We start from the raw sequence: 59,400 nt of genomic DNA on the forward strand, positions 1-59,400 counted from the left end.
CTAGATCATCGACCTTGTCTGCTTGCAGTAAATTCACTGCACATACTTTTGGTATGGTTAGTTATGGGTTTTCATCTAGCTGTCAAGGTCTTGTCACATGACTAAGACACCACCTTCTCCTTAGTTATATTACAAAACACTCGAGCAGAATAAAAACTGCATCATCTGCAGGTATTTTGTTTGTATGTATAATACATTATAAATTAATGCCTCACAAATTAACTTGCAGGAATTGGACTATTGTTTAAAGGGAAGCAGGAGATTAGATTTTTACAAAGTGTGTCTTTTGAATATAAGGGTGCTTGTGAGTGATATTATTATGGTCTCAATAGTCAGGAATATGTTTGTACCATACTTTAGCTGATTGTTTTGAGTTTCTCATTTAGGAGTATCAAAATGGGTAGGACTCCCATGTGTCGTATACTGATACTTATTTACGGTATCGTGAACACGAGTGAAAAACACCAGTATCGTCTGTTTAGAGAAAATGGGAGTTCAATACATATGAATTGTATTAATAATATTTTACCATATAGTATTTAGAGTAGTAATTGCATTTGTGACTTGTCAGTAAATGCAGTACCATGAGTTTTCCTTATCTTGTTTATCAATGAATTACATATGTTGCCAATGTTTTTACCATTGACCCTTTCACTTTCTAAATGGCATGGTACAGTGCTTTTGAAATCTGCAAGAGGTACTGTAAGGGTCATATGTGACCACTGAAGTGGTTTACACTTAAATTTATGTGTGGTATAAAATTAAAATGTTGCTATGTATGTTAGTAAAACATAGGCAATCAACTGTTTTCCAAAATCCTTTGCCACTTTAAAAGATTTTTAATTGACAATGCAAAGTTTGACATCTATTAACATAGTACATGGTATTCAATGCACGTCTGCATTCTTTGTTAGTTTTCCTTTAGGCAAACAAAATTATTAATTTGAACACACATTGCTTGTTTACTTACCTCACTAGTCTTTGTTTATTATACTAATGGTAATATTAAGGTAATGGTATGTGGTACAGTGTGTTTGTAGCACATGAGCACTAAAACTTACATCATGCAGATTACTATTAATGTATTATTTTTTGTCTTTGTCTTAATTGATTTTAAAATTACAATTGTACATCTAAACAAGACATAACAAAATTTTACTTTTAAGACAAGTCTATTGCTATCGATCATACATGTCTGTGGATTAATTCACTACAACTTTTTATTATAACAAGTCAATCCACTAACATGTATGCTCAAGGCCTGAGAATATCTTGAGGGGGATTCCTGAGCATAACTCAAGTTCTACCTGTTTCAAAACAAGTGTTTACAATGGCTAGTAGCTATACCACTGGCTACATCACTGCTCATTGCTCTCTAAACTATGTGCCCAAGAGTCTCTACTCACAAAACATGAGATCCTAACAACCCAGAAGAATTGCACTAGAAAGCAAAGTCTAACTTCTGTGGAAATACTAATAACTGTGGCTATTTTTCTAGTACTCAATTTTAACTATTTATGGCAGACAGAAGAAGTATAAACATACCATATAAAGTTCTTTGGTACACTGGCACATTTCTCTAAATTTCTTATTAAAACAGAGCACAGGCAAAGGGGATAGGCTTATACTCGAGTTAGTTCATTGATACCTAATACAACATGAGTTGCCAGTGTATACAAGTGTGGGAGAAAATGGAACATTCAGCTAAAACTTTTCTAAATGATCTCTACCTCTTTCATATTTAAACTGAAATTCTATCCACTCAAATTTCACTCCATTGTGTTCAGAATGTAATTTGCATGGAAGGAAACCACAAGGTAAAACTAGCTATACTTGTGCATCATTATTCCCTAAGAGAACACAAAAGGTCATTTTACAAGAGAAGCACTGGAAGACAGAATGGACCAAAATGGAACATATTTGAACAGTTGTGTAAGGATGAAGATGTAAAGATCCTCCAGTGCTATTATGTAGCAATCACTACAAAATGATGGCATACCTTTCTTCAGGCTGCTGTGCTGCACTCTTGGAAGAAAGGGACCCTAAGTACCTCTTTTAGAATAACCCTTAGAACTTGGTGTAAAGTCTTTCTTTAGAGTAAGACTTCATATATTTAATATAACAGAATTCAAATATTTGGTCCCAGGAACTGACTTAATGTTTGTGCAATCTTCCAATTTATGCAAGTCATAGTTGTTCATAGTGTTCATTGGAATAGTGTGTAACTGAAAACAATGCTAAATACCTTAACATATGTATCATCATCATCACCATTTATTTATATAGCGCCACTAATTCCGCAGCGCTGTACAGAGAATTCACTCACATCAGTCCCTGCCTCATTGGAGCTTACAGTCTAAATTCCCTAACACACACGGGTTAATTTTTTGTTAGCAGCCAATTAACCTACCAGTATGTTTTTGTAGTGTGGGAGGAAACAGGAGCACCCGGAGGAAATCCACGCAAACACGGGGGGAACATACAAACTCCTCACATATAAGCCCATGATAGGGGATTGAACTCATGACCACAGTGCTGTAAGGCAGAAGTGCTAACCACTTAGCCACCGTGCTGCTGTTTCTTTCAAATGTAAAGAGACACCCAGATTTCTAATAATACTAAGTTCATGTTCTATCACAACAAAACAACATATTTAACATATGAGAGAGCACCCCATCTGTATATGGCAATGGAAATAACTTATGATTAACAGATGCTAGTCCCCTCTATGTGTGACCAAACTCTATTATTTTGTTGTGGTATATATATTTTGCTGAGGTCTATCTCAGGCTATGTGGTCAGCACCAGAATATATAATTTGAAATTATGAATGCATTTTCAGACTTTGGAGTAGATTAGGGAAGGTGTAATATAGTTAAGGAATTGATGACCTTCTACTTTCCATATTTATAAACCTTGGTATTGACCAATATTACGTCCAATTCTATCTGGTACGAATATCGGTATAATCACAGAGAATGGCGAATTTCAATTTAAGAGCTGATCTAAATAAATATTGTGAAAGACGAAATCAGGATTTCGATTCCATATTCCCCGGGGAATGTTTTATTGAAGTTTTCTAGGGAATTGATCCAGATAATATTAAAATATGATAGACTTATGTTGGATCAGTATTCCAGAGATTGAACATCTGAGTACTAAATTAAAAGAATTTGAAACCAATGAATCCTTCCTAGATATGAGAAAAAAATTAGAATAATTTGAGAAAGCAATTATAGAAAGAAAGAAATCTAAATTTATACATGACAAGAGAGACTATACAGGGGGCACCATTTTTAAATGGAACAGTAACAAAGCTACTCAGAGAAGGGAGGGTATAGATCTGTCCATAAGCTGACTCCTCAGAATTTGAGACATCTGACCATGAATAAGACAATGATGCTTTTTTAGGCAATACTGTGCGACAACAGAAGGGGGAGGGAGGTCCAGACCAAAACCAACTAGGAGGGGTAGGAAGAAGATTGCGGATCAGAATCAATGGTGGAAGAAGAATACTCGCAATCTGGAGAATCAACAGGAGAGGAGGAAATGATTAATCATGTATCTTTACAGATTATTAACCTGTCTGATAAACCACTCTCGGACCAACATATTAGCCTACTATCCCATGGATTATCTCTCTCCCCCACTATCAACTTTGACAGATTTAAATGGGAAAAAGACTTGTATCTCTTTACAAGGAAGCTCAAACTAGCCATGATTTTCAAAGATGCTAGTTTGAGGACTTTGAGGAAGGAGGATGGGGGAGGGCAGAGATCCACCCCGGAGCACTCCAGCAGTTTAAGTACCTATGAGGATCTGGAAGCTCTTAACAATCTAGAACAGCTTATTTCAGAACAATCAGATCAGGAAGGATCCCGACTCCCCTATAGATATTGTGAATCGCCAATCCAGGACCATATGTAAAACAAAATCAATTTTTTTTCCAACCGAAAATGTAAGTCCTCAAATTGAGGTATTTGAGAAAATGGTGTTCAAGGAATTGAACATTCTATGGATAAAACATAGAAAAATATGTAAAGATAATCTCACAAAGATGGAGAGGCAAGCATTGAAAGAAATAGAAAATTGGGAGGACGTAATTATTAAGCCCTCTGACAAAGGAGGGAACATTGTAATTTGGCCAGTTGATATGTACAGAAAGGAGATGAACAGGCAGTTGAATGATATTAGGTGCTACAAACTGCTTTTCTCCAATCCTCTTGCTGATTTCAAGGTGAACTATGATAAGATCATTGAGGAAGCGTGTAAAGATGGCAATATAAACAAAGCTGTATGGGCTTTCTTACAAGTAGATAATCCAAAAATCCCAACAATATATTTACTACCGAAAATTCATAAAAATAGGAATGTACCACCTGGTAGACCAATTTTATCTGGTATAGGAAGACTGACAGAACAAGCCAGCATCTTCGTCAATACTCACCTTAGAAAATTTGTTACAACTTTGCCCTCATACATTAAAGATACTTCAGATGTTCTGAAATTTGTAGATGGTCTTATCTTGGAAAGTGATGTATGGATGATCACAGTAGACGTTGAATTACTATACACAAGTATAGGCCATCAAGCTTGTATTGAAGATGTTAAGTTCTTTCTACAAACTGAATGTAATTATGAGTTTAGCATCATTCTGATAAAATTGTTAGAATTTATCCTAAACAAACATTTTTTTTTGTCTTCGCAGAACGATTTTATTTGCAGATTTGGGGCACAGCTATGGGGGCAGCTTGTGCCCCAACATTTTCTAACCTCTACCTTCAAAAGTGGGAGAGGGACACTGGATTTAATGATGATTTACGTATGTACACTTACCAGTTGTTAACCTGGGTCAGGTACATAGATGATATTCTCCTATTTTGGAAAGGTAGTAAGGAAATTTTTCATCAATTTATTGAAGTTTTGAATGAGATACTGAATGACCTGAAATTGACGTTTAATACGAGTCAAAATTGGATAGATTTCCTAGATATTACCATCTGGAAGAATATGGACAGTTACCTTGAAACAGTCACTGCAACAAAAAGTGTCCTTCATAAAAGAAGCTTTCAATATCCCCCAGTTGACCGTTATATTCCTAAGGGGGATTTCCCTAGGATCAAACGAAACTGCTTGAATTTTCAAGATTTTGAAATTCGGGCGAGTGAATTAACACAGACTGATAGAAAGAGGGTACAGTGATAAGAAGTCGTAAGACAAAATCAAAGGGTCAAATTGTTATGGGTGCTGTAAAGCCTGTGACTATATGGAGAAAATGTTAGAAATTACAAATATGGAGCAAAGCATCACATCAGTGGATATATAAATTGTAACACCAGTGGGGTCATATATGTTTTGAGATGCCCGTGTAATAACATCTATGTGGGCAAGACTAAGAGAAAATTGAAACTGAGAATCCACAAACACATTGGATCAATTAGGAATGTCCAACATGATAGAGAATGTTTAAAACAGTTACCACCAGTAGCTAAACATTTCCTCTTAAAACATGATAGCAACTCCAGAGGATTGAGATGCTATGGGATAGAAAATTAAATTGGGTATTAGAGGAGGTAATATTGATAAACATCTTCTACAACGAGAGAGTAAATGGATTTTCCTATTCAATTCCTTCTCTCAAGGACTAAATGAGAATAGTTATAGTAAGGAACATGAAGAGACATCCACTTATGTATTCAATGTCTATATGACATACTAGTACCACACTCTAATACACAGTAGATGCTTACATTTTCTCCATAGTAAGAGAGGAATGTTGAAAATATATTACACCCTGGAACCTATGTTATTTGAAGGAACATTTACATCTAACTTGATATAATTCCCCCTTCACTGGAATGACCTCCCTCGCTCCGTCCGTCTCTCTCCCACTCTAAGCTCCTTCAAACGGGCACTAAAAACCCACCTGTTCCTCAAAGCCTACCATCCTTCCACCTAACCCGCTCTTCCCTCCCTCCTCCTGTCCCCTCTTCTCTCCTTTACATCAACTGGCCTCTTTTGTACCTGAGTTTCGTTCACCCTCCCTTAGGATGTAAGCTCATTTGAGCAGGGCCCTCTTCCCTCCTGTGTCCTTACCTACTCTTCTGCTCCGTCTTTTCTGCATTAGCCTGCTTGGAGCTTCTGAACTGTTGGTATTTTTGTTTACTGCTCAGTAATGTTTTACCCTTTACTGTCTATTGTCTGTGCATTGTACGGCGCTGCGGAACTCTTGTGGCACCTAACAAATAAATGATAATAATAATAATATAATATATATATCCTTGTGTTAAAATTTAAATAAGCACATAATTCACAACAAGAATTCCATGTAATATATAATAACACATGGCAGTAAATATGAAGATTTATTTTAGTAGTGAATAATAAGGGACCACTAATGCTAGATCACCTCATAACTATTTGACATCACGAATCCAGTGTATGGGTGGTTCTGTCCCCTGAAATGCTGGCGAAGTTTGCAACATTAAGGATTCCGTTTTTATCCAATTACTTACCTGAGTATAATCTCTCTCCTCTCATTACTATCTCCTGTATATCTTACTGTAATAAGACATTTAATATATCCCTCACTAATGTAAAACAGAAATCGGACGCCTATGATTTTCAATCTGTTACAATAATCATGCATGTTAGTTTACAGAGATAGACTTAGCTCCTGCTTTCATTACCATTCGCCATTTGAAATGTCAATCAAGTAACCAATGATACGATTGGGAGTTTTACATATAAAAACTACTAAGGACCCGGGTTTGGGTTACTCCCTTGACAAAGCGATAGGTGAAACGTACGTTTTAAAATGACGTCACAGAGTCAGACATCGGCGTTTGGCATCGGCAATTTATGCCTAGGGAAACATGTCCTAGATAATGTTTATTGCGCTTAGCACGATTTACACACACTGATTATTAACCGATTAGGGGATACGCTTCATTCAAATGAATAATGTGTGTGTGTGGGAATGTGGGACTATGAGCGTGTCAGCATAATAGTTATGCGTAGAGGCAGCGCCACTCAATTTATGAGAGAGATTCGGCACATTTGACCTCTTTTAACTCGTACTTAAGGGGCACTAAAGTACATTTAGATGTATGTAATGAATAAGAGTGCAGCGATATGGGTGGCTAATATTTGAACCTATTGTTTAGCACTAAATTTTTATATGCAGACATATTGTCTGTATGTAGAGAGTAACATCTGTACATATTATAATTGCTTCCTGGAAAGTTGAGTTTATTTACATACATGTGACCACTCCCACAATTACCCAATTTGAGACTTTGTTTGAATGCTTTAAGTGAGCAAATCTAGTACTTTGAATTATTATTAAGACATCCAGTACTGATTAACCATTTGTTGGAATATTGTGTGTACTGTGTTAGAACACACAATGGATGACTGTAATACAAGATAATTATTTTTGCAAGGATTCTGCTCTAATATTAGTTGACAACACCACTGAAGGGTTTCTCTATTATCTTTTAATATACATTAGGTTCACATACATACACACTACTACTTTTAACCAGTATTTACCTTTGTGTCTGGAAATTAAATATTTTTAATTAAGTTTTTAACATAAATGACTTCTCTGGGGACAGGAGTGCCTCTCCTATTTCTTTCTTCTTGCCTGTTTCTCCAAGTTCAATTTCTGCCAGCATAGACATGCAACAACTTTTCAGATTTGTTCCATTCCTCCAACTATTAACAATCCATCTAAACTCCATGTTATATTTATCCTCTTTAAAATCTCAAAATTACTAAATTGCGACACAGTATCTATACCTATCATTTGACTGGAAGATACCCTTTATAGCTATACCTACTTCACTGGTTTAAGCAAGGCACTTTCTTCACTTATTTTGTCACAATTATATGTATTGTAGTGTGTAAAATGTATTAATCTCCCTGAGTAAATGAGGGAGCTTTTCCCCTTTCCCGATATGTTTGTAAATGTTTTGTTATCATGAACCTCATGTCATCTTATGTTATCTATTCATGGTGTTCTCATCCCTTGGCTCAATCTGGCAACATAGGAGAACTCTTCTGGCATTTATTCCACTGCATGTAATTGGAAGCAACCAGTTCTCCCTACTTAAACTAAGGCTTGTCTGTTTTTGTTTGAAAGGAAAAAATAATTTGTGATATTTACTAGCAAGGGGATGATGTAGGAGATTAGTGATGCAGTGGATGATTAATGATTAGAAGCAAAGGATACTTTCAGACTGCATCCTACAATTGAAGAGGATTTAGTTATTGACACAAAACACATTATATGTGTAACAATCAATCTTTTTATTTTTATGACTAATTTACATTGTTGGTTTTGGGCATGTTTTTTGCTTTCTAGGCCAGGTTTTGCCACTAAAAATCTGTAACTTGGAACACAGTGTGTGTATTCCTGATGTATTTAGATGAAAATTAATCAGAAGTAGGTCATAGTATTCGGCTTTCAAACCGAAGCAAATGGAGGTTTGTTTGGAATTAGCCAACTTCAGAACAAATGAGTGCTGCCGTTTTCTTTTTCATAAATATGGTGAATGCAGGAAATTTAGAGCCAATGCCAGAATTGAGACAAGACAATGATGGAAACTGATTTTCATGCACATACTAGCAGCTATGGTACTGTACTAAAGATACAGCTCATATGAAACATTTTTTACGTTCAATGACCTTATTGGTTATCAAAATGGACTAGCACATATGTTTCTATACTGTGACAAATATATATACTAGATAACAGCATGCCAAAAGAATATTTAACTCCTTTATACATATGGATGTTCTTAAAGATAAGAATGTCCTGTGCCGCACCACAAACTTAGAATTGTCATCTTTAAAAAAAATGTTTACAACTAAGTCTAGAAATGCTGCCATTAAAAATACTGTGTCCTTCTTCCTCTTTCGTTCTTCCCTCAGGCTGTTTTAAACATGCACTAGTCTGATCTCTTCTGACAGCTGTTCTTTTTGGGAGGGGCTGCGTTGAGGTGGTTATAACAAGGGGGAGGAGGGGTTAGAAGGGGTAGATAAATGGAGGACCGCAAGCATCTCTCATCCTTTTTAGCCAGAAAGCAAACATTTAGAAGAGACAGCATCGCGCTCCATAAACAAGGTGAAATGAGACACATTCTTAAAACTAGCAAGGCTGGCAATTGCCAATAATTCTAGGGTAAAAATGTAGAATGGGCATAGGTAAGACCGAAGTAACACATATAAGGTGGGGAAAGGGTTAATATAAACGACAAAAACAAGTAGTATGGGGGAAAAATTGTGATCCTAAAGAGATGAATTTATGCAAGTGACCACTTATTACAAGCAATATGTGAATTAACTTGTGCACTACGGAAGACATAACAAGTATTAACAAGTAAAACAGACGCAACTAAAGGTAGGTGACACTTTTTAGGTATAATTTCATTTCTCAGTTCATCAGCAATGCAATGCAAATTAGATTTAAAGATTTTTATTTTTTGCAGTGATTTTATTAATAAATGCATATTCTGTAATCTGTGTTTATAAAACGAAACATTCTTCCACAGCATTGTTTATCAGACAACCCTGTCAGCGGTGGCTGAGCTGTTAACACTTAATATAAGACACTACTCGCAAAATGATAATCCGCCTTGGCCGGCTCACCCCTGGGTACTTCCGTTTGCTGCAGGTACCTATATCTAGCTATAATAAATATATGCACACAATTTCTTATATTACAATGATTTGCAAATGTAGGTTTTCTAAGAAATAGAAAATGTGGTGTTCTTGTGTGGCGATATAAAGCAATGAAGGAGTGATTCAGTTTTAATTTCTGCCAGACAGTGATAAACACATTAAATCGCATGCATGATATTTTCTGACGTATGCAGTACTGCCATGTTTTTGATATATTTTATCGAGAGAGTATATTTCAGAGTCACTTACAACTTATTTTTTTTTTTAATCTACTTACATTTAGCTATATCATGTTTATTTTAGCTGCAGGTTTCTGGAGAACTGGCAACAGAGCCCAAGGACAGACTAGTGAATCACCTTGCATTTCTTCTTGCACTCATGGGCCTTGGACTATCCTACTACAGTGTCCGTCAGATGGTGCATGAGTCTAGCCTTCCCCCTTCACCCTGACACAGATGATGGCAACACTGTGTGAGAGAGACCTGGATGCTATATAACAGGCAGCCTGGCAATACTGTATGTAAATAGGAAATATCAATATATTTACAGCCTTTTGATGGTAGTCAAGGAGAAAAAACAGATGGAAGAAGGCAAGACCCAAAGCGTGGGACAGAATGTATTTTGGAGGACTGAGAATGTACATGCTCAGACAGCATAAACCCAGACATAAGGTATAATAACCAAATCATTTACAGCCCAGTTTACCTGTATTTATAAAGGAACAAAACAGTGAGGTGTGTAGGTCAGCATGGAGTCTTGGTTAAGACATATACAGACTACAGATGCATTTTAGCTTCCAAACAATATCATTACTATCGAGCAACTTAAGCAAACAATCAAATTTTAGGACATTGTTCATAATCTAATTGCTTTACAAAAATAAAAAATCTTGTTTGCCTTTGTAGACCATGTACAATATTGTATAGTTTAAATTGAATCAGACAATCCAATCATAACCAAAATGCTTGAACTAAAGCGTATTTGTTGAAAGATATTTACTCATTATAAAAACTAATGTGTTTGCTGGACTGAATCTAGAGTTAAATTGTATCATATCTTTTGTCACACACAGACATATTTTCACTTTAAAGATTTTTTTTAGGAAAATAATTTTAAAATTGCAAAACTAAAAAGGTACATCTGGCAAACGTTAATCAAAATCAAGAAAGAATATTAAACTAAACTACCTTTCCTAAAACTACTCTAATGCATTAACCACAAAGCCAACTTATTTTTTGCCATAGAATGCTTTGAGAGATCAAATTGCTTATTCAATATTGAAATATGATAAGCTGGTCTAGCAGAAGACATATTGAATACATAATATGCTAGACTATTAGCTTTCCACTTATATTTCTCTCAATTTGTTCTTTTGTGAAATATGGTTTTATTCACATATTTTTCCTTCTGTGATACAAAATATGGAAGAATCAAGACGTACATGTAAAAAGTGTGACCCCAATAAAGCACTCTCACTCATATACTCAGTTTGTGTAGCGATATACCATGCACAAAAACACAACACACACCTCCGGTTGTTTGTTACAGCTTCCTCAGCAGTGCAGAGGTTAAACACTATAGCTTTATTTGTGCATCCGTGCAAGATGAATTAACAGACGTGATTGAAAGTGACAAGCACATAAGTTTATGGATGCCTGAGCAAGCTTCATATTCATTCCCACCCATACAAATAGGTCATCTTGTTATGTAACCATTGATCCACAGCTAACAGTAGCATTTTCAGATTATTTAAATGCAGAACAGATCTGAATATTAAAGAGTCATGTAATCATGTATCAAGGATGCAAAGAAAACATGTTTTGAATGTAGCCCCTTACATTTATAATTTTTCCATTTACACCAATTGCTGAAGAGTTCCATTAGACATGATAAAACACAAAGAAGCTTTAAAAAAAAAAATACAAAAAAAAACCCACCCGATACTGTGAAGAAATGCAGTATGAAACATGCCACATCATGTATGGTATCTGGCTTGGCTAGTGAAAACAGAATTCTAAAAGAAAAACATTGTTTAATTTTATAGGCTGTAACTTTAAAATCTGAAAGTAGTAGCTCAATGGAACGTATTCTTTGACCAGCACCCTGAAGGAAGTATTCATTAAAGAATCCCAGTGTCCCCTAGAATAGAAAAGGGTGTGGTAAAGCAAGTAACAATTATTCCATTTCAACCTCCTGTGTCTGGATCTCAATTTGTTTTGGTGGTCTGTATGAGCCCATCCCTGCTGCTCGCTCTGCCTCTTCCTGACTGTATGGCTCTTCTTTCAGCTGCTTCAATCTGTAATGGATAATAACAATCACAGTAAAGCTCCAATCCTCACAACCAGATATCCCACAATCACACTTAAGCAATCTTCCGAAATCAAAAAGTGTTCATCTGAACATGCTTAAACAAGTTTCTGTATGTTAAATATGCTTGTTGGCCACTGATTTCAGTATATATGGTAAGGCATTTTTACCTGCGCTTGTGAACTTTGGTTTTGAAATGCTCCTTTAAAGTCTTCAGGTCCACAAAGTATCTTCTGGAAGATTAAACACATGCATTAGGGAGCATACACAGCACTTCTAAGAAAATAAAATATATAAATACTATTATTCTTCTCAACCCCAGTGTAAGTATAGCTACATTACAAGAAGTGTGGAACATGTGAAGTTACTAATGGAACAGTAGATATTGCAATTCAACGGAAATATCACACAACGAAACATCAGTATTATGAATAAACTCTTAGCGATTATAATTATATATATATATATATATATATATATATATATATATATATATATATATATATATATATATACACACACACATACATATACATATATACACACACACACACACACACACACATATATTATACACACACACACAGATGAAAAATACGACTTTCATTAATATCTACATGAAGAAATTACGTAATTTCTAATGGACACTGTTAAAATGGCAATACCCGGACACACTGCCTGGATTACATTATACAGGGTCTGGGTATTGCCATCTTAAAAGTGCCGTTTTCCCAGTGTCTATTAGAAATGACATAATTTCATCATCATACTCATTTATTCATATAGCGCCAGCAGATTCTGTAGCGCTTTACAATTGGGAACAAACAGTAACAATACTGGGTAATACATACATATGTAGAGGTAATTTCTTCATGTAGATATTAATGAAAGTCACAATTTCCATCTGTACATAATTAAAGGTGCCGGACATAAAGAATGCCCGATATATGGTAAATCGATATTGTCATGTGGTCGCAGTTATACTTTTCGCTGCTATTTTGTAGTTATAAACTCTGTTGGGATTGTCAGTGCCATTAATTCATACCACACCCCAACAAAATCCATGGCCAGCACTAGGCAATGGCAGGCTGGGCTGGTGACACTTCACTAGGGATGAGCCCCCCTGTCAATGTGTAACATGGTTCCAAGCCTGTGCAGCACAGGGAAAATCCATTGGAGAATTGGGGCTTCAAAATAACAGCCCTGTGCTGAAAACGCCAAGGCTGTTCCCAATATCCAAGCCCGGTGAATGTTGGGGTAATATATAGTTAAATATCAAAAATCAATTTTTTTTATGGCAATACTGGTTCCATTGTGCCTGGCAGTTGCAGAACTACAAGTGCCAGCATACCCATGGCTGCCAGAACATACTGGCACTTGTAGAACTACAAGCGTCTGCATTCCCTGGCATCCAAAGCCCACTGGGACCTGCAATAGCACAGAAAAAAAAAAAAAAAAAATACTGTTAAAAACCCAAACGTTGAAATATATTTTATTAAAACACTCCCCCCAAAAACCTTTTTAATAGATGTATTATTCAATTATTCATCTAAATCCATGAAGGGTATACTCTTTCTTTCAGCTTTATAATCCAAAAGGGAAAAAAAAATAAAAAGCCCTTTAGACGTCGGATACTGTTACTTGTGGATCTATTGCGCGAATGACAGGCCGGGAGGCCTGTGGTTACTTACCAATAAAGAGAGACTTTGCTTCAATTGGTCAAGAATGTGAGAAAGCCGCTCTGATTGGTTAGTAGTGGTTAGTCTCCATGTGGGGTCTAAATGAACTACATTGATACAAAGTACACAATCTAGTAGTTCATCGATACATTTTATGAATGTAGTTCATTGCCGCACTGTATTGACCAATAACGACAGGCCTCCTGTCCGGTCAATTACATATCCCCCTTATGGATTACAAAGCTGGAAGAAAGAAAAGGATCCACTCAATATATTTTTCAGTGTTTGTGAGACATGCTGGCACTTGTAATTTTAATCAATTTATGGCTGCCAGGACTTGCTGGGAACACAAGTGCCTCAAAACAAAATGCGTTTTCGTGGAGACTCAATTCTCCAATGGAATGCACCCCGTGCTGAACAGGCCTGGGATTTTGTGACATTATGATAGGTGGACCCAACACAGGTTTTCCTGTTAGAGGTTCACCAGCCCAGCATATCAGACTAGTGCTGGTTGTGGATTTTGCTGGAGAACCGTACACTGTTCGCCACCTTGCAACTGCCACAACCAGTCCGAGCTATGAGTGCAGGTGCTTAGACGACTGTGGGAAATGAGACTTTTTTTTAGGGGGACCAAATTATTTTTGTGGGCCCAACTCCCCCAAGGATTTCAGCCCCATGATTATCAGTACAGATCTCGGGATCTTTCTGCAGCTGTCTCCACCTCCAAATAAAAAGCAACTTCTGTAGTTGGCCTTTGGGAGACAGCAATTCCCTGCCCCATTCTGCCCTTTTAGAAATAATGAGGCACAAGTCAGGGATACACATATTTCATGAACAGTACAAAAAAAAACAAAAAACACAAACTTATTTTACACTTAAAAACACTGCATAAGCCCCACTATGTATAAAATGTTGTATAACGTAGCAAAATTTGATTTAGTAAACATTTGTTTCTTTTTTTAAGATTTAATATTGGGTGTTCCAAAAACTTGAAATTAAGTGGTAAGCTTTGTTACCAAGACATACAGTCCTGCCATTGGATAATATCTTCCCATTAATTCTGATAAGGAGCTGCAAGCTTAACAAATATATTTGAAAATAAATATAAAGGAGGCATTATTTGTTGATATATTGCCCCCTGCTGTTCCAATATTATTCCTGTACCTATTCTCCAAAGTACTGGTTCTTCATTATCAGAGCATAGTAATGGAAGAAAGGGAAACTGGTCTTAAAACAATAAACCATTTAGTAACACAAAACTCATTCTCAAACTTACATCATAATAAGCATTACAAGGCTTATAGGAGCCGATAACTGTGGTGGGCCAGACAATTAGTTCCAGAGACATCACTCAAAAATTTCACACAGCTTACAGTAGTCCAGGCACATAAATACCAATAATGTTTTTACCAAATATCCTATAGTCATTGTGAAAACATCCTCAAGTAAAATATATCTGCCCTCCTGGGAGCTGTGTGGAAAGCACATGTCAATTTCGGTTTTCACGTGACATTCCCAAAAGGGATGAAATTGTAGTTGGTTTTAAAGGGCAAAATAGCTTTCATTAGTCAATCAAGTGGGTCTGTCAAATACTCAGACACAAACACTATTCAGTTATTTAGTGACAATACAGCTACCTATACTTGCTTCACAGTGAAAAGTGACATTACTGAGACCAAGAGAGAAAGGTTAAAGAGATAAAAGCAACTCTAACATATAATTTTAGTAAAAATTCAAACCATGTCAAATTGCATTGATAAATTATCTCCCTATATACCATGTTACATGCAGAGTCTAGAGTCAGAGGCAATAAAGAAAATGGAACTAGATAATACACAGATTACTTTCACAGACTAGAGTAGAGCATCATCATCATCATTTATTTATATATATAGCACCACTGATTCCGCAGCAATGTACAGAGAACTCATTCACATCAGTCCCTGCCCCATTGGAGCCTATAGTCTGGAGCCTATAGTCTGGAGCTGGAGAAGCAGCCAATTAACCTACTAGTATATTTTTGGAGTGTGGGAGGAAACCGGAGCACCCGGAGGAAACCCACGCAAACACAGGGAGAACATACAAACTCCAAACAGATAAGGCCATGGTCGGGAATTGAACTCATGACCCCAGCGCTGTGAGGCAGAAGTGCTAACCACTTCGCCACCGTGCTGCCGCAGTAGATGCAAGACTTATGCATACGAAAAGCAGAAAATGAAATAAGGGTTACAAGGACGGAGATTCTTTCTACAAAAACATATTTCAATAATGAAAAAATGGGAACAACAGCCTTTGAATCCCCGAGATATATACATATATAATTTGTTAATAAATCTTGCTCTGCTTCTCTATCAGCTATGTCAGTGCAATGGGTGGGTATGTTTACCAGTAGTGACGGAACAATAATTGAAGTTCCTCCTCTACACCCCACAGGAGTCAGTTATTTATGCCCTGCTGTGAAAAGGTTATGAAAGGGGACTTTGTCTAACAGTATAGTGAACCAGTTCATTTTTTTCTGTAATTAAGCAACTCCAATTTGGACCTTATGGTCCTAGAGGTGCAAGATTGTCCGACTGCTGTGTTCTTCCCTTCTCCCTAGCGGAGCTGGAAAGATATGCGAGCCTCATAGGGAGGAGATGGGCATTGGCGTCTTTTAGCTTTTTTTGTGCCCTTCCCTCTCTGGGCTTTAGCCAGTCTCCCATCTTATGGCTCATATTGCAGTCTGAAGACTGTGTGGTTCTCTCTGCACTATTTTGTCCTAGAGGTAAAACTGCAATGAAGTCTTGTCTCTACAGAATAAAGAGAATGTTTGTCTCTTCACTATTACTTCCTATGTACCATGTACTCTATGGGGAGAAGATGTGAAAGATCATGCAGGTATATCTATTTCCATTGCACTGTGGTTAAACTGTGTCCTATAACTGTGGTCTCAGCGGAACCTTTTATCATGTTTAGTGGACCGCCCTAAAAGATCGTTACTTTGGGACAAGATCCACACAATTCTCAACTCTATGAGGAGAATTCAATTGGCCACGCTTTTTTACAGTTATTATGGTAACAGATCTTTGCTCGCACCCCATAGAGGTGCGAGCAGAAATCAGCATTACTTTTGTAAAAAAAATAAAAAAATAATAATGATAATGATAAAAAAAAAAAATATATCTACATGAGGCTGCAACGTCTTGCAGCTGTACTGGAGGTACCTCCTACAGATATTTTATCAATTGAATCCAACCCATGATGGAAGCTTGGACCCCAAAGAACCCATGTCTTTCTCCTTTCCTAGATCCCTCAAAACTTGTCTAGGCAATACACAAAATTGGTCTCATAAGCAGTCAGCAAAACTCAAAGCAGATGTAGTGGCCATAAAAGAAACGCATTTTAAGGCCGCGGCACCCCCGGTATTGAGAGATAGACATTTCCCATTATGCTTCACTACTAATGGCCCTTATTATAGAAATGGTGTGGCCATCTTATTCAGTAAGAGTTGAATTCATCCATAAATCTACTATTGCAGACAAGGCAGGTAGATACCTGATCTTGATAGGTACGTTAGACAATAAACTTGTTACCATAGTTTCGCTGTACGGCCCTAACTCTAGACAGGTTCCTTTTCTGAGGGGGGTCTTTCAGGAAATAGAGAAACATAAAGAAGGAGGACTGATAGTTATGGGAGACTTTAATATAGTAGCAGATCCAAAACTGGATAGATCTCAATCTTCATCCCCCGCTGTGGGTAGGAGTCTATCTGGCCCCTCACTAGCCTTTACCAAGTTGTTGGGGGAATTCGACTTATACGATGTTTGGAGAACTGCAGATCCCAATGGCAGAGACTTTACATATTTCTCTTCTGTGCATAATTCTTACTCGCGTATAGACTTGATTATAACAGATAAATGGTCACTACAGGCTACCAAGCTAGTCGAGATCCTTCCGATAACTTGGTCAGACCATGCTCCAGTGTTGTGGAAAGCTAATTTCACTTTTGCTCCCCCCAGGCAGTGGCGTATGCCATTATACCTTTTGTCCCAACTAGAAGCTAGACTGGATATCAAAAAAGCGATTGGACAATACTGCCAAAACAACGCCCCTTCTGACACAAACATCTTTAATTTTTGGTGTGCGATAAGCAGTCAGCAGCCAAATCAGCTATTGCATTCTACTGGAGGCAGCCAGAACCATCTCCTCTATCAGCAGATAAAAACCACGTCTGGCATGCCACATAAATGGAGAAAATTAATTAGCATCTCCATGATAGGCCAGACCCTTTTCAGCCAAGTATGGACTTCCCGGCTCTTCAGAAAAAGCTGAGATCGCCGCTCCCACAACTAGAACCTCACCCTTGTAATTCAGGCTTTAGTCCTAACTCCTCCTCGGTCTCATAGACCTCAAAATCAACTACTATTTAGGCCATATATAATGCCTATTCTGTGATCCCTCTGCCCAAACACAGTTTCTCTGTTGTTACTGTTTGTTTAAAATGTATATACATATTATAAACAAAAGGTGGCCCTTGTATATTATGTCTTCATTTACTGTACTTCCTGCTTGTGCCCTTTAAAAATAAAAAGTTTTAAAAAACAACAATTAAAATAAAACCTGTTTCTTGCATCGTTAACCATCGCCAGAAAACATATAAAACTTATATGAGACCAGTCCAGCCATTACATGATATATCGTGTACATACTAATAATTTCTTAGTATTTAAAGAGATTTTATGTACATAATTAAAGGATGATGCTCATGTTTATAGAGGGCATTCAGTTGTTTTTTACATGCTAATTTACTGTTTCAAAGTTACCCCCACTCATTTCAGCAACTACTCTATATCTTATTTGGATATCAGCAATTGGTATCCCTATCTTCTGTGCTACCAAAGCGTTGTGTTAAATTGGCTACACACTGGCCAATTATGCCGCTTGACTCATATCAAGATTACTGTCCACACATGTTTATGGCCAGCTTAAAGAGTATACTGCTAATATCACTTGTGAAATTGCTGCACATGACTAGCTTAAACATTCAAGAAAACACAGAGCATACACACAAACAAAAAGCAAAGCATCATAAGCTTATCAAATAATTTTAGCAAAGATTACTCACGCGCAATGTAGACAGTAGTGCTGGGCATTACCAGGAACATTGTAGTCAATTTCCTGTTTCAGTAAACGATGGGCATTCTCTGGACGAAGATCTTCATGAATCTGATCTAAGTCTTTTACTCGCCTTTTGGTTTTCCAAAGCTTTGCAATATTTTTCTTTTTGTCACTTTTGTGATGCCCAATCTGCTTTGAACGAGTCATATCTGAGAATGAAGACAAATAAAATGAAAAAACAAAAATACACAGTTAATAAGACATTAGAGTTAAAAATGTTTTTCGGTTTTTTTTTAAAAAAAAAAAAAAAAAAAGAGAAAGAAAATAACATACAAAAAAAAAATAAAGCGGTTTTACAAAATGGTACAAATACGGCGGCTATCAAAACAGGTAAGAAGTGAGCAAGAGGAGCTCCAATTAATTCCCCCCGTTTTAATTAGGTGGTGTACTTTGGCATACAATAATTTAAAGCACCAGAGTATATCTATAAAAGCATAGCCTCACATTCTTGTAGTATAAAATAAATGCAATGGTTTGAGCTTGCTTTTTCAGAAGCATTTTGTATATTTGTAAACAATCCCCAGCTTCCACTACACCTGTAGGGGGAATTCAATTCTGCCTCAAGTAACGTGGTGCTAAATCTTTTACCGTTAATACAGTAATTTGAACACTGATTTATACTCGCGGCTCCCTGAGCTGCGAGCAAAAACATTATTAAGGGTAATAATGCGCACGTAATATCGGTGATAGTGCGCAAGCCACGTTACTTTCGGCAGTAACATGGCCAATTGAATCCCTCCCCAAAAATTGGAAAGAAACATGCAATATACTATAATCTAAAAAAAAAATTCTATAAAAAGAAACCCACTATTACCAATTATAGCTGTGGTTAAAATCAGGCAACGAGAGAGAAACATGTATAAATATAGAAAGAAACACCCACAAAATAGAAAAAAAGTGTGATTATGATACACTAGCCAGTATCATAATCTGCTATTTAAACATGAACACCAGAACTAAAGCGGATTTAGAGATTTACATGGTAACTGGTCATTTTAGACCAAATCAGCCCCAAGTTGCTCTGTGTGAGGCTGAAAATGACCAACTTTAACAAACATCCGAGAAGGATTATTACAAAATCTGGTCAGCCAATTTTTGTGGACATTAGCTGACTGCAATCACAGAGCATCATGTCATTCAGTTGCGGAGTCTGAGTAACTTGATTTAACGATTTATGTAGCCCAACATCAGTGCCAACTGCCTGTAGCCAGAGACTACAACTGTGCCTGGGATTACCATCTGCTTCAAGCTGTGCCTACAATTACCAGTTGTCTGGAAACAATGTAGCTTTGAACATTGATTGTCAACTGCCTGGAGCAGGTACATTGTCTGTAATTATCAACTGCTGAGCCAGGAAATGGCATCATGTGCCTACGTTTACCAACTGCCTGGACAAAAACCAGCAAAGTGTCTGTAATCACCAACTACACAAAGACAATACTCTGCCTGTGTCCACTGCCGAGTCAGGAACTAGTACAGTGGCTGTATCCATTTGTATGTATTTACACCAACAGGTACAATTGTTATCACGATTCTTACTTATCAAATATTTCCTCAAAGCTCTAAGACAGTAAGCTTATTTGTCTGCATCACGATCCACACTCAATGGACAGAGCTGAGTACTATATAGGTTCTTGATAAATACCGCAGGCACAGTATGAATATCTGACTTCTCAGGTATGCCAGACAAATAAATAAACCAGCCCCATGAGTATATCTAAGGTGAAGAATAGTAATGGAGCTATATACCAGTTTGCTGATAATAAACTACAAGAGACGAGCCTATATTTCACTATCCCGGCTCTGACTCCGATCGTCTTGCACAATAACCGTGGAAAAATAAAGACAGACTCACCTAAGTTTGCTTCTTTCCAATCGCTACCATGCCTGAAAGACAGCACAGTTAACAGTTACAAGAGTACCGGAAATTGTCTCGTGTCTCTGTCTCTCTTTCTATAGTCTGTAGTGTAGGATTTAATCATTTGTCTCCAACAAAATGTCTTCATCAATAGTTGCAGTAGGAAGTAACACAGATTAAGCGGCGTCATGAGGACAAGCTTTGACCATAGAGATGAAAATGTAGTTGTCATATCCGTATAGCGACCCCCACAGGTTTTTGATGATATCTACTCTGTGAGTCATGTTAGCTGATTAGCTGTATAAAATGCTAGTGTATTAGTAACATATAGAGATATCTGAGATTATTCTCAGTTTAGATGTTGTATGACTATGGGGTGCAAGTGTTTCTTGAATAGTAGCTGAATAACCTAGAAGCAGAAAGGTAAATTGTGACGGTATAAATATTAACATATAATCAGATGTTTGCTTTAATTTTTTTTAAAGTGCACTAGGAAAATGGCAACACCTGGTTGCTTGCTATGAGGAACGCCTCTTTTCCCCCTAATTTTCATAAACAATGTTACAATGTTTTACAAATTGCATTACAAACAAATATAAATGATGGTGTTAAAAGAAGAGGTTTAAACGTGCACATTAAATCCAATAGTAAGAGGAGGGGGTCGCACAGTCTAGAAAAATTTGCACATTTAACAAACCTTTAGTCCTTCAGTTTATTATAGACTAAATGCAAATAGCTTCATTAGCATTTCATATTATTGCAATTCATTGTATTGTTAACCACAATTTGATTTTTGGCATATAGACAGTTGGCAAAGTGGACATAGAAGCCATTTTTACCGTAGCTGTATTTATTTCAAGGGTTAAACCATTTTCGGCAAGCAGTTTAACAGTGGAATTCCACAGAGGGTTGTCCCTTACTTAAAACCTGCTTTTATTTAGTCTGGTCCAACAAGGTATTTGTCATCAAAACAGGTTGCAAAGTTGTTACATAAGCCATTTTGTAGATGCAGTTTTTCAATGGTTTAACCCAGTGGTTCCCAAACTTTTGCAGTTCGCTGCACCCTTAGAGTCTCCATAATTTTTTTAAGGCACCCCTCCAAAATAATTATCGAGCAGTCCTGTTTTAGAAGTAGTTGGGTCAAAAAATTGTAAGTAAGTATTTAGGTCAGGACAGAAATGCTTATTTAGTTGTATGCAAAAATGCCCCCTCTGCATCAAGACACTCTGCCCTCTCTCACGCTGCCCCCTCTGTCCCCCCTCCTCTGCCCTCTGTCACGCTGTCCCCCCTCCTCTGCCCTGTCACGCTGTCCCCCTCCACTGCCCACTGTCCCCCTCCTCTGCCCTCTGTCACGCTGTCCCAGCTCATCTGCCACGCTGTCCCCCTCCTCTGCCCTCCATCATGCTGTCCCCCTCCTCTGCCCTCTGTCACGCTGTCCCAGCTCCTCTGCCCTCTGTCCCCCTCCTCTGCCCTCTCTCACGCTGTCCCCCTCCTCTGCCCTCTGTCAAGCTGTCCCAGCTCCTCTGCCCTCTGTCACGCTGTCCCAGCTCCTCTGCCCTCTGTTTCCCTCCTCTGCCCTCTGTCATGCTGTCCCAGCTCCTCTGTCCCCCTCCTGTCACGCTGTCACTCTCCTCTGTCCCCCTCCTGTCACGCTGTCACTCTCCTCTGTCCCCCTCCTGTCACGCTGTCACTCCCCTCTGTCCCCCTCCTGTCACGCTGTCACTCCCCTCTGTCCCCCTCCTGTCACGCTGTCACTCCCCTCTGTCCCCCTCCTGTCACGCTGTCACTCCCCTCTGTCCCCCTCCTGTCACGCTGTCACTCTCCTCTGTCCCTCTCCTGTCACGCTATCACTCTCCTCTGTCCCTCTCCTGTCACGCTGTCCCTCTCCTCTGTCCCTCTCCTGTCACGCTGTCACTCTCCTCTGTCCCTCTCCTGTCACGCTGTCACTCTCCTCTGTCCCTCTCCTGTCACGCTGTCACTCTCCTCTGTCCCTCTCCTGTCACGCTGTCCCTCTCCTGTCACGCTGTCACTCTCCACTGTCCCCCTCCTGTCACGCTGTCACTCTCCTCTGTCACTCTCCTGTCACGCTGCCACTCTCCTCTGTCCTCTCTCACTTTGCCCTCTCTGCCGCGTGCCAGCCATAAAAAAATCAAACAGAACCACTTACCAATCCGCGCGGCGCCGGGACCCAGCATCCTGCTCTCTCACGCAGCAGCTGTCACTGATATGACAGGCTGCATGAGAGAGGAGGATGCTGGGTCCCGGCGCCGCGTGGATTGGTAAGTGTTTCTGTTTGATTTTTTATGTCTGGCCCGCGGTACCCCGAGACAGCGCCGCGGCACCCCTGGGAGCTGCGGCGCACAGTTTGGGAACCGCCGGTTTAACCAGTTTGGGTTTACAATTTGAGAGTGAAAAAGGGATTCTTGTGTGCAACCTGATTTGATGCCCAAAATCTTGTTGGGCCAGGATAACTTGAAGTGGGTTTTATGTAGGGATGTGTACTGGCGACTTTTGGTGTCTCGTGTTTTGGATTCGGATTTTCTTGAGGTTTTGGGTTCGGATTTGTTTCGCAAAACAACTGCCGAAAGGTTTTGGTTCGGATTTATTTTGAAAAAAGCATAAAAAGTTCAAAAATCTAGTTTTTGGGCTTATTTTCACTCCTACGCTATTATTAACCTCAATAACATTCAATAACAATCATTTCCACTAATTTACAGTGTATTCTGAACACCTCACAATATTGTTATTAGTCCAAAACGTTGCAACGAGGTATCTTTCTGGACTGCGTAGTGGAGTGGTCCCCACAATATAATAAGAAAACCATCAACTGGTCTTAATTACACCAAAAATTGTACCTGGACTGCGTAGAGGAGTGGTCACCACAATATAATAAGAAAACCATCAACTGGTCTTAATTACACCAAAAATTGTATCTGGACTGCGTAGAGGAGTGGTCACCACAATATAATTTAAAAACCCTCAAATGGTCTGAATCCCACCAAAAATTGTACCTGGACTGCGTAGAGGAGTGGTCACCACAATATAATAAGAAAACCATCAACTGGTCTTAATTACACCAAAAATTGTATCTGGACTGCGTAGAGGAGTGGTCACCACAATATAATTTAAAAACCCTCAAATGGTCTGAATCCCACCAAAAATTGTACCTGGACTGCGTAGAGGAGTGGTCACCACAATATAATAAGAAAACCATCAACTGGTCTTAATTACACCAAAAATTGTATCTGGACTGCGTAGAGGAGTGGTCACCACAATATAATTTAAAAACCCTCAAATGGTCTGAATCCCACCAAAAATTGTACCTGGACTGCGTAGAGGAGTGGTCACCACAATATAATTAGAAAACCATCAACTGGTCTGAATTCCAAAAAAAGTTTCTTGACTGCGTAGTGGGGTGGCCCCGGTACACAATTTTTTACCGGGGCCACAATATAATTAAAAAACCCTCCACGGGTCTGAATTCTACCAAAAAAGTTTATGGACTGCATAGTGTAGTGTTCCCCACAATATTATTTAAAAATTTTGCAGCAACAGTCAACGTTGTTTAATATCTGATACACCTCTATCTGGACTGCATAGTGGAGTGACCCACCCTTATGTTGTTGAAATAGGACATGCACACTTTAACAAACCAATCATTTCAGCGACAGGGCCTACCAAACAACTGTGGCTGAAATGATTCGTTTGTTTGGGCCCCCACACCAAAAAAACAATTCATCTCTCCCTGTACAAACTAAACAGGCTCTACTGAGGAAAGATGTTGTCCTCATCCTCAACCTCTGATTCCTCTCCCCCTACAGTGTGTACTCCCTCCTCCTCACACATTATCAATTTGTCCCCGCTTGACTCCACAACCACAGGTCCCTCTGTACTATCTGGAGGGCAGTGCTGAACTTGATTGAGGAATTGATAATTCATTTTTATGAACATCATTTTTTCAACGTTCTGAGGAAGCAACCTCCTTCGCCGCTCACTGACCAGGTTCCCCGCTGCACTAAAAACTCTTTCCGAGTACACACTGGAGGGGGGACAACTCAGGTAAAATAGCGCCAGTTTGTACAGGGGCTTCCAAACTGCCTTTTTTTCCTGCCAGTAACAATATGGACTGTCTGACATGTCTATTTGGATGGTGTCAGCAAAATAATCCTCCACCATTTTTTCAATTATGACAGCATCCAATGCAGCGACAGTAGACATGTCTGCAATGGTTGGCAGGTCCTTCAGTCCGGACCAGATGTTATCAGCATCCCCGCCACCGGGTCTTTTAGGAAAACTGAGCTTTTTCCTCGCAGCCATAGATGTGGAAGCAAATAAGGGTGGAGCTGTTGGCATGTCACGCACCTCTTCAGAGGACAATCTCCTGACCAGCAGGTCTTTGCACCGCTGTAGACTTGTGTCCGCCGGAAACAGAGACACAACATACGATTTAAACCGAGGCTGGCAGTGTCGGAACTGACTTCTCGTGTGGCAAGTTCAAACGGCTGGAGAACCTTGCACAACACGGAAATCAGTCTCCACTACGCTTGTCTCAGGCGCATCCCCACTCCTTTGCCTATGTCGTAGGTGGCTGTGTTGGCCTGAATGGCCTTTTGCTGCTCCTCCATCCTCTGCAGCATATAGAGGGTGGAGTTCCAGCGCCTCACAACCTCTTGTTTGAGGTGATGGCAGGGCAGGTTCATGGTTTTTTGATGTGCCTCTAGTCTGCGGTAGGCACTGGTTGAATGCCGAAAGTGTCCAGCCATTTTGCGCGCCACCGCAAGCATCTCCTGCACACCCCTGTCACTCTTCAGGTAATGCTGCACCACCAAATTAACGGTGTGGGCAAAACATGGGACGTGCTGGAAATTGCCCATATTTAATGCCCGCACAATGTTACTGGCATTGTCTGACACCACAAATCCCCATGAGAGTCTAAGTGGGGTAAGCCACTGGGAGATAATTTCCCTCATTTTCTCTAATATGTTGTCAGCGTTGTGCCTCTTATTAAAGCCTGTAATACACAATGTTGCCTGCCTTTGCACGGGCAGCCGTTTTTTAGATGCTGCTACTGATGCAGCTGTTGCTGCGGAAGGGGATGCATCTACCCAGTGGGCTGTCACAGTCATATAGTCCTTCGTTTGCCCAGAACCACTTGTCCACATGTCCGTGGTTAAGTGGACAGTGGGTACAACCGCATTTTTTAGAGCACTGAGGACACTTGATCGTACTTCTCTGTACATTTTTGGTATCGCCTGCCTAGTGAAGTGGAATCTCGACGGGATTTGGTACCGGGGACACAATACCTCCATAAACCCTCTAAATCCCACTCCACTGATGGCGGACACCGGGCGCACGTCTAACACCAACATAGCAGTTACAGCCGCAGTCATACGCTTTGCAATAGGGTGACTACTATCGTATTTTGTGGTCATGGCAAATGACTGTTGAATGGTCAATTGTTTTGTGAAAGACTTAGCGGTCTTACGACTTCCCCTCTGGGAAGATGACCGACCAACAGCAGCAGTGGCAGTAGTAGACGTACCGCTGCAGGATTCCTCGGATGAATCCCGTATTGAAGAGGACTCAGTCTGACTGCTGACTTGGGCTGCAGGACTGAATCTGATGGAGATCGTGGAGGAAGTTGACGAGGAGGGTGTTGCTGGTGTGTATCCAACTGGACCACGGGATTTAGGTGTCCCTGTACCGATGACGGTCCTAGCCCCAGTTCCTGAACTAACCACTGAACTATGAAGGTTATTCAGGTGACGTATAAGGGAGGATGTCCCTAGGTGGGAAAGATCCTTACCCCTGCTTATTTGAGCTTTACATAAGCTACATATGGCCATACATTGGTTGTCCGGATTTGGATAAAAATAACTCCAGACCGAAGAGGTGCATTTTTTGGTCTTCTGACCAGGCATGACGATGGGCTTTTTCATCCCATGGACATCAGCTGTTTCCCCCCCCTGGTGCCTCATTTACAATAACCACATCACCATCCTCATCATCAAGTTCCTCCACAGCGCCAGCTACATCATCAATAGCCTCCTCCCGAGCCACCTCTTCCCGTACAGTGATGGGAAGGTCAGGCTTGACAACCACCAACACCCTTGGACTCGCCTTGGGGATTTGTGATAATTTCTCTTTAGAAGGCAGAGTTGTTTGCTATTTTGTTGCTGACAGCATAACTCTCTTCAATTTTTTGTAGGGGGGGGGGGGGAGGAGGAGGAGGGCTAAGATCCTTGGGTGAAGCTGAACCACTAGTTATGAACACGGGCCAGGGCCTAAGCCGTTCCTTGCCACTCCGTGTCGTAAATGGCATATTGGCAACTTTACGTTTCTCCGCAGATGATTTTAAGTTTCTCTTTTTGCTACTTTTTCTTAACTTGGGCTTTTTGGATTTTACATGCCCTGTACTAGGAGATTGGGCATCGGGCTTGGAAGACGAAGTTGATGGCATTTCATCGTCTATGTCATGACTAGTGGCAGCAGCTTCAGCATTAGGAGGAAGTTGGTCTTGATCTTTCCCTACTTTATCCTCCAAATTTTTGGTCTCCATTATATGTAGCACAAGATACTGCAGAATGTGTGAACTTTGTAATATTGCAGTACCAATGGGCTTATACTGCAGGATTGGTTTTGCAAATTTTGTTGTAATTAATGTTTTTTTTAATTATTTTTTTGTATTTTTTTTTATAACTTTTTTTTTTAATTTTTTTGAAAATGGGGAATAATGGGGAAATAACTATGCCCTTAGAAGGACAGAGCACAGGACACAGCACCACTGGACTGAACAGGACACAGCACAAGACCCAGCAGCACCACTGGACTCAAAATTGACAGAGCACAGCACACAGCACCACTGGACTGATACTGCAGAACACAGCACAGCACGAGATCTACCAGGACAGAGGACCACCTAACATACCCTCCCTCTACCCTGATCAATGCCCGAGTGAAGATGGCGGCGACTAGCGGGGAATTTATAGGATCCGAATATCGCGAGATCCGACAGCGGGATTATGACTCCGAGCCTCGGTTTCAGGTTTTCATTTGGCGCCAATACCCGGATCTGTCTCGGATCCGACTCGGATCGGCAACGTTCGGGTGGGCTCGGATTCACGAAATCCGAGTGCGCTCATCTCTAGTTTTATGTAAGCAACCCCACTGTGTTGATCTCCATTGTAAAACTAGTAATTTAATCCTTGAAAAGTAATTTTTTTAAAATTAGAAAATGTTGCTGAAAAAAAAATGCAACTTCATTTTATACACTTTGTATATGTACCCCTGGTGCTGAAGCTCACTGTGCTTAGTTCAATTGTATCGAATGATTGGGTTTCAGAAGCCAAATGAACTCCCAGATAGTTAAAAACTGTTGACAGGGTTATTGTAGCTAACATATTAAGATTACATTTATATAAACAAAACTCGTATTGTGTGCTATTTAATGGAGGCCAGGTTATTGCAGTAAGAAAAGGTGGAAAAACTGAATGCAGTTATATTAACATTAATGTAAACTGTTCTGTGAGTGCCACATTTAGCTTTTAATAAATCTAACAGAGCATGTTTTGCCTGTGCCACACTTAACATTTAACCTTTTGGTTTTAGTTCAGAGCTGTAGTTTGTCAGCGGGAGAATTGTCACAGTAGCTCAGTTTCTCCGCCAGCTGTAAAGCTCTCCTCTCACAATAGCCTAAGATACATGTCCAAGTATATAAGGTGATGTGTGTTGTGTAGCAAGGGTTCAATTTCAAATTGCCAACGGAATAATTAATATGGATCTCCATAGTGACACACAACTGCGGTACAGGTCTCTCATTGCACTTGGAGTAAATTGATCGGACTTCCCCTTTTGGAAGGCGCTTATTAAAAAAAAAATTCTTCATAGGATAGGATGCTTCATTATATTTTCTATAAATGTCTTGTTTTAACAGCAGAAGCTTAAATGTAAGGAAGATTACATTATCATGATGCTTTGCTTAGTTCTTAGAGTATATACTTATTTGTTAGGGATTATTAGCAGTAACTTATATACCTACCACTATTATCATGCACAAAGTACAGTTTTATATTTTTGTGAAAAGTCATTGCTATCCTTACAGGACTCACACATGTCACCCTTACTTGACTCACATGCCATGTACAAATGCTATCCACACTGTACTCACACAGTGACGTTAGCCTGGCAACAACTGAACAACTATAACAAAAGAAAATGCTGCCTATGCTGTATAAACATATTTTACGGATAGTGCTACTCAGTCTACACATATGAATGCCAATAGCAAAGATGAGGCCATTCACAAAGTGCAAAGCAGACACTCAGCATTGCAAGCACAGCTTTGGACCCACAATGGCCGTGATTTATGCAAATTACACTAGATTTACAATTCGGTATATTGGTTTGTGGAGCAAGTTGACCGTATTTGCTGAAGAGCAGCAGTTTTCACAGGTAGAAGGGTAGAGTTCAGTGGAGCAGGGAAGGGTGAAGGTGTTCCTAGTGAAGTAAATACAGGGTCATTCCACATCAGATCACCCCCAAAAAAAATGAAATGTCCACCACCCATCTCAGATTTTTTGGAAAACGTTTTAGCTAAGAGAGTATGTCAAAACATCTATTTCTGCCAAATATCTCGACAGTCTGACAATTAGTTGATTAAATATTGATTTTTCAATTTATTAAATAATTTACTAATCACGGCTTCTTTATCCAGTTTATTTGAAGTATCACGGGTGTTTATTAAGGAATCACGGAAGTTCAGAGGGGAAGCGCACCTTGGACAGACCATGAATGTTTTGTACTCTTGATGCACATATGCCGTCACTACAATGCTACCTGCTCTGTGTGCACATAAGCCAAGAATGACAACAAGAAAATGCCACTGTCAGGCACCGTCCTTGTGTCCTCCCGGCTTATAGGCAACGGGAAGTCATCCCTCTTGGCAGTGACATCACTTACCACCAAAATTTGTCAATTACGGGCTCTATATAAGGAAAATTCTGACACCATTATGGTTCCAGAGTATTAGGTTTCCTAGCCCCAGCACATACCTGCATTTTATTGTTTCCTGATTGTGATTCCTCGGTTTTACTTCGGCTTGGCTACTGACTACTCTCTTTCGATCCTGTTTCTGTCAGCATACTCATTTGGCTTTTGATCTTGGCTTCCCTGACTATTCTTCGAATTCCGCTCTAGTACCATGTTCCCTTTTGGCTTTGACCTTGGACTGTCTAACCTCGCTCCCTTCACCTATTTGTTTTGCCAGTGACTGTCTTTGAGTGCCCCGCGGATCCGGATGCTGTGCCCGTGAAGAGGACGAAGATGGACCTGGTCGCTGTTCCCCTGAAGAGGGTGAAGAAAGAAGAGAATAGTTACTTACACTTCCTGTGTTCCAGCTCCGGTAAGTATATCTGGGTTTTTTTCCCGCAGGTTTTGGCAGCAGAGAGAAGATGAGCCAATCAGGGCTCACCTTCCTCTGCTGGCCAATCGGCTTGCGGCGGCGCCCAGTGATGACGTCGCTCCGCCGGTTATTTAAACCACCGGGCGGCGCCACCTTGCCAAAAAGTTCTTCCTCAGAGGGGGGAAGTGGTTGTAGGTGACAGAGGTTCGGTTGCTGGTCTGCTTGGATAGGACAGCGGCTGGGGTGCATCGGAAGCGGACGGGACGTGACCATCGTTTGTAAAGTAAGTTCATCTGTGTACGTGTGTCCTGTTCCCTGCAAGTGCTACAGGGCCATGACCTGCAAGCTGCACACTGCAAAGTCCTTGAGTTCAGTAGCGTCAATTTCTTGCAAACAGTCACCATCCTCATCCTCCTTTTTGGTAAACGTGACAGCCACCAATACGGGACTAAAATATTTGCAGGCATGCAGTATACAACTGAATTACTTCATTGTACCATGTTAATAGTGTAATTACTGCAGTTTGAGAGGTTGCTTCTGCAACAGGATTGGGGGTTTGTCTCCAAGTATATGGCAGCAGCATGTGACGCTATTATTGGATCTCTTCTTAATGTATGTGACAGACTGGGAGGCCAATTCTAGAGACAGCAACCATTTGGCATTATTTCTGGCCCTGGAGACATCACAAAGGGAGTCCATGCTGTGTGCTCACTTTGCGGTGAATTAGCATGGAGTGCTGGGCAGTGCTGTCACCACTCAGCACTATTGCAATAATTAACATTGTAAAATTCCTATTGAGTTTTTGTAGCCCACAGAAGGTAGGAAAACACAGGCCCTTTCTACTGAACTGACGGAAATATTAACACTTTACAGCATAAAACAATATCCCGCCTATTCAGAGATGTCCCAGTTGAGTACTATACCACTGGTAGCACTAAGTATTTACTAATACCAGCCTTGCCAGCGTATTTGCTGCAACATCTTCCAAGTCACAATCACAGTTGCATGTGCAACCATGCGGTCTGATCGCACCGCTTAGAGATACTAGCTATCAATAAACTTTACAATTACTATTGGGATTGCCACGAAAAACCCTTGTTTTCGTCAAGCTGTATAAGACGTATACTTTCCTCGGTTGTCTTTATATCCTGTTTCGTCAAACAGCAGCCGGAATTCCCTCAGGTTATCTTTATATCCTGTCTATTTCAACAGTAACCTGGGGCCTCAACTTTACAATCACACAATTCACATACATATACACCCTTGTTTTCTGCGCAGAAAAATACTTTGCCAAATGGCTGTAATAACTTCAGAGGTTTTAATTCATTTCACTATAAAATACAACAGGACTATCTATCAACACAACTGCTTAAACATGCGGCAATACAGGGAAGCATATGCGTACGCTTAGCAACCAAACCACGTTTAAATTACAAAATGACATGAAAAAGAAACAGTTTTTCTTTCTTGTCCCTAAGTTCTCACTTGCACCTCATAGATTACACAAAGCGGATATTCAGTTTAGCAACATTAGATGATATAAAGGCATAGAAATATTTGCGTTCTCACCCGTATATGATGTCCCTCTCTGTGTTTATAAACCGAAATCCGTAGGTTTTGCGAATCCTTGAGCAGTGTAGCGCCTTTTCAAGCCCTCAAATTATTAAAGTCATTTTATCGCTTACCGATAAAACATTGTCCAATGAGATTGTTGTGGTTCCAAAGCACGAAGATATTTAATTGCAAAATATAGCAGGATTTACAGCAAGCCATTATTACACATAAAATATATTACAATAAAGCAGGAAAGTATAAACACTGAATACATTACATTTCCTCTAACGCTTCATCCAGGCCCAGGATACCTTTAATATATTATCATTTATGTATAAACAATCTAATACATTACAAATCCGTAACTTCCATAGCACATCCAAGCAGCGACTTACCGCCCGCCCTCTCACGTCCTTTGAGTATTTATGCCTTCGTCAATCATCCACGACTGGCCTAATATCCACTCTTTATGCTGAACTTTCTCTGGACATATCAGATCAGAGAGTTCTGCATGAGTTGGCTTGGGAAAAGGACATTGGGGAACCCCTTGACCCCAAGGATTGGAGGGAAATTCATGAGAGTGTTGCCTCTAGTTCCCTATGTGTAAAAATCAAAGAAAATGTCTATAAAGTTTTGTACCGATGGTACTATGTGCCAACTCATCTTAAAAAAATGTTACCCGATATATCTGATCGCTGCTGAAGAAATTGCTCCATGGAAGGGACATTCATCCACATTTGGTGGTATTGTCCTAAGCTGGCTAATTTCTGGATGGATATGAAAAATCTGATAACTACAATACTTCAGGTGTCGATCCCTAAGGAGCCTAAATTTTTCCTCCTTCCGCTAGGGATTCCTGGGGCCACGCGTCATCAAAATAAACTCCTTTGTCACATCTTAACAGCGGCCACATGCCAACTTGCAGCCGATTGAAAGCAACAAAATCCTCCCTCTACCCAATCTATAATTAATCGAGTTTGGCACGTACAACGTATGGAATTTATGACCAGCATTCTCAATAATTCCTTCAAATCCTTTAATAAAACCTGGTCTCCATGGTTATCCTTTTTCAACTTTTGCTCTCCCCTTTAGAAGGTACCAATCTACTCGTCTCCTCTGTCTAATCTTTCACTAATTGTGGTCTTTCCGGTCACTTTCCTTCCTCCCTTTTTTCTTTTCCCACCTTCTTCCATCTTACTCTAGCCACGCCGCCTCTTTCTTCCCTTCCTCTCCCTACCCTTTTCCTTACTCCTTATACAAAATTCGGAGTCACATGATACTGACATATCGATGTTATTACCTCTTCTTGCTTTTGTTGGAAGCACGATTTATCTGACGTTGCTAATAAGTTTTATAACATTGTTATTTTTGACCCTTGTGGTCTATCTGTTTGTATTACTTTGACTTTCCAAAATAAACTTTTTTAAAAAAACAAAAAAAACAATCTAATACATTTTACTAATGAATAAATGTGGAACCTTAATAAATGTGCATTATTTACAAGTGTAAGTGCGAATGTAAATGTGTGTGTTATGAATCCGTGTGATTGTGTCATAACACGTGGCGTACTAATTACAATTGCACAGTAAAACAATATTAATCAATTTTGGTTTAATTCATCCAATTATTTGACTTCCACAGTTCCACCCTTTTATAGTGCACACAACTCTCACCTTAAAAATTGTATTGCAGGATCTCAGCAGTACGTTTCATTTTTCTGTGATGTATGTCCCCCTTTACGTATCTGCTTGAAAAAGTCTGTATATTAGACGAAACGCGTCGCTTCTTTAAGTGTTGTCCAAACTGACCAAAGTTTTACTCTCGGATTGGTGATTTCTGACAAGCTGAACTTTTGCTTTATCTATTTGTTTCTCTTCCAGATTCTGTGATGCGCATCAGAGACAATTTTGTTGCTATATTCCCAAAGCCGATTATACGGTAAGGAGTTCATTTACTCTGTTTCCTGCTGGGTGGACTTTTGTTGTGTCATTATATTGCTGGCTCTATTGACGGATCAGTTACATTCCCTGTAGGTACGTGGATTTCAATTACATATTAGCAGCTGATGCGGCAAGAATTTCACGTTATCGGGCTGTCTCCCTGCTGGATGTCTTGGTGAACCATTGCAGTGTTTAAGTACGTGGACTTTGATGTTTGAAAGCCGCGGCTGCGGTAAGAAGCTCATGTTACTTTACTACCCGACTGGGTGAATGATTGTTTATTTATTGAATCTTCCGTTGGACACATCTGCGGTTAAACCCACGGAGGGTATACACAAGGAATATCTCTCCTATTTTTTTAATTATTTCAAGGTCATTACTTTTGCAGCACTGGTCATTAATTAGCTATAACACACAAACTTCAGTTGGACATTTTGATCACTTAAGTTTCAACTTTAGATCATTTATTATACATCTATTTGATCATATGTGGTCTATTTCTATATGCACAATTATCGAAAACAAAAATTAACCACTTATGCTAGCGCTCTATGTACCAAAAAGCAGCCAAATTGTTTTGATAGCAGGGTGTATAACCTACAGAGAGTACATATGTAAAAAATTAATAAAACCTTTAGCGCTAATTGGAACTCAAAGGTCACAAGGACATGATACAAAATAACAAATCACAAAAAAAATATAACTCATAAAAAGGTACAAATCACAAAAAGATAGGTCATATAAAAATATACTTATACAAAAAGAAAATGTCCATGAATCACAAAGATATAATTGAGGGAATTATGTAAAGTCCCATAAGTGATGGCCAGGCTAGCGTGGTCACTAAATAAAGTCCCTATTTCAAAGTGATGCACACTTCACCGACACCTCCGTGATGGTAATAAAGGTTAGACTCCTACTAGATAATATAGGTAATGTAGGCATTCAGAAATGACTTTAATCCTTCCTTCCACGTCCTGCAGGGATATTCAAAGGGTCATATAGCCAAAAAGAAAGGACAAATCTAGCGTGATATATATCAGATCCGGATGTACGATTGGCTTTCATGCATTATACTTCAAACTGAGGCTTGGCACACACACAGTAAGATATCCGCCCCTCGTGGATCGTGCAATTCCGAATTATAACTAGACTGGCATCGCTGGATGCACCTCTCTTCAACTATGGGGTCAAAGTACATACGGACACAATACTCCTCAGACAATAGCCACTTCACACTGTCTCCGAGCTCCAAGGTCCAAGGTTAGCACACTTTTCTTTTACCCCTGAATTGAATAGTTTATTTGGCTGGACCGATTGTGCTACCAACTTCTCCTTCATCCCCACCTCCTCAATATCACTACCTGAACCAGCCTCCGTCACCTGTTCACCATTGAAGGAATTTACTGTTCTGAAGAGAGAATGAGATGAGAGAAACACTGGACAGGTAAAAACAGGAAAACCGCTGCTCCGTGCTGGATAACAATCTTTGCAAAGTCCTTGGCTAAGGTGGTGTTAACTGCGATCTTGTGTCTCCTGGCACAGATTCACAAGTGTCGTTCTCGCACTGTAATTTGAACCTTCTCCGGGTGTCGACTCCTCTCTGCAGTTGGTGGACTGGGTACAAGTGTCTCTACTACTCCTAGGGATGTAATGCTGTTTGTCAACACTTGTTACCTGTCTGTCAAACAACTTGAGCATAGGAAATTACAGTTCATAACATTCTCCCAGTCCAACTTCATAAGGGTTAATATAACGTATCAGGAGAAAGTATTTCGAGCGTCTTTTGTTGCTGTCTCACTATTTGCTTTTCTTTACAAGATCTTGAACAGTCTCTACATTATAAACTCATCTCAGGGAAAGGCAAAAGTATTTTCAATAGATAACAGGTTAGGAGGCGGCTGTCACACTCCGGCCCAGTGGAAGGGTATCGGCTTTGTTACCTCTATCTCTTAAGAGGTGAACACGGCATCCTGAACTCAGTGTTTTGCTTATTAGTCTCCACATGGTTGTTTATTCTGCGCATGTGTCAGCCACCACTCACCTTTATGACTTCCTACCCTTTCTCATTGGCCCTGACACTTTGGAGCGCCATTTAAACATCCCAGTTCCTGCTGTCTGAGGCCTGTTTTTCGCGTTACTCTCATCAGGATTGGTCTTCCTTCATGTGACTTAACTGTAGCTGCTGTGCATTACTCTTCCAAGTCAGTTGTAGGATCTCTTCGGTGTCTCCGCTGGAACTTCTACAGTACCTGTCCTCTGCAGCCGTGTTCTATGTTTCCTGCTCGGCTTGACTGCCCCGTCTTTAGCGCTTCTCTACGGGAACTCCAGCCTCATTAGAAACTCTCCACACCTGCGGTTCTGAGTCACCACCGAAAGGATCAACTAAGTTCTTTCTACATTATTGTTTATACTGAACTATCGCTGTACCGGGAATTCGTCCGCTGTAGCTTTGAGTTACCCTATAACAGATCAGCTAAAGTTTTCAACGTTATTATTTCTATTGAACTGTCGCTGTACCAGTAATTCATCTGCTGTTGCTCTGAGTTGCCATCTAACGGATCAGCTAAGTTCTTCATTGTTATTGTTTCTACTGAACTACCGCCGTACCAGTGATTCATGCCGTTACTCTGAGTTTCCATTTGACGGATCAACTAAGCTCCCATGAGTAGCTTACTTATTTCTCCTGGAGCAATTTCCACCATCATAGCATTCCTGCCACATTAGGCTCCACCTACTGTTCTGCCATCACTTCTGCTGGGAACTGCAAGCTGCGGTAATAGGTGCTGCAAAGTCCATACCCTCTCCGTGGGGTAATGGTGAATACCACCTACTGTTAGACTCTGCGCCCCAGTTAGAGCATCAGTTACTGGAAGAGACTCAAAAAGAATGCAATTAAGGCACTAGGATGGACCTACAGAGTGGATAACAGCTGCCCCCAAAAACTAGGATACAAGCCTAGGCATAGACAAAACACCATAAAAATACACAAGGGGGCGCTAGTCTTCTCACTTTCCATCAAATTTATTAAAATACATTAATTATATATAGGTGCAAAATTCTTGTAAAAATATTCATAAACAATGTATAAAATGCTCTGCATAAAACATGGAATTTCGACAATAAATTCTATAGTCCCAGAGTATACATTGGACTTATAGTGTTATTGTCATATGATATTGATATTCCACTCCCGGTAAAGCAAAAACAGTAAATAAGCATATAAATATATGCAGTGTACGGAGATATCATGCGTTTGTTTTGTGATGTATTGCTCTTTGCAGCATGGGATTACACCAACGAGATATAAACAGTCACAAGAATCCAGCCTGTGGAATAAAGGATGGGTGTAACATATATTCCCTCGTTGTAATGTGTTAAACTGTTTCACTGTTGCTATCGGTATGGCAACAAAAATCACTACAGGTCAAAAACACACTGTGACTGTTTATATCTCTTTTTACATGCGATAGATGGTCCGATCGCTCGGTCCATGCACTACATACACACTAGCCTTGTTTAGGACGAGAAAGGGAAGAGCGGACGTCCCGTTAGCGACTTTTTACAGCGATGTTGTCGGGAGCAATGATTGTAATTTCGTACTCACTCTTGTGGATCGGTCGGAAGTTTATACACACTACACAGCGGAAACGAGATTGGAACGAAAATATTAAACGGTATGACCAACCAAATGAGGCGATAATCGTCCATTTGGGCAGACTTTCGACCATCGTGTCACTGTACACACTGACCCGACTTTTGAACGAGTGGTCGTATGTCGGCTGTTTGAGCCGATTATTGGATGAAAACAGTGTAGTGTGTACCCAGCTTAAGCCATTACATGGACACAACAAATTTATTTTATACACTTCTTTTCCCAGGCTGCACTTTATGAATTGAATAAAACCAAAAGTTTCTTCAGACCGATTGAAAAACTGTTTTTTTATTGCTATTGAATGTTTTTTTCCTAAATTCAATCACACACCATACACAAACACAAAAGATAATATACATTTAAGTTACTCATCTTTAAACCTGAATAGTTACACACTTAATACAGATTATCAGTTACATTTGCTATTTTTATAAGTTTTGTTTTTTTTATTTTATTATTCGGTTTTATACTTTCCTGCTTGCGCACATTTCTCTATGCTCAGCAACACCATTTTCCACTACGCACGCTATCCTGCTACATGCTCCCTTTACTATTGCCACAGTTTTAAACAATTAGCTTAATTCTCAGTTTTCATAAATATTTTTGTTTACCACTAACCTTACTCAGTGCCTCTTGATAAATTTTACCAACCATTATAAGAAAGGGTTTCACACATTCATCGGTCATCTTGATCCACTGATCACAGATACCATTGTATACTTCATTTCACTATATGCCAATGCCTCCCACAACTCCCAAGTCACAGTTGCGTGCGCAACCATGCGGTCCAATCGTACCGCTTAAAGATACTAGCTATTAATAAACTTTGAGACCACTATAGGGATTGCGATGAAAAACCCTTGTTGTCGTTTCACCGCTGTCTCTTTATACCCTGTTTCTTTCAACAGTAACCTGGAACCTCAAATGTATCTTCACAATCATACAATTCACTATAAAATACAACCGGACTATCTATCAATATAACTGTTTAAACATGCGGCAACACAGGAACACATATGCGTATGCTAAGCAAGCAAACCACGTTTAAATCGCAAAATGACATGAAAAGGAAAAACTAAAATCTGTAGGTTTTGCAAATCTTTGAGCAATGTAGCACCTTTATGAGCCTCTAAATTATTAAAGTCATTTTATCGCTTACCAATAAAACATTGTCCAATGCGATTGTTGTGGTTCCAAAGCACAAAGATATTTAATTGCAAAATATAGCAGGATTTACAGCAAGCCATTATTGCGCATAAAAGATATTACAATAAAGCAGGAAAGTATAAACACCAAATACATTACATTTCCTCTAACGCTTAATCCAGGCCCAGGATAAGGTAATCATGTCTCCTGTGTACAATGTATCTAGGGAAATAGCAAAGATTAAGGCAGCAAGAAATATTAGGTTTTCATATGATGAATAATGTGCGTTGATCTCTAGAATAATCTGCTCATGATGTCGATACATCTGCAGAGACAGAGGAAGACACCCTCATAATGCTAGAATTTGTGGAGGAGTTTTTTGCCCTCCCTGTATCAGCGAAAACACACCCCAACCATGTCAGCAGCCTGAGAGGAAGTCACTACTCCACATCGACGTGAAAATGCTGATGGCCACCAAAGCGACACTGAAAATGTAGACTTGCTATATAATAGAAATACCACATTGTCCACAGGCTTTATGTCTGGCACGTGTGGTTAAGTGGTTCAGCAGAAACCTGTGTGATGAGCCATCTGTTTGCACACTTTTCACAAATATATATTATAAATTTTATATCTAAATAAATATATATATATATATATATATATATAATCTCATTAGTCCACACTAATTTTATTGTCAATCATAATAGTGATTTTGGCTAACTTTGTGGTGCTGATTCTAAATAAGACATTGGATTTGCTAGATTGGTTCAATTTTTTTTAGATAATTGGTACTCCATTGAAAAACATAAAAATGCTAACAATTTTATGTCAGGCAGAGCCGATTTACACAAAACACTAGAATTGTCTCAAATCATACAAAAGTAAACATGAAATACATAAGGACATTATATTTATTCTAGCTGATTTGGATAATTACAATTAATGCATAGTAAAATGCTGTTTGTGCGATTTTCTTTTATGTAGGTTTATCCGGACACTCGCATTGAAGGTTCCAACAATAGTCTGACATCATGTGTCTGTCCCATGTGCCTTGATACTATTCTTCCATCACCTTTATAACTTGATGAAACCTCTCCCATTGTTCCTCACTGAAATGACCAAGATTGTGAAACCTGTGTAAGTGGCTATTTAGAAGGTATACCATTATGCTCATATTCGTACCTACATTTTTAAAGTTTGTAAGCATGGTTTTAACTTTAACCAGGAGTTCTGCAAGGTGAGGGTTTCAGTCCCACCTCCACTGCATTTTCAGGTCACCTATGGGCCCTGTTCCCAGAGGCACAGGCACCTCATCCCCCAAACATCACCGGCCTTTCGGCATCTTGTTTTGAGATCCAAAATTGGCGAATCCGATCAATGACTCAATATCACTCAGAACCCCAACTCTCGGATTTCTCCAGATATGAACCTCTCATCTCTACCTTAAATACATGTACTCTGCAGAACCTGGTGCTAGTACTTCTCTTCCCTCCTTTTTCTATCCTCCAAAATCATCAAGGAAAACTGCATGTGAAGGCCATCTAACATGTTGCCTACAGCTGCCATCTTGGGACACCCACAGTTGCAAAGATATTTTTTTAACCTTCTTATAAGCATCATTAGCCATAATAGGCCACCGGGCACTTAAAGTTACCTGCTACTTCCTCATCTTTTTCTGATTCAGAATACGGACTCATATTAATTGTTTCATTCCCCGAATCATATTGTTTTTCCATTTTATATTACCTTATATTACCTCTCTTGTGTGCTATTAGCTAGTTTAGTGTGTGTGCCTGTAGCACCAGATGAACCACCCCTAGGATTGAGTGATTGCATGCTTAGAGTGGTCTTAAATATTGTATTGATTGATACCAGTCACATGGTTATATTCAAATCTTATAATTGTTCTTATGAGTGGATTTCATTTGTCAGCAATGTTTATGATGCTCATTGCACATGTCATTATGTGTGTTCCAATTGTGCTTCATGTTAATCTTTTCTACCAAATTCATACTATTGTTATTCTGTATGCAACTTATATTCTACATTTACAGTTATGTAAATAATTTTACATTACAAGAGAGTAAGTTCTGTTTTTGCCATTTGATTTCCATTGCTCTACTAACCTTCCAGTAGTCAGAACAATTAATAAACCTGCTAAGTGTTATGATTCTGTTCAAAAAAATTCCTTATAATTATAGCCACAGAGCCAGAAATGTGATACAAACATTAAACTGTTTATTACAGCAAAAACCAAGTCCAGGTGAAAATAAAGAGACCAGGCTTAATAATACAACAGACTTCCAGTTATAGCAAAAATAGCAGTTAAATGATAATGAGACTACAGCAGGTAACTTAGCTGAAGCCAGATGACAGCAATAGCTGTTACTGTATAATAATCATATGGTGACACCTCCCCCAACACACACACTATGGTTTGGAGCTCACAGAAAAAGAAACAGTCATAGGGTTATTTTTAACCATTAAAAGTGCAGGCAGGTAACTGTCCAATTCCAATAATGAGTGTTACTGCTAAACTGGCATCTTGATGGACCCTTCAATAAGGAGTGTGAAGCAGTACAAATGAGAAAAAAATACATCCTCAAATACAAGATATACAGACTCTTCACTGTACTGTATATGTCCCATGCCCAAAATCTAAAGTATATGTTATATCTCTATTCCTCATTATTCAGTACAGCTCCTATGCCCGAATACAAAGTACAGTTCCACATGCCTCCAAGATACAATACAGTTATCACACTCCAGTATTACTCAAGCCTTCCTTGTGGTGCCGATGAAATGGAAGAATGCTACCATGTGCAGACAGTCAGGAGCTGCTAGTAACCTCAATTGCAGTGCCATGCATCTCATTCAGGGAACTCTAATTGGGTGCTAAATTTTCCTCAATGTGAGGCAACCAGAGTAATACATAACAGAGCAGGTCCATTGCAGCTGCATGCATCTATCTTCCATTTGCCTCATGTGTCTCATCTCCCTGCTGAACTTATTTCTGGCCCTCATTGTCCGCCCCCTTGCCACACATATGCCCTACCCTGTGGCTTTTTTTTTTATTATGTATCTTTTGTCTCTCCATTATTCTGCTGTCCATCGTTCCCTTGCTGCACCTGTTTTACTCCCTTGTCTTCACAAAGCCCTTGCCTCATGTCTTACTAGCCCCTTTGTTTTCAGATGTCTGACCACTTCTTCCTTGCCTCATCTCTGCTTCCCCATCTTTCTTCCTCCTGATTACCCTCTTGCCTGATTTGTGCATCTCCCATACCTCACCTACTTGCTGTCAAGAGCTGTTAGGCTGCTAGTGGTCAGTGTCACTCACCGGACCGTGAGTGCCTCTACGCTGGTGCGTGGCTCCCTAGCCTTCCTGCCGGCACCTATCTTGAACCGCGGTCGTCCGCCATCCTGATGGACTGCGCATGCGCAGCACCCAAGAACTCTTGTGACTGTTGCTTTTAATCTAATTGGTTGATCAGGCAACTCTCCCTATTTAAGGCACCTGTGCTCATTACCTCATTGCCTGATCTTGAGTCTCATTCCCTGTGAGTCTCTGAAGGTGTCTCCTGTGTTCTACTAGTGTCTTCAGTTTTCTGCTGATTCCTGTTCTACTCATCGCTGGTCTCCATACCCGCTACTGTCTCCTGTGTACTACTAGTGTCTTCAGTTCCTGTGGATTCCCTGTGCTACTCATCGCTGGTTTCCATTCCTGCTACAGTCTCCTGTTTCCTGCTTGTGTCCTCAGCTGGACTCTGATTACCGGATCTACTCACCTGTGGTTCCTACACTCGTCTCTGCCGTTCAGCGTCTCTGCAGTCCTTGCATCTTCCTGTGGACAGACTGTTCTACTGAATAGCGGTATGCCTATCTGTTATAGACTTTCTACGTTTACTCTGCATATCCGCTAGGACAAGTTTCCACTCTCAGCAGCGGTATCCATACCCGCTATAGACTGTTATTGTTACACTGCATATCTGTTTGGAATTAACCGTACTACTCAGTCGTTATATGCATAATTGTGATTGACTATCCTTTATTGGCCTGCATATCTGTGCTGAGCAAGTCTCTACCAAGCAGCGCCACATACCGTTATAGACTTTGCTGGATACGCTGCATATCTATTGGGATCAAGTTCCTCTGTGCTCTCAGTGTCTGCATCCTATTATCCTTTGTATGCTTCCACTCATCGACACCTGTACACATCCTCACCTATTAAGCAGTGGTACAACTTGCTGTACGCAGACCACTGACTTCCCCGCTACCTACCTGCACCTGGACAAGTCTTCTCAACATAAGCAGTGGTACAACTTGCTGTACGCAGACCACTGACTTCCCCGCTACCTACCTGCACCTGGACAAGTCTTCTCACCATAGCAGTGGTACAACTTGCTGTACGCAGACCACTGACTTACCTACTACCTCCCGCATCTGCTCACGTCCATCCTGATCTCCGTGTTCAAATCTGCATTTCCACTATATCAGCTAGTCGCTGACTCATTGACCAAGATTGCTGCAAGTCACTGACTTTCCTATTCTTTATTGGCATTCTCTCTCCATCTGCTGTGATATATGTTCCGCTAGTCACCCTGCTACCAGAGGACCGTTGTGTGAACTTCACTACTCTGGTAAGCCCAGTCATCTGGTGAATTCCTGGGCAAGACTCCTAGTGCCCGTGACAGTCAGATAACGAACCCGCAGAACAGACTAGCAGAAGTCTTCGCCTATAGCAGCCACCTTTCCCGTAGAGCTAGACGCGCTCACAGGTACTCGGATGCCCCCAGAACTTAACTCCAAAGTAGTGTAGGTTCATTATACTAACCGCAACGCAAGGCTGGAGACAGTACAGTTGGTAATGGATGGTCAGACGAAAGCCAGGGGTCACTTGCAGGGAAGAATAGTCAGAAGACACGCCAAGAGTCGGGGTCATGAGCAGATCAACAGAATCCAAGGTACAGGCCAAAAGGTCAGGGTCACAGGCAATAAGGCAAGGTCCAGTAAACAGGCAAAAAGGGTCACAACAGAAATCCAGCAGAATATAAAGCAGGTCAGCACAAGTATCAAACTAGGACGCTATAACCGTCAGGGAGGCTAAGCCCTCCCTGCCTTATATAGTGACATGGGCCAATCAGGGCTTAGCCCTGTAATGAACAACAGACTGGGACTAATAAATGAGGCCAAGCTGATCAATTAGCCCGCAGGCTAGAGCATTTAGCGCATGCGCCCGGTTGCAGCACTTGCCGGGGCGCACCGCTTCATGCACTCGGCGTTTGACTGTTATCTTGACAACGGTCGGGCACGAGTAACAGGAAATGACGTCCCGGCCTTCTTTATGACGACCAGGGCGCTCATCGTGGATGGAAGTGAGTCCATGGCCGCCGCGGCTCCTGACAGTACCCCCCCCCCCCCTTGAGGAGGGGTCAAAGGACCCCGACATCCTGGTTTCTTAGGAAACTGCTTAAAGAATTTTTTAATAAGTCTATCAGCATGAAGACGGTATTGTGGAATCCAGGCACGTTGCTCCACACCATGGCCCTTCCATTGGATCCGAAAATGTACTTGCCCCTGAACTTTTTCAGAATCCAGTATTTTCTGTATCAAAAATTCTTGGTGCCCTTCCACATTAACCGAATGAGGCCTCCGAGGGTGAACTCGCCTGAATTTACTAGAGAAAATTACAGGTTTAAGCAGGGAACAATGAAAGGTACTTGGGATTTTCAAAGAGCGTGGAAGTTTCAACCTAAAAGCCACAGGATTCACTTGCTTGATGATTAAAAAAGGACCAATAAATCTTGGGCCGAACTTCTTACAAGGTTGTCTAAGCCTGATATTCCGGGTGGAAAGCCACACCTTCTGACCCACTTTGAACGAGCATCTCCTACGGTGATGATCCGCAAATTTCTTGGAGTGGAGTGAGGCTCGTTTTAAGGCAGAGTGAACCTTCTTCCAGATGTTTTTCAGATTAGAAGCCGTGGAGTGTATGCCAGGGAGCCCAGAAGGATTGAGCAAAGCCAGAGAGTTGGACCTTGGGTGGTAACCAAGATTGCAATAGAATGGGGAGGTACAAGTGGAGGAATGGCAAGAATTCTTGTATGCAAATTTTGCCTATGGTAAGAGAGTTGACCAGTTATTGTGGAATTCGGAAGTGTATAAACGTAGAAATTGTTCTAAGGATTGATTAACCCTTTCAGTTTGTCCGTTGGATTGTGGATAGTATGCTGAGGAAAGGCTGATGTTTGTTTCAAGCAGTGCACAGAAGGATTTCCAGAATTGAGCAATAAATTGAGAGCCGCAGTCTGAAACAATATCCAAAGGTAACCAATGCGGTCGAAAAACATGCTGGATAAAAAGTGACGCCAAGGTCTGTGCACTAGGAAGTCTGGTTAGGGGTATGAAATGGGCCATTTTGCTGAAGCAGTCAACCACTACCCAGATAGTATTGTGGCCTGCAGAGGAAGGGAGTTCCACAATAAAATCCATCAACAAATGTGTTTAAGGCCTGGCAGGAAGTGATAATGGCATAAGCTGACCCGAAGGACGGTTCCTAGGGGTTTTGTTTTTTTCACAGGAGATAACAAAATCTCGAACGTCTGAAGACATGGTGGGCCACCAAACGGAGCGTGAGAGATTCTCTGTGGTTTTAAGATACCGGAATGTCCAGCGGTTTTATATCGTGGGCCTCAGTGAGGACTGCCTTTCGGAGATGAACTGGTACAAATAAGCGGTTTGCAGGTGTCTCAGAGGGAGCCAGTTTTTGGAACCTGAGAAGGGTTGTACCCAAGTCTTGGGCTAAACCAGCATGGATAATTGAAGGTGGTACAATTGGCAGCGGTCTCTGAACTGGTGCATGATGAGAGAAAAAACTTCTTTGATCCTGGTCTATAACTAATAACAAAATGAAAATGAGTAAAGAACAATGACCAACGGGCTTACCTTGGATTTAATCGTTTTGCTGATTCAATATATTGCAGGTTCTTCTGATCAGTGATGACTGAGATGACATGAATGGCGCCTTCCAGCCAGTGACGCCATTCTTCGAAAGCCCATTTAATGGCTAAAAGTTCCCGATTACCAACATTGTAGTTGGCCTCTGCAGAAGAGAATTTGCGAGAGAAGAAAGCGCAAGGAAATAGTCGGTGATTACCAGGATCTTTTTGAGAGAGAACAGCGCCTGCACCAATATCAGAGGCATCAACTTCCAGAACGAAAGGCAGCTCAGGATTGGGATGTCTTAAGACAGGGGCGGAGATGAATGCCTTTTTGAGAGCCTTGAAGGAGTTAATCGCTTCAGAGGACCAATTACCAGGATCTGCCCCTTTTCTGGTGAGGGCAAGAATGGGAGCCACCAAATCAGAAAAATCCTGGATAAACCTTCGGTAGTAGTTTGCAAAGCCCAAGAACCTTTGTACTTCTTTTAGATTAATGGGCCGCAACCAATGCAGAATAGCTTGGACTTTACTTGGTTCCATAGAAAAACCGGAAGCGGATATAATATATCCCAGAAATGATACATTTTGAACTTCAAACTCGCATTTTTCAAGTTTGGCAAACAAGTGATGGTCCCGTAACTTATGGAGCACTTGCTTAACATGAAGCCGATGCTGAGACAATGAATGGGAATATATCAGTATGTAATCTAAATACACAACCGAGAACTGATCGAGGAATTCCCTGAGGACTTCATTAATGACGTCTTGGAAGACCGCTGGTGCGTTACAGATACCGAACGGCATAACTAAATACTCATAGTGACCAGATTGAGTATTGAAAGCCGTTTTCCACTCATCTCCTTCTCTGATGCGGATGAGGTTATAAGCCCCGCGTAGGTCAATCTTGGTGAAGATGGTCGCACCTCTGAGTTGGTCGAACAAAACCGAGATGAGCGTAAGGGGGTAGGTATTTTTAATAGTGATCTTGTTGAGGCCCTTAAAATCAATGCACGGACGTAGCCCACCATCCTTTTTAGAGACAAAGAAGCAGCCAACTCCCACTGGTGATTTTAAAGGCCTAATAAATCCTTTCTGTAAGTTCTCTTCAACGTATTGTTGCCTGGCTTTGGTTTCAGGGCCTGAGAGTGAGTACAGCCTCCCTTTTGGTAACTTAGCCCCAGGAATTAGGTCAATGACACAATCGAAATCCCGGTGAGGAGGCAAGGTGTCGGCTGTTTTTTTAGAGAAGACATCCCAGAATTCACGGTACTGCGGAGGTAGTAACTCAGAAGCGGGCTGCAACATCTGGAGGGGTAACTTCAGACAAGACTGAGAACATGAAGGCCTCCACTGAGTAATCCCCCCTTTGTTCCCAATCGATTACGGCATTATGAAGTTGCAGCCAAGGATGACCTAGTATCACTGATACAGATGGACAGTGAATCAAGTACAAAATCAGGGTTTCTGAATGGAGGGTTCCCACTGTTAGATGTAACGGTGGCGTTTCATACACAACCTTGCCACCTGGAAGGGATTCTCCATCTAGCCCGCATACAGTAATAACTGTACTGGTATTCCGAAAAGGAATCCCTTAGGATTTAGCAAAGCCTATGTCTAGAAAATTCCCAGCGGCACCACTATCAATAAAGGCTGAGATGTCAGCAGAATAGGCACCATAAGTGATGTGTGCGGGAACCAACAATGCATTTCTTGAGGAAATAAATTGTAGACCTAGGTGAATCTCCTCTTTAACTCCTAGGCCAAATCTTTTCCCGGCTTGTTAGGGCAAGAGCAAGAAAAATGTCCTTTGGTGTCACAGTAAAGGCACAAGCTTTGAGTTCGTCTTCTGGCTTTTTCTTCTGCCGAGAGGTGGTAAGCTCCTAATTGCATCGGTTCTTCTGGATCCAGTGGTACAGAAGCAAATACAGACGGTAGACCATACGGTGTCTCTTTCTCTGCCTTCCTCTCCCTGATAGGCCTATCCATTTTGATGGAGAGTTGCATCAGGTCCTCCAATGATGTTGGCGAAGGGTATTGTACCAACTCGTCCTTGATCTGTTCCGACAGACCTAACCGAAGTTGACTGCGAAGCGCAGGGTCGTTCCATTCACTGTCGGTAGACCAACACCTGAATTCAGCACAGAATTCTTCAGCAGAGCGTCGGCCCTGTTTCAGAGCCCTAAGATGTGCCTCGGCTGAAGCCACTCGATCTGGATCATCATAGAGTAGGCCCAGAGCATCAAAGAATGCATCCACGGAGCGAAGCGAAGGGCTTGCAGACGGTAAACTGAAGGCCCAGGACTGGGGGTCGCCTTGTAGAAGAGATATAATAATCCCAAACCTTTGTTGCTCAGAACTAGATGAACGAGGTCTTAAGCGGAAATAAAGCTTACAGCTTTCTTTGAAATTTCAAAACAAATGTCTTTCCCCGGAAAAGCGGTCTGGCAAATTCATTTTTGGTTCAAGTGCAGGTACCAATGAACTCTGTTGAGCTTGCGCAGTCCTGGAAGCTTCCTCTTGTGCCGATAGCCGGTGTGACAGTCCCTGGACCACCTGAGACAGGATTTGAATCTGTCCAGCTAGAACTTGGGCTGGAGAGGGATTCGTCCCATTTCCTTCCATGAATAATCCTCTCCAGAACTTCACTGGCCGGTTATAATGTTAGACTGCTAGTGGTCAGATAACGAACCCGCAGAACAGACTAGCGGAGGTCTTCGCCTATAGCAGCCGCCTTTCCCGTAGAGCTAGACGCACACACAGGTACTCGGATGCCCCCAGGACTTAACTCCAAAGTAGTGTAGGTTTGTTATACTAACCGCAGCGCAAGCCTGGAGACAGTACAGTTGGTAATGGATGGTCAGACAAAGGTCAGGGGTCACTTGCAGGGAAGAATAGTCAGAAAACACGCCAAGGGTCGGGGTCATGAGCAGATCAGCAGAATCCAAGGTACAGGCCAAAAGGTCAGGGTCACAGGCAATAAGGCAAGGTCCAGTAAACAGGCAAAAAGGGTCACAACAGAAATCCAGCAGAATATAAAGCAGGTCAGCACAAGTATCAAACTAGGACGCTATAACTGGCAGGGAGGCTAAGCCCTCCCTGCCTTATATAGTGACACGGGCCAATCAGGGCTTAGCCCTGTAATGAACAACAGACTAGGACTAATAATTGAGGCCAAGCTAATCAATTAGCCCGCAGGGTAGAGCATTTAGCGCATGCGTCCGGCTGCAGCACTTGCCGGGGCGCACCGCTTCATACACTCGGCGTCTGGCCGTTGCCTTAACAACGGTCGGGCCCGAGTAACAGGAAATGACGTCCCGGCCGTCTCCATGACGACCGGGACGCTCATCGGGGAAGGAAGTGAGTCGCAGTGGTGCCCGTGGCCGCCGCGGCTCCTGACAGGAGCATAGGAGTTCAACCTATGTGTAGATGAAAAGCTTTCATATTATATTTAAGAATAACACAGAAGAAATATGCAAACTTCCTATAATAGTAGAATTTCAGGCACACAGATGTAAGATATAAGCGAGAAGACATGGGTGGTGCAGAAATCAACCAGTGCTGCATGCGCAGTCTAGGGGCATATGATTTTGTGGACAAATTGTAAGCCACAAAGTTTGATATTGACCCACAAGGTCATATATCCCCATTTAATTCTGCATATCGCTAGGGAGAACAAGCCATTTTATAATCTGCTACAGGTTCACCTGACCACATCCAGGTCAGAATTATGGCGCACAATATGCATCCTGACACAATGGTGGGAGAACAAGTAACGCACAAAAACCTGGCGCAAAGGAATATGAAATTTCAATAAAGGGTGATAGTGAGACAGTAGCTGCAGCTGTACAGACCTGTGGGGTCTCACAATACAAAACGAAAAAAACAAATGACAGTGCTGGAAACCAGATACACTAGACACCCAATAATAAATCCGTGAGGTAAAACTGCAATAATAATTTATTCAATATATAACAGCATATGAAAAATATAAAAACAATACAAATTGAGCGATAAGTACACTTAGTGGAATATCACTGACCAAACAGAATGTATAAACTAACTGCAGCACACAGTATAAATACAAAGTCCATAAAACTTCAATGAAGCTAACTAAGAATCAAATGATGTATATAATATGAAGCGGGTAATATTGTAACCATAAATATGAAGATTCTGATTGTACTGCTTAAAATATATCTCCAATGACTCAGCTAAGAAAAGCGTGGTGCTCCCGAAGTATATGATGGTGTGGCCACACCAGGGGCGGATCCAGAACTTAATTGTACCGGGGGCAGATTTAGGGGGGGCAATTTAGCCCCGCCCCCTTTTTAACACCTAAGTCTGCCGACGGCTGCACACTATGTGCAGGTCCGTTCGGCAGAGAGAGTTAGGGAGAGAGTCCTGCCCGGCTGCTCTGATTGTGTCAATCAGAGCAGTTGGGCAGAACTCTCTCCCTAACTCTCTCTGCCGAACGGACCTGCACATAGTGTGCAGCCGGCGGCAGCAAGCCTCTGCTAGGGGGGGCTAAATCTCCCCGATCGCCCCCCCCCCCCTGGATCCGCCACTGGGCCACACTGAAACTAACCGGAAGGGTCAAACCGAACAATTTCGGAATAATAGGCTGCCCTTGATTGAAGTGCAGGTATCCGTTTCAGTGAGACTTAATACATAGGTCCCCAGAGCTTTATCAAAAAATAAATTGCAAATATTTACTGTTAATGAACGGTCTTTTCCTGCTCTGGAATATCCGTCCCACTCAGCAACTATGTGGTATCCGTAATTGCGAATATAATCAATTAAGTCGGTCCCGTCTTTCAGAAAGAGCACACGACGTTAGTAAACAGTCTTCTCCTGCTCTGAGATATCCGTCCCACTCAGCACAATGTGTAGTGTCCGCAACTGCGAATGGAATCAATGGAATCAGTCCCGTCCTTCAGAAAGAGCACACAACTGTGAGAAACAGCCGTGAACGTGACCAGATAAGCAGGGTTCGTTGCTCCAAATGGTGATGATACCTGAGCGTAATAGGGAGAAATGATGAACATATACTGCACAAAGCTCACACTAAATCCGTGGAGTAGCTGAACGGCACAGTGATATCCAAGTCTCACATAACCTGACGTGTTTCATCACCTGTGGGTGATTTCAGAGGTAGCTCTGATGAAATCACCCACAATGATATTCCACTAAGTGTACTTACCGTTCAATTTGTATTGTTTTTATGATATTTTTCATATGTTGTTATATATTGAATAACTAATTATTGCAGTTTTAGCTCACAGATTTATTATTTGGTGTCTAGTGTATCTAGTTTCCAGCGCTGTCATTTGGTTTTTTTCATTTACAATGGTGGGAGAGACTGTTTTAAACACTTTATTCATTAGTTCCTTAATTTATACATGGGTGGTCAAATCGGATAAGATACAGCTGATAGGTTCTATGAATGAGTAGCCAGATAATTTCCATATTCATTGCAGGCTATTAGTGTGGTTGGAAGATGATTATAACAATCATCTTACAACCACATTTTCAATAATTTTGACACTGATCTGACACATTTTTAGAAGTTCATTATCAAGTATTGTAGCCATTTTAGGCCAGATGACTGAGATTGGCTGTAACATCACACTGTTGGCAGCATTACTCTTATATTTCAACATATTTTTAATAAGGTTTTCCATATCAACAGTATTACCAGTATATTTCCTTTAACTATTTTGCATGTGTGTTAAATTGAGATAAGGGTTGCTGATTAGGTAGCAAACACAAATAGATCCTTGCTGTAACCAAAAGTAACCAAAGCCAAGATAAAAGGCCAAAGAGAGACTAGAAGAGAGATTTAGCAGTGAGATGTAACAGCTCCTGTTGGACTGGCCAATAAGCGGGTGTTACAGAGAAGGACTGAGGACCAGCGATCTTGGTTGATTGCAAGACGGTAAGAGTGGTCATAGTGGATACATTCTGTAAGGAGTGTAAAAACTGTTGGAGAAGTGTGCAACATATGCACTAAGTCTTGTAACTCCAATTTGCATAGATGTGCATCCAACCTGACATTTACCTGGTGATGATCTCAGTTCAAATGCCCAGCTTTAGCTTAGTCTCTTTATCTCTTCCATCTCTGGGTGTATGGGCCAGCATGTGCAACCAGAGGCCCCTGCACATACAGGTGTGAATAAAGATGAAACACAGCATGCCAAAACTATTTACACTTTAGGGCCATACATAGTGTTCTATTGGAAGTGATCTATAGAAGATAGAAGTTTCAGCTTTAACTGCATCAGTTCAGTGTTTTGCACTAACAGTATGTAGTTACTACTAGAGATGGGCGGGCTCGGTTCCCCGAGAACTGAACCCGTCCGAACTTGAAGTATGCTCGGCTCGGTACTCTCCCGCCTATTCGGATTTCAAATCGAGGCAAAACGTCATTGTGACGTCGTCGGATCTTGGAGCTCAGTTCTCGCGATGTTTCAAATGCATAAATATCCGCCTCCACAGCAATCCAGCGCCATTTGACAGAGGGAGAGATAAGGGTTAGGTCGCAGCATTAGAGCAGGGAGAGAGCACTTATTACAGCACTTCTTACAGCAGGAAAAGGGGGATAGAGTAGGCATTTTTGCAAACATTACCAACTGTTTGGGGTGTCATATTCCCTCCTCAAGAAACTATTTTCTGCCTGCAGAAATAGTAATATACCAGCAGTATACATCCCAAGCACTGCAAGTGCTTGGGGTGTGACATTGCCCTGTTACTGTATTTACCGAGTGTTTATTCAGGAGGCTCGTTGCCTTAATCCTCGGCAGGCCCGCTGGGCATCCTTCTTTGCTCGATTCAACATGAAGGTCACATTTTGTCCTGGTGCCAAGAACGGACGTTCAGATGCATTATCCCGCTCATTTGATGATTCTGATCGCCTAAGACCGTTGGTACCTCAGCATATTATTGATCCCTCTAATATTGTGGCTCTCACTAGAACCAAGCCTTCCTCCCCTCCTCCAGGCCGGTCATTTGTGGAACCCCATCTTCGGCTCAAGACTCTACAGTGGGCTCATTCATCCCGCATTGCTGGCCATGCTGAAATAAAGAAGACCACAGCATTGCTTTGTCGTCGTTTCTGGTGGCCTACTGTACAGGCCAATATATGCAAATTCATTGCCTCTTGTACTACCTGCGCCCAACACAAGACTTCCAGAAGAGCCCCGGCAGGGCTCCTCCATCCACTCCCTATTCCCAATGCTCCTTGGGAGAGTGTGGCCATGGATTTTATCACAGATGTACCCCCCAGTGCAGGGTTTACAACTATCTGGGTGGTTATTGATCGCTTTTCCAAAACGGCGCACTTTATTCCTCTAACTGGGTTGCCTACGGCTGGTTGTCTTGCAGATGTCTTTATCAAGGAGATATTCAGATTACATGGCTGTCCTAAGGACATCATTTCGGACCGTGGAGTTCAATTCACATCCCGGTTCTGGAGAACCTTTTGCTGTAAATTGAATATAGAATTAAAGTTTTCTTTGGGGTACCATCCCCAAACCAATGGACAGACCGAGCAAATCAATCAGGATCTTGAGACGTTTCTTCGCTGTTTCACCTCTGACAATCAGAATAAGTGGTCTCAATTCCTTCCTTGGGCAGAATTCTCCCATAACCAACATATTCACGAATCCACAGGATTCTCCCGTTCTTCATTGTATATGGAAACCGTCCTGTCTTTCTGGATCCTTTTCCAGTATCCTCCTCGCTGGTCCCAGCCGTAGATACCCTCTATCGAGAGTTTGCTCTTATTTGGGCCAAGACCAAGACGGCTTTACTCAAGGCCACTCAGCATTACAAGATTTTTGCAGACCGCCATCTAGGGCCAGTCCCCTCCTGAAAGTGGAGTTCCTTCTATGAAGATGGCTCCGTGATTCATTGGCCCTTACACCATCCTGCAAGTGATCAATCCTGTGTGCTTTAAATTGAAACTGCCTCCTTCTCTGAAATGTCATAATACTTTCCATGTCTCATTACTACGACCGTTGGTACTCAATAAATTCTTTCGACCTCCCTGTCGTCCTCCACCTTTACAGACCTCTTCTGGAACAGAATTCGAGGTAAATCGGATCTTGGCCTCCCTCATTGTTCATGGCAAACAGCGATATCTGGTCCATTGGAAAGGATACGGCCCAGAGAAGAGATCATGGGTGGACAAGCAAGACCTTCATGCTCCTAGGGTTCTTAAGAAATCCCTTCAAACAGGAGGAAGAAGAGGAGGGTATACTGTCAGGTCCCGTTCCGTGATCTCTCTGGGACGGTCGCCTGTTCTCTCGCCCAGCGCGTCTGGTTGCTTAGCAAGCAGACGCATCACTTCCAGCCGCCCGACCTCGGCACACTAAGCAACGGGACGCTATGAAATGGATTCCCCGGCGCTGAGTATGACAGCGCTGCAGTGCTGATTCCTATTGGGGCATTATGCTATTTAAACAACTTCTGGCCCTCCTACCAGTGCCAGAGTATCAGGTCTTCCTGCCTCCAGCGTTTCCTGTGATTACCAGTGTTACCAGTTTGTTATCATTCCTGACCTTGCTTGTTTGCCTGTGACCTTTCTGACCCGGACCGTTTGACTACCTCTTCTTGAATCTCCCCTTGTACTGCGCTTCCAGATCGTTGCTGACTCTGCTTGCTTCACCATCTCTCTGGATATCCTTGTGTACCTCCTGTTCCAGAACGTTACTGACCCGGTCTGTCTGACACCTCTCTTGTATCTCGCTGTTGACTCGTGGAAGGACCGCGACCTGTGTGTCCCTGCAGCGGAGCCCATACCTCCTTGCGGGGGTCCCTGGTGAATACCAGGGGCATGTTAGACTCCGCACCTTCTTCTGAGTTGCGGCAACAATAGCAGGTATGAATATAGTTGTGACAGGTAGTGGTTCACAGATTTTCAAAAATGGCACACTTTATCCCACTCCAAGGCCTTTCAGCTGCTTCTACACTTGCCCAGCTTTTCATCAAAGAGATCTTTCGCTTACATGGATGTCCTTAGGAGATCATGTCTGACCAAGGAATTCAGTTTGTAGCTAAATTCTGGCGTTCTGGTGTCAGACCCTCCTTTCACATTTCACTTCTAAAACCACTGGTGTTGAACAGATTTTATTCTCCTAAAGCTGGTTCACCTCCCATTCTGACTGAACAATGCGAGGAATATGAGATAAAGGCTATCGTGGACTCTTGCTTTCAACATAATCATCTGCAATATCTGGTCGATTGGAAGGGCTATGGCCCTGAGGAGAGGTCTTGGATCAAAGCCTCTGATGTTCAGGCTCCCACCTTAGTCAAAAAATTCCATCAGAAATTTCCTGCTAAGCCCCATGTTAGGTGTCCAGTGACCACCCTTCGAGGGGGGGGGGGGGCACTGTCACGAATCGGGGTCTTAGACCTGTTTACACCACTCGGCAGTACCATATAACTGTACACCTCCCTCTGGTCGAATGCAGTACTGGAGGATGCCATCTTGGGTGAGACATTTGTTAAACATCCTGCTGAGTCTGAAACACCTGATCTCATCCACCAATTAGCTTCCTCTGCAGACTATAAGAGGCTCCTCCTACACTAAGCAAATTGCCATTGCAACACTTTCCTGGTTCCAGATCACCATAGTTGCTGTCTGCTGTATACAAATCTCAACCCTTCATGTGAATTCAGCTTCATCCTGGTTGCTGTTTCAATTCTCCTGCTGTATACAGATCTCCACCATTTACCCTCTGAGGGAATTCAGCCTCATCCTGCTGCTGTGTTATGGACTTCACTGTGTGAGTTCAACTTCCTTTTTTCTGGCTGTTATATGAACTGCAAACCCTCTGTGTGAATTCAGCTGCTTCATCCTGTTGCTGTTATATAAACTGCAAGCCATTAACTCTTGTGTGAATTCAGCTTCATTCTGCCTGCCAAAATAAATACTTTGGTTATTTATTCCTCGTGTGACTTCACCTTCACTCTACCTGCTTGTGTACAGATTCCAGCTGTTATCTACTCTGTGGTTCCTCCCAACATCCAGTATACAGGATTAGAGCAAGCTCTATGAGCAAGGCATTCATCCAGCCTCCCAGCTTCCACTACACTCCTGCCAAAGCTAGTCCCAGGGGTCCCGAGACGGATCCCAGAAACCCTATTGCCGTGACATGGTTCAAAAATTGTTATATATTATTGCACAACCCTAAGTATTGTAGCATTCAGCAGATAACACTATATTCTCTAATATCCTTTATACATTTCAACTTGTCATCTATACTCTTATCTTAAAGACAAAACTTTCTTCAGGGAATTATTATATATAAAATATGTGTTTCATTAAAAACAAGAGAACAAACTCTTGTGAATATGGGACTGTATAGGTATATCTAATAGCCATATACATCCAAGCTTTTTCTTGTTAGAAAAGAATATAGTGTATCCAGATTTAGACTTCTCAATCCCTCAAGAACATATTTAGAGGGTTATTTTCGTTAAATCCTTTTGGCATTAAAGTGTTTAATTGATGGATCCATCTAGCCACTTTCTTTCTTAGCATGAGTTCTCTATCACCTCCTCTGGATGGTGGTGCCACCCAATTTACATGCATACATCTCAATGTTGACAATTGATGTTTCTTTTGGAGGAAATGCTTCGCCACTGGTTTATCAGTGATTTGCCATACGTTCACGGCATATCCTAGTGGTCATGCCCACATTAGTTAGGCTGCATGGACATGTTAGAAGATAGATCACATGGTCCATTGTACAAGTTAATCTGTATTTAATTCTAATTTTTCTTCTACTTTGTGGATATGAGAATGTTGTTCACGTATTCATGCTTCTACATGTCGTGCAATTTATGCATTTGTTGCATCCTGGCTTTCCAGCTCTCAACCAGTTTTTAGTTTTTTCTACAGTAGATTTCAATTCTGGTCTCATCAGTAGTTGTTTGAGGTTGGAGCCCTTACAGTAGGATACTAATGATGTTTTTTTAACATTTTTCTTTTCAGTAAAGGATTTGTGGCAACAATTGGCCAATTATTGTTTTATGGCCTTTTTGTGGCCTATAGGATTGTGTGTTAAAGGCTGCTTTAAAAGACTATATGGTCTGTAAGTTGACTATAACATAAAGGAACTGGATTGAAAATGAAGAATAATCTGTTTTAAATGCAGAGTGTCCCCTCTATTTTTTTAATTTAAATATATATATATATATATATATATATATATATATATATATATATATATATATATATATATATATATATATCTCAGGAAAATAAAGTACACTAAGCCAAACAAACAGAAAGGTCTCCCTAGCAGGGTTAGTGATACCACAGATAATTGTCCCAAATAATCAATATTTTGTAGTGATACTTCATGTCTACATGTAGATAAAATTATACTCTGTTGATTACATGCATTATAATGATTCTGTGATGTTCGAGAGGAGAGTTATGGCCTGTATAAGAATTCCTGGCTACTCCTGTGATTCACACCCATTTGTGACTTAACCTCCTATTAGCATATACACTGCCTTTCTGAATGACTTCAGAAATTGAACAGATTGTCATGGAGACCTGGAGACCAGTATGTGTTGGAGGGAATAGATCCTGCATCATCCTACAACAGATAGAAAATTACGTACATTTTATTCTGACTTTCTCCTTGTTAGGCTACTGAAATACAGGGAATTGTTTGTGTAGCTATAACTCTGATTTAATTAAGTTGAATTGTATTAGGATATAAATTGTGATCATATTTTGAGTTACAGGGCCAAGCCACGACTCCCACAAAATGCTGGCTTTTAAACCAATTGTTGGTGGTGGCATTTTTTGATTAACAAATAGTATATAAATAAATAAAAATAATAATAATAATAGTGTGATGTTTACTTTTGAGAGTTTTAAAATAAGTTTTAAACGGACCAGGTGATCTTGTAGTGATTAACACCTTGTCACATACACATCGAGCAGGCCCAGGTGAGTGCTGTTTATGACACTGTGTAACATGCACATGTAAATTTTAGCATGCAATTTATATACAGGCATCAATCCTCATAGGATGTGAAGAATTTAGGCAAGTTTCTCAATATTTAACAGTTGTATATTTATCTATTTGCTGGCCACAATAAGAAGCTTTCAGGCGTTAGAGAGACATAAGGAATTATTTATCTACTGATTCTATTTCCACACACAGTGTTAGCTCCTGTTCACATGTATCAATTACACATGAAACCAGAACTCAAACAGAGCACAGAAACAGAGGGTGTAGCATGTGGAGATACCACTGAGATAAGTAAAAAACAATGTCCAAAGCTGAACACAGGGAGTTCAATACAATTGTATCATATTAACAAAAAACAAACAACAAACAAAAGGACTTTAGGGTAAATACACCCCACAAAAAATGAGATTGAGATCCATTATATGAAAATGGAAAAAGCCTATTTATAATTATTTATTCTTATTTATTCTTACTAATACAATTATCCACTCATTCAGAGTTGGACACATTTGTATCAGAAACACAGGCATAAAATACGATGCACATTTACTTGTATATGTTAAGGCACATGCATTTTGAGATATGCTAGGTTGAAAACCATAAGCAATTGCGTTATGCATATGTCAGACGCAGTTATAGACAACTCAATACAAACAATTGTCACTCTATCGATTAGTAGCTGACAAGCCATCCGGCCTGTCATTCCCACTGTGGCTCTGCAATGAACAAGTACTTGTCATATATAGGGTACCCCTCCCCCAATGGAATAAAATCTGTAAGAAAAAAGAGGATTCCCCTAGATTTAGGTGACTAATAAATGGATACAAGAGAGTGTATTTTTTTCTTTTACTATGGGGCATATTCAATTGTTGGCGCTACTGCCTAAAGTAATGCGACGTGCGCACTATTACCGTCATTACGGTTATAGTGCGCATAAATACTGTTATTATGGTACCTTTCTCGCTGGATTTCAGCTCGCGGCTGAGGGAGCTGCGAGCTGAAATCCGGCTTAGTATTACCATAATAACGGTAATACTTTTAACGCCGCGGGCATATTCAGCAATTGAATATGCCCCTATGTGTGTAGTTTGTTTTTAACAGTATTTTTTTTCTGCTGTTTTATTGGTCCCAGCGTGCCCTGACTGCCAGGGCATACTGGCATTTCTCCTTCTGCAAGCTCTGGCATGGTCTGGCAGGGTCTGATTAAGGGTTGTGGGGGCCCTAGGGCAAGCAATTAGTGGGGGGCTCTGCCATTTAAACTTCATTGCGCATTCTCTTAAATCCAGTTATCTTTGTTAGTGCATATGTTTATATATGTATAATGCAAAGAAAATAAATTTTATTTATTTAAGTTACATAATCAATACATCTAACTCATACCACCTGCCTCAGACACACTTATACATTTATGATACATGATCCTGACTCACATTCCTTCTCTCAGACACACAGACTCACACACAGTTTGATTAGCCACTCTTAGGCATACTTACCTACTTTCTTCAGCTCCCTTCCGGGAGCCAGCCAGTGGAGGGGGGCGTGAAGGGGCGGGGTGGCCGAAATCGCGTCATTTCGGCCCCGCCCCCTGTGACGTCATGACGCAAATTGCGTCATTTGACAGCGGGGGCGGGGCCAAACGCCGCGATTCACCGGGAATCGCGGCGTTTGGGATCTAATTCTGCCCACTTCACTAGGAAGTGGGGCACTTCCTAGTGAAGTGGGCAGAATTCGGGAGATTGCCACACTCGCCCGGGAGTCCGGGAGACTCTCACAAAATGCGGGAGTCTCCCGGACATTCCGGGAGAGTTGGCAAGTATGCTCTTAGGTTAGAATATTGTTTAATGATCTGTTCACTTAATGCGGGTGCCCTGTTCTCAATGTAAACTGGTGCCTTTCACATAGGTAAAGTTAAAGTATGTCCTGTTTTTAGGATCAAATATCACTTTTTAAGACACTGAAAAATATCATGTTGCCGACAACTGGTCTATAGGGTTTCACAAAGCTGCATTATCTGTAGCAAAATCTAAGGCCTGTCTAGCTGTGCAGAGAATGAAAACATGAGCATCCTGTCACATTGAGTAGA

The 59,400-nt window shown here is 41.0% G+C and overlaps 2 protein-coding genes and 1 long non-coding RNA gene across 4 annotated transcripts; 2 read left to right on the forward strand and 1 right to left on the reverse strand.

The window, feature by feature from the left end:
• Positions 1–9,030: 9,030 nt before the first annotated feature.
• Positions 9,031–11,660, forward strand: ZNF593OS (ZNF593 opposite strand). Of its 2 annotated transcripts, none has more exons than XM_075195540.1 (3): positions 9,031–9,130; positions 9,558–9,679; positions 9,991–11,660. In XM_075195540.1, the coding sequence occupies exons 2-3, from the start codon at positions 9,629–9,631 to the stop codon at positions 10,135–10,137; spliced, it is 198 nt and encodes a 65-aa protein (XP_075051641.1). In that variant the 5' UTR covers positions 9,031–9,130; positions 9,558–9,628; the 3' UTR covers positions 10,138–11,660. The 2 variants fall into 2 exon arrangements, with proteins under 2 accessions (XP_075051641.1, XP_075051640.1); XM_075195539.1 differs by having other exon boundaries at positions 9,057–9,406.
• Positions 11,223–20,844, reverse strand: ZNF593 (zinc finger protein 593). Its single transcript, XM_075195537.1, has 4 exons — positions 20,686–20,844; positions 18,778–18,979; positions 12,165–12,227; positions 11,223–11,983 (listed from the first exon to the last, which is right to left on the reverse strand). The coding sequence occupies exons 2-4, from the start codon at positions 18,975–18,977 to the stop codon at positions 11,863–11,865; spliced, it is 384 nt and encodes a 127-aa protein (XP_075051638.1). The 5' UTR covers positions 18,978–18,979; positions 20,686–20,844; the 3' UTR covers positions 11,223–11,862.
• A 131-nt stretch (positions 20,845–20,975) lies between these two features.
• On the forward strand, positions 20,976–40,502 carry LOC142138693 (uncharacterized). Its single transcript, XR_012688093.1, has 4 exons — positions 20,976–21,111; positions 29,954–30,088; positions 33,523–33,580; positions 39,371–40,502. It is a non-coding gene; the product is annotated as an uncharacterized LOC142138693 (long non-coding RNA).
• The last annotated feature ends 18,898 nt before the right edge of the window (positions 40,503–59,400 follow it).

Source organism: Mixophyes fleayi, chromosome 2, assembly GCF_038048845.1.
Source record: "Mixophyes fleayi isolate aMixFle1 chromosome 2, aMixFle1.hap1, whole genome shotgun sequence".
Lineage (NCBI taxonomy): Eukaryota > Metazoa > Chordata > Amphibia > Anura > Limnodynastidae > Mixophyes > Mixophyes fleayi.

What these genes read in the sequence shown, in the direction of transcription:
- ZNF593OS (XM_075195540.1), top strand. Translation starts at nt 9,629, where the DNA reads ATGATAATCCGCCTTGGCCGGCTCACCCCTGGGTACTTCCGTTTGCTG. An exon ending in GGTACTTCCGTTTGCTGCAG is followed by an intron (nt 9,680 to 9,990) that starts GTACCTATATCT and finishes TGTTTATTTTAG; the next exon opens with CTGCAGGTTTCTGGAGAACT.
- ZNF593 (XM_075195537.1), bottom strand. Translation starts at nt 18,977, where the DNA reads ATGACTCGTTCAAAGCAGATTGGGCATCACAAAAGTGACAAAAAGAAA. An exon ending in CACTACTGTCTACATTGCGC is followed by an intron (nt 12,228 to 18,777) that starts GTGAGTAATCTT and finishes TTAATCTTCCAG; the next exon opens with AAGATACTTTGTGGACCTGA. An exon ending in ACCAAAGTTCACAAGCGCAG is followed by an intron (nt 11,984 to 12,164) that starts GTAAAAATGCCT and finishes TATCCATTACAG; the next exon opens with ATTGAAGCAGCTGAAAGAAG.